Source organism: Pteronotus mesoamericanus, unplaced genomic scaffold, assembly GCF_021234165.1.
Source record: "Pteronotus mesoamericanus isolate MK-2021 breed Mesoamerican mustached bat unplaced genomic scaffold, CSHL_Meso_final contig_20, whole genome shotgun sequence".
In the NCBI taxonomy this organism is placed as follows: Eukaryota; Metazoa; Chordata; class Mammalia; order Chiroptera; family Mormoopidae; genus Pteronotus; species Pteronotus mesoamericanus.
In genome coordinates, this window is record NW_026555085.1 from 13481662 (window position 1) to 13547216 (window position 65555).

The 65555-nt window shown below is 50.8% G+C and overlaps 2 protein-coding genes across 7 annotated transcripts; one reads left to right on the plus strand and one right to left on the minus strand.

Moving 5' to 3' along the window:
* Positions 1 to 23986: 23986 nt before the first annotated feature.
* MRPL14 (mitochondrial ribosomal protein L14) lies at positions 23987 to 35564 on the minus strand. Of its 5 annotated transcripts, XM_054569424.1 has the most exons (4): positions 29627 to 29821; positions 28654 to 28796; positions 26350 to 26441; positions 23987 to 24486 (listed from the first exon to the last, which is right to left on the minus strand). In XM_054569424.1, the coding sequence occupies exons 3-4, from the start codon at positions 26418 to 26420 to the stop codon at positions 24120 to 24122; spliced, it is 438 nt and encodes a 145-aa protein (XP_054425399.1). In that variant the 5' UTR covers positions 26421 to 26441; positions 28654 to 28796; positions 29627 to 29821; the 3' UTR covers positions 23987 to 24119. The 5 variants fall into 5 exon arrangements, with proteins under 5 accessions (XP_054425399.1, XP_054425400.1, XP_054425404.1 ...); XM_054569425.1 differs by lacking the exons at positions 28654 to 28796; positions 29627 to 29821 and adding an exon at positions 35529 to 35564; XM_054569429.1 differs by lacking the exons at positions 28654 to 28796; positions 29627 to 29821 and adding an exon at positions 35423 to 35520.
* A 134-nt stretch (positions 35565 to 35698) lies between these two features.
* Positions 35699 to 58382, plus strand: TMEM63B (transmembrane protein 63B). Of its 2 annotated transcripts, none has more exons than XM_054569422.1 (24): positions 35699 to 35765; positions 41389 to 41571; positions 41851 to 41930; positions 42174 to 42212; positions 43160 to 43250; positions 44599 to 44636; positions 45646 to 45788; positions 45887 to 45938; positions 46374 to 46482; positions 47087 to 47157; positions 50210 to 50290; positions 50784 to 50907; positions 51534 to 51667; positions 51811 to 51948; positions 52076 to 52229; positions 53101 to 53207; positions 53390 to 53476; positions 53665 to 53730; positions 54858 to 55020; positions 55575 to 55680; positions 56660 to 56827; positions 57055 to 57170; positions 57354 to 57434; positions 57704 to 58382. In XM_054569422.1, exons 2-24 carry the CDS (start codon positions 41413 to 41415, stop codon positions 57893 to 57895), a joined length of 2499 nt encoding a protein of 832 aa, XP_054425397.1. In that variant the 5' UTR covers positions 35699 to 35765; positions 41389 to 41412; the 3' UTR covers positions 57896 to 58382. The 2 variants fall into 2 exon arrangements, with proteins under 2 accessions (XP_054425397.1, XP_054425398.1); XM_054569423.1 differs by lacking the exon at positions 35699 to 35765 and adding an exon at positions 37754 to 37880.
* The last annotated feature ends 7173 nt before the right edge of the window (positions 58383 to 65555 follow it).

Genomic DNA, 65555 nt, shown 5'->3' on the forward strand with positions numbered 1-65555 from the left:
CCAGTCACAAAAGGCCACATATCATATGATTCCACTTATATAAAATGTTCAGAATAGGTAAACTCAGAGACAGTGGGTTGGTGGTTGCCAGGGGCTGGGGGAAAAGGAATGGGGAGTAAGCACTTAACGGGCACTGGAACTAGGCAGCGGTGATGGTTGCACAACATTGTGGATGTACTAAATCCTACAGAATTCAGTACACATGAAGTGTACACTTTTAAATGGTCAAGACGGTAAATTTTGTGTTATGTGTCTTTTACCACAATTTTCCAAAAAGTTGTGTTTTTTTTTTTAATGACTTAAGGGCAGAGCAGTTCTCAACGTTCCCCCTGGGGCCTGGGAGTGGCTGGTACAGAGTCAGCCACAGTGTTTCAGGGTGGGCGGGATAAACAAAACACAAACCTACCAGGCCCTAGGCTGCCACAGATATGGGACTCAAGCTGTTCTTGAACATGTTTGTGCCTTGGCCCATTGAAGAAACAAAAGCTCTGGCTCTGAACTCAGAAAAATCTGGATTTTATACCTAGTTGGCTCCACCACTGGAAGTGTGACCTTGGACTCATGCTGTGCCTTTCTGGGCCTCAGTTTTCTCACCTGGAAAATGGAGATAAGAAGCAGCAGCTCTCTATGTCCTTGGGAGATTTCAGCGAGCTAACACACGCAGAATAGCCCGAGCATAGTACCTGACAGGGTAGGGCTCAGCCAAGGCTGGACCCTTTCCTCCCCGCCTTGACCCATACATGCCCTTGGCATTTGTGCCAGCCAAATTTCCCCTGACAAACGCCTTCCGGAAGCTGTGCACACAGTGGCACTGCATCCAGGTTCCCTGATGGACCCTGCCCATGGGACAGTTGCACTTTCAAAGAAGAAAGTTGGTAATCCACAGAAAGCCTAAGTGACATAGGGAAGTCAAGAATTTCTAAATTCATTCAAGAAATACTTGGTGTGGGAAGCTCTCCCTTTTTGCTCCAGCCGCACCACTTAGGCAGCTATGTGCTTTCACACCACTTCCGTCTGTACCCCCAAACCTGAGCCAACAATTCCCGAGAGCTGCTCCCTCCCCATGTTCTCACCTGTTCACAGCACTGAATGTCCGTATAAGTCCGTATAAGTACGCCTATCAACCTTTTTTGGAAAGGACTAACTAATCTTTATTTTAATCATTTTGACATTAAAATGTTCTTTTAGGATGTAATAATGGGAAATCTTTTAAAATGATCCTTATGTCTTTATTTAACAAAATAAGATGCCAGCAACTCTTATATCAAGCCCCAAAATGACTTTTTGAAATTTTATCAGAAACTCTTTAAATCTGAGGAGCATGGCTCTACCTACCAATCACACAAGCCTCACTCCTCAGGCAGGGAGTGAATTCTGCCTCATGCGCTCAGTGGGCGGGAGAAGGGCGGGGCCCTGGGATCAGTCCCTGTGGGGGTGGCTTTTTCAGCCACCTCCCCAGCCCCCAGAGCCACGGACTGGTTCCAGGCCAAGTGCCAGAGCCTCGAGGGCTGGCCTTCATACACCACCAGACTGGTTCCTACGTCCTGGCACCGGAAGCCTGTCCTCCAACCACAGAGTAGGTGGCTTGGAGCCATGACACCTCCCATTTACCAGATCTCTCAGTCCGGCTTAAGAAGGGACAATTCATGTTCAGGGACCAATTTCCTGTGAATGAAATGAGGCTTCATTTGACTGTGTGAACCCCACACATCCTGGGCAACTCACAGCCCAAGCTCCCCGATCTGAAATGGGTCCATGGGCATCACTGGGACCTTCTGCCTTTCTCCAAGTCTCTCGGGTTAAGCCACACCATTTTAGGTCACTGTCCCAAGGGCATGGCCAAGATCTCTATAGTCAGGAACATACTTAAAACTCCCCGCTTAAAATCCTGTCTTTGGCTTAGAAGTAAAGTCAGCAGCAGAGACCCGGGGCCTGTCCAGCATACGCCCACTCTGGGAGACGCCAGGCTTGGCCTGACATGCATGAGAAGCCATTGGCTGACCACGGGGAATGTGAAGGGAAAAGAAGAAAAAACAGGATGAAATGGCAGGCAGCAAATCCAGCTGAAGGGCCCACTCTGGGCCAGGCCCAGTGCTTGGTGCTAAGAATGCAGATGCAAGAGACACAGCCCCTACCCTGAGAGGCTCCCGGGTGAGCAAGTGGAAGAGGCGAGGCCAGGACTGACATTCATCAAGTCTCTTCATCCTCCATAATCCTAGAGACATTAGTCCCATCCTCACAGAGCTGACAACCAATTCAAAAAGAAGGAAAAGTACAGACTAGAGTAAGCTCTAGAATAAAATAAAGAGAAGATGAAACAAAGGTGATGATTTAGAGGGTGGTTACAAAGGACCTCTCTGAGGAGATGACACTGAAAGTGAGGTGGAGAAGGATGAGGAGGAAAGGCCAGGAGACAAGAAAGGTCTTAGTGTGTTCAAGGAAAAGCTGGGAGGCGGGTGTGGCAGCAGCGTGGGAACCATAGGCAGAGAGGAAAGAGGTAGGGCAGGCAAGGCCTTGCAGGCCGTGGTAAGGAATTTAGGTTGTCTAATAGGTTTATCTCAATTTAGCAGATACAAAACCGAGACCCAAGGTCATACAGTTAGTTGGTGGGTGGTCAAGCTGAGATACCACTAAGTAATCTGACATCAAATCCCATACATTGTCTTTCCTCTACTGACTGAACAGGCTCTGGGCAGGTTGTTTCAAATGTGGTAACTGATAAGCGATTAATGACAACTGACTTAATAGCAGGGGCATGGTGTGGCCAGTTTGCCAGGGAAATCTATGTGGAGGAGCAAACAACCATACTGGGCCTTTAAGGATGAGGACTTTACCAGGTGAAGTGGGGAGGAAGCAAGTTCAATGCAAGGAAAAAGCACAAGCAAAGGCAGAGATGGGGGGTGGGGGTCTTGGCCCGCCTTGGGGAGGAGGGGCCATGGTCTGCAGAGAATGGAAGTCAAGTGAAACAGGTGTGGGAAGGCAGCTAGGCCAGATGACAAGGGAACCTGAATGCCTATCAGGATGTCTGAATGGACTGGCAGGCAGTGAGAAGCCAAAGAAGGTTCCCAAAGAAGCTAAGCTCTTCTGTGCTTTAGGGAAATGCCTTTGGTGCAGGAGCCAGGAGAGGCTGTGGCTGGGGGAAAGGGACAGCTAAAATAAATTAGGAAATGAGAGAAGGAAAGAGGGAAGTCGTGAGTCATTAACTGCAGGAGGAGTGGGGGAGGCAAGGTGGGCCCCTCACACTCCAGAAATAACCAGCATAGTTAGCCCTTCCCCTCCCCCACAGTGGCATATTTATCCTGATCACACAACCTCCACAGCCTGGCTGGGGGGCATTTGAGAGAGCAGAGGAGCTCACTCAGTAGATAAGAAGGTTTTTGCAGATCCCCAAAACGGGGTGTCCCAGCCCGGGGCCCCACTCTGCTTTGCTCCACGTGCCCCCTCAGGCCTGGCCTAGGTCCCTGGTCCACTCTTAGCCAAGAGCCCCAGGTCCCACTGCCAGTGACCCCCCCCACCAACAGCCTAAGGCTGTCTGTTCATGCCCCACACCCCTCAGCCTCCATTATCAGAGGAACACAAAGGGTGAGGTGTGGTCTGCACAGGGTTGGGTGGCCCTCAAATACTGAGAGCAGCCAACCCTTAACAGCCCTCACTGAGAGGGTTCCTGTTCTTAGTCTTTATTTCTACTCATTTCATCTTCAGGACACCCCTACAACGTAAATATTGGATGGCCAAAAAGTCTGTTTAGTTTTTTCCATAAAATAAAAGACACATTTTTCATATTCACCAATAACTTTGTTGATTTGGATATTTTTACTAACTTGGCTATTTTTCATGTGGTATAATGTTGACTGTTCTCAATTAATGTCTCTATTTGATCTCTATCAACATCAACTGATTCACCCAACCGTGGAGCATTACCCACTGAGAAATCTGTAACATGAAACTTCACAAACCTCTTTTGACACATTCCATCAGTCACAGCACCTTCTCCATACACTGCACAAATCTTTTTTTGCATTTCAGTTGTGTGTTTACTTTTCTTGAAATAATAAAGCACAATATGCCCAAAATGTTGCATATTTTCTTCCATCTTCAATATTAAAATGGCTACACAAAAATTCACCACTCTTGATGGTTTTTTTTAATGCACACTGATATGACAGCTGTCACAATACAACCTAACAAAATTGTTTTGAATGAAGTTAAAGACAACTAAGCACTACTAGAGACATCTTCGAGAAAAAGCCACGGAAACTTTTCAGCCAACCCTGTGTTCCAAGGAGGGGAAATTGTGGCATGAGGGGAAATGGGAGCCCTGGCAATCCGGTGCGAGGGTCTTGGTGTAGACCCTCCTCTCTGCTGGGTCTTCAGTTAGTCATTGTTCTCTCTGGACTCTGAGCGTCTCTACCCGCTCTCTCCCCTTGCAACAGCGGGGGTGGGCGGATGAGGAGCTCGGCTGACTGACGTCAGAGTGCCCCTCTGGGGAAGCAGGAAAAGCCTGTCTGCACCCTTCCCACCCTGCACTAGTGCAGGGCCCTCCCGGGCCTGGAAGCCTGCCCACAGCCAAGCCCAGTCAGGCCTCCCCATGCCCTCTGCTCCAGGGACCCCGCCAGACAGCCCCTGCCCAGGATGCGCTGGCTCCAGTGCGGGGAACCAACTCTGGGACCCAGGGAGCAGGGAGTCCTCATGCCCACTAGATGGCGAGATGTGCACAGAAATGTAGGTTTGACCCACTGGGCCTCCCCTCACACCCAAAAAGAGACTAAATTTTCACCACACACCCTGTGTATTTATCTCACTTTCATCCCCATTATTCACGCACATCCCAGAGCCAAACACTTATGTGTTTTTGCAAAACAAGAGCGTGTATTTTTCAGTTTCGTATTTATTTTTATAACCCATCCATGTTACTACGGGCATATTTAGTCCCTGGTGGGCACCCTCCACATTTATTTCCCCACTCTGAGGGTGCTGGACACCAAGGCTCCCTCCGGCACCCCTTAACAATCTGGCCATGAGCACCGCTGCACATGCCCCCTGTGCCCTGAGAACTTAGGGAGCGAAATTTCCAGGTCACAGCATAAGGTTCCTGGGGAAAAGACCACCAGTCTCCTGGGATGGTGCAGTCTGACATCCCTCCCAAATCCATTCTCCTTGGGCCTTAGGGGAGTTGGAGAGCTGTTGGCCAGTGACCTCTGTCAAAAGCACCTTCCAAATGTAAGACCTTAGGTGCTGCTGTCTCCCCTGCGCCTGCACTCCCCGCCTTTACTGAGTGCTCACCAAGGCCACACTGGCCCATTAAATGCCCCACATCCCGTCTTCAGGAGTCATTCTGGTACCGAAGCCCATTCTTTCCCTCTTCTCCTGACCATGGAACCACCCCAGTTTTCTGCATTTTCCCCAAGTCCTCTTTCTAAACTCAATCCTTCCCTGTGATCAGTTCAGCACTTCCTCGTTCTGTCTAGGAGCGACTTACTTTATGTCTCCAAGTGTCCTTTTCTGTGACATCCCTCCCGGCCTCTGCAGGTAGCCCTCTCTCTGACTCACAGCTGCCCTTGATTTCTCACACATTCAAGTGGCTCAAACTCCTCCTCCTCTAGGAAGTCATCTCGGGTTGAATCAGATGTGGTTCCAAAGCCCTTCACCCAACTGTCACCTGGTAAGAACTCATATCTTTTGGACTGAAATTTGAAATAACAATAATGGCTATAGTTCATCAAGCACCTACCATGTGCTATGAGTTCTTTTTCCTACTCCATCCTCATAAGAGCCCTGCTAGGCAGACATTATCATCCCATTTAACAGATGAGGAAGTTGAGGCTCAGGGAGTTCAACCTCAAGCCTCAAGAGCACAGAGTTCAAGCCTAATGACTTGCCCAAGGACACTGTCAGGTAGCTGTCGAGGTCAGGACTGGAACACAGGGCTGTCTGACATGAAAGGTTTCCCCTACCCCACACCACCTCCTTTAGAATCCCTTCTCCCATCCCTCCTTCTACATAAACCCAGTATGTGCACTGCATTTCAAAATTAAAGTATATAAAGGTGTATAGTCTCCTGATAAAAAAAAGGTTAAAGCACTATAGATAGGGCTGCGTCACCTTCGACCAGGGCCTTCTACCCTCCCCCAAAGAACCCTCACTATTAGCGGTGTCCTGGATAGCATCCTCGCCCTTCATATGTGCACTCACATGTTTTTCCACATGTGTAGGAAATAAGTACTATTGTTGAGTGCTTTTATTTTATTTTGCATAAATGATGTGTGTGTGTAGCACTCTTCAACATGCTTTTTCCCCACTCAACAATATGCCTGGGAGAGTTACATCTGTTTAAACCTATGCCATGCTTTCTTGGAACTCTTGTGTGGTGCTCTGTTGCATGGAAGGGATTTGTTTATTGAACCGGCCCACTACTGATGGTCAAATTGCTTCCAGCTCTTGCCATTAAAATGGGGCTGAAATGAAAGTGCACAAACAGGCTTCCCTGAGCACTGTGATATGTGTCCTGTGCGGGGCATGGGCACTCACTCCTTCTCATCTATCATACTGTTAAGGGACATCTCTCATGGAAATGTTCTACCTGGGAACCACTGGAGGCCTCGGGGGCCTTGAACCCCTGAAATTGTACCCGAAGTCATGTATGCGTGCCTCTGCATGTATGGACGATTCTGGGAGAGGGTCCATAGCCCTCGCCAGGTTTCAGGTTTCAGGTTTCCAAAGTCCCCTAAGAGCTAAGAAGCACTGACCCACGTTAACTTGTGTGCTTTTCCATAGCAATACCATGTGATGTGCTCAGGGGGGCAGGGTGGACCACACAGAGCCTCTTCACTCCCAGAGGTTTGCCAGCAAGAATTCCATGTAGGGCTGAGAGGGCCTTTGAAGTCAGGCCTAGGCCCAAATCCTGGCTCCATCCCTTGCTGCAGGCAACCAATTAACCCCTGAGCCTGTTTCTACTCTACAAAGTGAGGTAAGTAAAACCTGCTTCATGGGTATGAAGAGTGAATGAAATCATCTAAAGCACACAGTAGGTGCTGCTGCATGTCCCTGCCCTTGGCATCCTTTACTTCTGGCCAAGCCCTTTGGGCAACCAGAACCTTCTGAAGGGCAGACACCAAGGCTTACCCACGGTCTAAAACCCCCTTAGGCTCAGAGTCTAAATCTGCCATGGACAAATTTAGGAGCGATTATGCTGTGAGCAGAATCTGTGCCCACCCTCTCTGGGCCACTCTGCAGTAGGGTCTGAGAGGCCCCAGGACAGGCCCTGCGCACAAAGGTCCTGCTCAGGGGGGGCGGGTCTGCGTGAAGCAGCGTGTGCATGCGCATTCTTGTGAGTGTGAGCTCATGTGTATGTGTTCATGTGCGTGTGGGTATATATGTGAATGTGTTTGTGTGTGTGTGAGTGTATACATATGTGTTGGGAGAGGCAGAGACCAAAGGAGGGCCAGGGTTTCCAGAGAGAGAGGAGCCCAGGCCCCTTTCCTTGAGGAGTTTCCAGGATGGGGGAGCAAATTTGAGGTCACCTACTAAGCACCAAGCACTGCTTCTGTCCTTGAGAAACTGACAGGGGCCAAAAACAAGACAGTTGGGTTCAAACAAGATTCCCAGGTGCTAGCATTGTATCAAGTGTTGGAGACCAAGAGACAGTGTCTTTGTTGTTTTGTTAGGGGGTTTGCGGGGGGAGGTTCCTTTTTCTTTTTTTCTTTTTTTTTTCTTTCTTTCTTTTTTTTTTTTTTTTTGCCTTCTAGAGTCTGATGTGACACTCCTCTGGAGTCAGACTCATTATTGAACAAGCACAGTGCCGTGTATGGCACCCAGGAACAGAATTGTATTCAAGACCTGGAGAGAGAAGAGGAGGGAAGCATTAACTCTGTCCTGGGACCACAAACCCATTGGGAGAAAGGGGGCACCTCCCCTGCGGGGCCCTTCAGACCCTGACCCAGGATGACCCAGCCACCTCTCTCACCCCCAACGTCCACATGAGCCCTGCTGGACGGACTCCTCCACTGCACAGGCGGGAAACCCCGGGCGGTACACTGACAATCCTTTCTCCATCCTCCGCTCTCCCCGGGCAGCGGATCCCAGCCCTGCCCACCCCCACTCTCAGCAGACAGCCTCTCTACTCACAAACTGAATTCACCGAGCGCCCAGCCTGCCTTCAGGCTCAGGGACTGAGATGCCCTCTGCTTGTTCAGGCCCCCCGCCTCTCCCTGTGCTGGGGCCTCCTCCCGCCTCCAGCAGCATTGCAGAGGCTAGGCACCCTGGCACCGCCATATCCTGGCCCTGGGACCTTAGGCAGGTACTGCACCAATCTGGGCTTCAGTTCCCCCATCTGTAGCACAGGGCAACCCCCAGTGAGGCTGACGGGACCTACCTTCTGAGGCACTGGGAAGACAAGGTGGTATCAGCACATGGAATGCTTGGGAGCGGCCGGGCAGGCAGGAGTGGTCACTGAACGTGACTGCTGTTGCTTTAACCCCTCAGCAACACCCAACATGTCTGAAAAGGGCACAAAGCCCATTAAATGATCATTAGGTGGTCAGGGATGCAGAATCTGGGGATGGCACCAAATGGCTGCTTACTTTCCCCATCAAATCATCCTTGTCGAAGGTCCGATAAACCCCCAAATCCATCCCCTCTAGGATCTCTGCCACCTCCACCCAGGGCCTGGCTTCCATCAGGCAGTTTGATCCCACCATCCTCCCAAGGGTCAGCTTCCTCAGGGTGTCACCGGAGGGAGGCCCTTCAGAGTGAAACACAGACCACGCTAATGGGCCTTCTCGTGCTGCTAATGCTGACCTGCTAGCACTTACCATGTACTAAACGTTCGAAATAACAGAAGTTAAACCAGTGAATTCTCCAAGTAGTAATTAGTAAAAGTTTATCGTGCACACACTAAAAAGGCAGTGTACAAACCAGGAGCACTCAAACCAAAACACAGGCCGAGGCTCAGGGGTGTATGTCCGTAAAGCAGCTTCTGCAGCGAGGAGGCAGGGACCGCTTACCCTTTACAGATTGTGGTTATATTAGAATTTTCATAACTGATAGGGAAATGGCATATCAACCTTGGGAAACAGTTTACATTTGGCTTACGAATTTCAGAGCATAAACAACAAATGACACAGTTCAAGTTAGTCTTGCACAATAAGCTAAATGAAGCTTTGCTTGTATGATTAAACTGGTTTTATCTACTCAAGGAATTTTAAGGCTGGTCTCCATTTTTTTTTTCTTTTTTTTTTTTAAATTTTAACGCATGCTAACATCTTCTTACCAAAACACCCCCTCACAGTGAGAAGAACCCACATGTCTGCAAAAACTTGCTCAGGTGTCTCCAGCCTCAGCGCCCCCTGCTGTCAGTCGCCCTCTAGCTGCAGCCCACCTCTGCTCTTGAAGGGGTCCACACTCCCGGGACCGTCCCCGTTCCCATTCTCCCTTTAACCCGCCATGCAGTGGCTCTGACCCAATTCTCCACCAATGAGAGCCATGTGGTCATGCCACCCAGCCCTCTGCAGACCTTGCTTCAAATGGCCCTGCCACATCTGACCAAGTGACCACTTCCTCCTGCGCCTCACGCCCCTGCATCCAGGATTCCACTTCCAGTCCCCTCCCTCCCTCCCTGACCATTTCTTCTTGATCTGCCCAGCTTCCTACTCCCCCACCCAGCTCTTAAACATCAGTGTTCAGCACCCTGCCCTTGGCTTACTACTCCTTTCTCCCTCTCCTCTCCTCTCCTCGGTACCTCATGGTCAAGAACCACATATGCCCTAATGGCTCCGAAATCTCCTGCTGTCCTTTCTCCTGACCTTGTGTTTAGCGCAGCCCACTGTCCCACAAACACTTACCAACCAGAAAAGAACTTCCTTCCCCCTCTCCCAGGACCCCAGATCCCCTGAGGAGCCCCACCAGTACCCCATGCTGGGAGACCTAGAAAGAAGGCACCCGGGCCTCCTTCTACTCCAGTCAGTCACCAGACCTGGCTATGCTACCTCTGGGGCAGTTTAACAATCGGTAGCCCAGCAGCTTTCACAGTCAGGGGGCAGGCTGCATGGATGCACTTTATTTCAGGGACGTGGCTGCAAGGACGGGGCTGAGGAGATGCACAGGGCAGCGGCGGGGGAGCGAGCCCATGGCCCCGGTCACAGGGCAGTCTGGGCAGGCCCCCTCCCACCACAGGGGTGCTGCAGGCACCGCCCCCCCGCCTCGGCCCAAGCCACCACCAGTCAGCCCCTGAGCTGGCCAAGCTGTCCCCCGGGACCTGCAGCTTGCCCTAGGTGTGGCTCTCCCCTGCCCACCCACTCTCCTTCACTGTTTCCCACCACAGGGTCCCTTTGAACACAGAGCTCACCCCTCAGTAACCTGTGCCCCTGTAGGGTGGTTGTGCCAACTTGAATTTCTGGGCCCCTGTCCTGTCTCCCATCATTGACTCTTCTCCATGCCACACTGTCTCAACCTGCTAAATATCTATTTTTCCCCCAAATATTTCTTGACTGCCATCCTCCACCCCCGACTTGCCTGCCCTAGTGCTCTTACTACCTCGAGCTCACTGATTCCCTGCCACCTGCTTGGCCCCACCGTCCCCTTAGAGGCTCCTCTGCACAGTAGCTGGGCCATCTTTGACAAGGGCACATCTGGGATGAGGAGCTCTTTGGTGGTGTTTAAGGCAGGGCGGTGACGAGGTCTAGTCCCAGCCCTTCGTATGACCCCCCTTCTACCACTGCCACCCCCTGGGTGCCCCCCAATTCTGGCAGGTCCGGGTACATCCCACCGGGTGTCACCCTTTGGCTTTGGCTGGGCTGAAGGGCGCTAGCACGTTACACTGTCATTTGACTGACTGACTAATCCAGCTTCCAGGCATCTCTTCAGGAAGGCTTTCTGAATCTCCCAGTTAATGGTAGCCATGGCATCCAGGCATCCCGAAACTTACCGTAGAATGAGCCAATTCCGCCACCTCCCTGGAGCTTCTCCAGGGCAGGAATCATATTTTGCCCATCTGGGTTCACAGAGGAAATGTTTGTTATCAGGCAGGATCCAAGCAGGTAATAGGTGGGCCACTCCAGTCAGGACAGTTTGAGGAGGGTTTAACAAGGGACTATTTGCAAAGGTGTAGGCCAGTACAGTGGGTACTGCAGTGCCCTGGGTCAGGGCACCTGGAAGGAGTGTGGTAACAAACGACCAGTCCTGCTGTGCCAGGAGAAAGTGGGAAGTGGAGGTAGGGGTGGGGGAATGCGAGGAGGAAGAATGGCCAGTGATAAATACCCTAAACGCCTTTCTTTCCTTCAGCCCTTCCTCCTACTGCTGGTCCCTCCCTCTGGCCACACCCACCTGGAAATCGAAGGGCTTGTGAACCCCCTGATGCAGTCCACACGGGTCAGCCTTCCAGGCACAGAGCAGGGTGGAAAGGGGCTCGAGGGACCCTAAAGCGCAAATTAAGATGTCAATCCTGGGGCTCGATAAATGTCAGTGGATCAGAATTTAACTGATGAGGTGGTGGAGCAGGACTGCACAGGATGAATGACCGCCTCTCCAGAAGAAAAGGACATTCCAAGCCAAACAGGCACAAAGTCACGGCTGTGGGCTCAGCTAACCTCACATTGGGCATGGAGGCAGCGGTCCAGTGGACAGGGTTGCAGGAACCGGGAATGAGCATGACGAACCCCACCACCGCACTGGAGGGACTGGCTGAGCAGGGCTGTGTAGCTGGCCTGTACAGGACTTCCTTGGGCTGGATTTTCCAGCTGAGAGATGGGCTTAGAGAAGCAGAGGAATCCTTGTGTGGGGGTGAGGAAAGACACAAACATTCAGCAAACGCTGTGAGCCCACTCAGCACTGGTGCTGAGGGCTGCACAGTGAACCAAGGGGCGGCGCCAGCCCCAGGGAGCCCATCATAGGCTGGGTGCACAAAGTGGAGGCAGAGGCCCATTTCCTTGGCCAGAGTAGACGCTCAGGTTGCGAGGGGCAGGAAACAGTGCAGATGAATAAGCAGGGAGTGGGCCTCCAGCGGGAAGCACTGCCTTTGGCTGGCTGGAGGGAGCTGACCTAAGTGGAAACTGGAAGCACCTGTGAGTATCTGCAATCGTCATCCAACTGATGCTTCCAGAAGATTATTTTAATAGCTGAGGGAGGGCACGTTACCAAGAAATATTTCTACCACAGGTCAGTGCAGCAGAAAAGAAGAGGAACTATGAGGTTACACGGGCCTGACTTCAGCTCCCAGACTGCCACTTACTACCTGTCCCCAAACTCTCCTCAGCCTGGGTTTCTCACTCTTCCATTAGCACACTGATCACAGACAGTGTCATTATGAGGGCCACTTAGAACAAAATGTGTACAAAACTGGCACAAAGTAAGCCTCAGTACATTGGTTTGTCTTCTCTGCTCCTACAACCATGTGCTACAGGCCCCAGGTTGAAAGGGATGCGATTTCTACACAGAGAGCTTCCTCTGCTGGGCGGCCAGACTGTCACGGTAACTCAGCAGCAGTGCGTCAAAGCTGGGCTAGGGCCCTGAGGTGGAGGAGGAGGACAGCTTCTACCATTGGAGAACGGGCAGCACTTTCTGAAAACTAGAAGTGGACAAGGAAAAGTGGTACAAACCCGGAAGTGACTCCAAAGTTGCACAAAATGGAAGGTAGGAAGGGTGTCGGTGCTACTGCTACGACAGTCCAGGAGAATGAGGGCAAGGCAGAAGCCGAAGCTCTGAGAAAGTGACAGCCAAGTTGACCCAGTCATGAGCAAGTGGCCGCTCAACCTGTAGCCTTGACCTCAGCCCCCACGCTGGAGCTTTCATGTGGACCGAGTTCCTCTATCTGCCCTCTGTGAGCCAAATGCCCCAGCACTCTGGTGGCCTTGACTTTGTTGGTCTATTTCTCAATTCTTCGCTAAGCTGCAGCCCTTCTAAATTCCCTATTACCTGCTCGTCTTTTAAGGCTCTAGTGAGGGCAATGGGCAGATAAATAGTGATCAAGTGCAGAGTTTCATAAATTTCAGTGTGGATTTCATTCCTATAATTCTATACTATTATTTAGGAACCAACATTTCACTCTGATTCCCAGATATCCTCTGTCCCCTTACACACAAAAGGTCCCGGTCTTTTTTTCACTGGAAAAAGTTCACTGGAGAGACTCACGGGGTCCCAGGATGTACACAAACCCACCCACCTGGGAATCAGCACCAGAAGGGCCCAAGTTGCTTGTGGGTAGTGGGGGAAGTGACTGAAAGCTGCCTGGGAGCCAAGAAAGCAGCACTGTTCCCTCTCAGACCTTCCCCTATATACAGCATCACAACTCAGCGACCTGGGTTGCCCTGACCTGGTGAATACCTAAGGCTCTGCCCCTGCGAACATAACAGGCACGCTGAGACAAAGAAATATGGCCCAAATGAAAGAACAGATCAAAGCTCTAAAAATAGAACTAAGTAATGAAAAGATAGCCAACCTATCAGATGCACAGTTCAAAACACTGGTAATCAGGATGCTCACAGAAATGGTAGAATATGGCCACAAAATGGAGGAAAAAGTGAAGGCTATGCAAAGTGAAATAAAGACAAATATACAGGGAACCAACAGTGAAGGGAAGGAAACTGGGACTCAGATCAATGATTTGAAGCAGAAGGAAGAGATAAATATTCAACCAGAACAGAATGAAGAAACAAGAAATCAAAAAAATAAGGAGAGGCTTAGGAACCTCTAGAACAACTTTAAATGTTCCAACATCTGAATCATAAGGGTGCCAGAAGGAGAAGAGGATGAACAAGAAATTGAAAACTTATTTGAAAAAATAATGAAGGAGATCTTCCACCATCTGGCCAAGGAAATAAGACTTCTAGGAGATCCAGGAAGCTCAGAGAGTCCCAAAGAAGCACACACCAAGGCACATCATCACTACATTACCCAAAATTAAAGAGAAGAAATCTTAAAAGCAGCAAGAGAAAAAGAGTTACCTACAAAGGAGTTCCCATAAGACTATCAGCTGATTTCTCATAAGAAACCTCACAGGGAAAAAGGAGATGTAAAGAAGTATTCAAAGTCACGAAAGGCAAGGACCTACATCCAAGGTTCCTCTATCTAGCAAAGCTATCATTTAGAATGGAAGGGCAGATAAAGTGCTTCTCAGATAAGATAAAGTTAAAGGAGTTCATCATCACTGAGCCCTTATTACATGAAATGTTACAGGGGCTTATCTAAGAAAAAGAAGATCAAAAACTATGAACAGTAAAATGACAACAAACTCACAACTACCAACGACCTAAAGAAAACAAAAACAAAAACAAAGTAAGCAAACAACTAGAACACGAACAGAATCACAGAAAGGGAGATCAGAGGGGAGGGAAGGAGGGGAGAATGGGGGGAAAGGTACCAGAAGAAGCAGCATAATTGGTAGGTACAAAACAGACAGGGGGAGGTTAAGAATAACATAGGAAATGGAGAAGCCAAAGAACTTATATGTACGACCCATGGACTAAGGAGAGGGGAGGATGTCGGTGGGAGGGGGGTGCAGCACAGAGGGGAATAAAAGGGAGGAAAAAAATGGGACAGCTGTAATAGCATAATCAATAAAATATGTGTTTTTAAATTCAACTTTAGTTCATTTATAAGCATGTTCACTCAATATCCTTCTGGGTGGGGAGTGTGGAGGAAGTAAGATGCAAGAAGGTGTGAAAGCTCTGCCAACAAAAAGCAAGGAACAGCCCAGGAACTGAAGAACACTGAAGCCAATTCATGGTACTTCCGTTTTATTTTACATCACATGCATCCTCCTATTTGTTTTCTACTCTTTACTCCCTTCCTTTCTGTCCCCTGCTTAAGCCCGAGGACAGTGGATTGCTTCCCAGGACACCCGTGAACATGAACCAAGTTTAAGTTCCACCTTATCCATTCCACCCGTCCTATATTCACCCTGCCTGAACGAATTGTTGCCCTCTGAACCCCTGTAGAAAAAAAAAAAACACAACTGTATCTATCTTTTTTATTGTTGCCTGTATATATGGAGGTATTAAAACTTTAAAACTTTCATGACTGAAAGCAAGTTTAGGATAGGGTACCTTATTTTATATTTGGGGGGGAAAAAAAGAAACCAAGTTCCAGTTAAGGGCTCCTTTTTCATTCTGGTTAGTCCTGGAAAGACATCAAAGATATGGCCAAAAGCCACACTTCACCATGGGTTCTTTCCAAGAAAGTACACATTGATTCATCGGACATGAATGTGAACTCCAGTTTAGCATGGTTATCAGCCTAGTCCCGGCACGGGAAGATACCCTATGTGCAGGAAATACTGGGCATCCAGCCAATATGGGTGAAATCCACTGGGTAAGGATCTACAGAATATGCAACCCGGTCCAGCACTAGCCCCTGGAAATACTCCATAAATGTCTTAATGTTTGCCAACTCCTATACTAGACATCTATCTATACACAGACTCCTAAATTGAGAATCTGATCTTTAACTTTATATATATATAAAATTAATATAAAATAAATTTAATAGAAGTGCAACAAGAGCCCTGACTGGTGTGGCTCAGTGGATTGAGTGCTGGTCTGTGAACCAAGGGGTTTGTTGGTTTGATTTCCCAGTCAGGGCACATGCCTGGGTTGCGGGCCAGGTCCCCAGTAGGGGCGTGCAAGAGGTAACCACACATGGATGTTTCTCTCCCCCTTTCTCCTCCCCTCTCCCTCTGCCTAAAAATAAATAAAATTTAAAAAAATAAAAAAGTGCAAAAAGAGCCATGTGATTCCAAGGCATCTACATCCCAAGTCCTTCACACAGAGCAGCAACCTCATTCAGTATCCAAAAAAACAAAAACAAAACAAAAAAAAGACCAAGAACTGGCCAGCATGAAGCAAGCACTGTCCACAGTGGGGCCTTACAGCTTGGTCTAATAGTGGTGACTTCTATAGCCCTCTCACATACTGCAGTCTCTTATTTAACTGTGTGCTGCAGATGAACCAGGTAGCTGATCTTTCACCATCTCAGCTGATCTACCCTTTGGGGAGATCTCATAGCTCAGACAGCTGAAAGATTCTCCAAGATGGAACATTCATCTCCATCACAGAGAGCCTGAGCCCCTATGGTCCCCATGTCTTCTCAGAGTCCTGACCTGAGCTGCACTTCTTTTCCTAACCAGCATGAAATGCCAGGTGGATCTGACAGGATCCAGAAAAAGGGCTTGGAAAGCGGTATCATGCACGCACAGTCCGGCCACAAACGACTTGTCCGGGAAAACAAACGACTTGTTCTGATAGAGTTGATGAAGTTTTCCCAGAACTTGATCATAATTGGGCACTCTTCAACACCCATCTGGATTAATGACAATGCCTCTAGGGTTGTAGATCCCATGGACATATTAACATACTCATCTTCCGCTTCTCTTGCATCCACTCTGTGACATTTTCTGCATCTGTAGAGTCAAGGAATTCAAATTGCTTCCCTGATCTGCTGCACATAATTCCAGGAGATTGTAGAGATTTTTAGTCAATACTAGGGCTTCATTTTCCATCAGGTGGAGAACAACTAAAGTAGCTCTTTTCCACAGTCTTGATCTTTGACACCAAGCCATGGAATACCGCATATAAAGTGTTCTTGATAGACATGTCATGTTCATTATTAAGTAAGAGCCTCAGAAAAAGGTCCTGGGTAACTTAAATAGGATCCTCATTTTCCTGGAGATGTGTCTCAAATTATTTTCCTCTCCTTGATTATCAAAATCATAGATAGGATTCAGTAACGCCTGAATTATCTCCTGGGAGCGCAGGGCTGAAATCCCAAGTGCAACTGCAGCACTAATGTCTCTTCCAATCACCGACACAAGTTCCCCAGCCTTGTTACTTTTTAAGTGTGGACACAGTGTCCTGGGCCTTTTGATGGAGGGTTGACCATCACACAATCCAAAATTGTTGCATCGGAGGCCTGCCTCCCTGAAGTTATTGAGTTTTTGCATCTGCTGCAAATGCCACCAAAGTTCCCCCAAATTTTAACTTTTGAGCTTCCATATTTTTCGTTTACCTACTAATAATGAGGAGAGCAATGAACAAGACAGGCACTGCTCCAGAGCCAAGAGGGCTTGACCAGTTACAAAGGTGTGAAAGTGCTATGCTGAAAAATGCCGGGCACCAGGCTGCTGTGGTTCAGTGGACTGAGCACCGGTCTACCTGCCGAAAGGTCACCAGTTCGATTCCCAGTCAGGCTGAGGGCCAGGTCCCTAGTTGGGACCATCACACTGGTGTTTCCCTCCCTCTCTTTCTCCCTCCCTTCTCCTCTCTCTAATAGTAAGTAAATAAAATCTTTATAAAAAAAAATGCCAGGCATCGCAGGGGCCCCACAGAGTAATGGAAAGACCACTGGGCCCAACTCCACTGTGTGCTTACTCAGTTTCCTATTTACAAAATAAGGACATCAGTCCTACCTGCCACCCACAGTTGCCATGAAAGATGGAGGAAACCTAGCAGTGGGTAAGAGGTGAGGTTACAAAGGTGAGACCATTGTGTAGAATGAAAATGCTCCACAGAGGTGGAGTTTTCCCAGCAGTGGTATTCAGAAACCACAAGGACCCCAGTGAGGAAGCACCCTGCTACTCAGAAGAAAGAGAAAAAACAGTGAGGCAGGCCGTGGAGCTCCGGGAGCCAGGGGGGATGAAGAGGTCAGAAGGGAGGGGTCAGACCACCGCAGCACAAACGTCCCGCACCACCGCGCACATGAACTACCATGTCCCCGCACCTCAGGAAATCTCAGGCTCTTCAGGGCAGCCAAGATTTTCCAACCCCTACAAGTGACACTGCTTTTCAACCCTGTAGGCTGGGTAGGTACGGCCCGATCCAAAGTGTTTTTCAAGAAGTTCATCACATTTTAAAATATGGTTAAAAAAATAGTGCTCAGTGATGCTGTGAGGTGCATGAAAAGAACTGGCCTGGGAACCAGAAAATTCAAGTTTCTCATCCTGAATCTCCTACTTTCATCTATGAAAATCGGGGGGGGATCCTCAGCCCTCAAGTCTACACGGTGGTAGTGAAAGGTCTGAGGCACACCCACTTTGTGTTGAAATAAACTCAAGTGACAGCTGGGTGAGCTCTGACGCGTCCTTGTCCTTGGTGAGAGAGGCACCCTATGCGTTCCGAACCCCATGTCACCAAAGGGAAAACTCAAGAGTACGCTACTAACAGTGGTTACTTAGGAAGCACAAAGTTCTCCTTTCCCTTCCAAACTCACCACAAACTTAAACAAAAGTAATTTATTAACTTATTTACCACATACCTACTATGTGCCAGACATTTTTGGCACATAGTAGGTATGTGGCACGCATACCTGTGGAACACAGATTTAAAAGAAATACGAGTCACATTCCTAAACTGGAAGAAGGAAAGAATACAACCTAAGCCAGTGCCACGAGGAAAGGGGAGGGATGGTGCAGGAGAAGCCAGAAGCTGGAGCGTGGGCAGCGGCCAGTGGCCTGGGCAGCCCCAGCTCCTGCTCTCTGAACTGTCCAATCCCCATTGGTCAGTGCAGAGCTCCAAGTTCAGCGGGCCCACTGGGGCCCTGGCCAGCAGGAACTCACTGCAAAAACAGGTTTGGTTTCATCATCAGAAGTTTTTAAAAAGCAATAATTCCTTTTTATTTCTTTTATCCCTAGCATTATTTGAAAATGTCAAACTTAAAGTGGAAAGAATAGTGCAATCACCATATACTCATTTAGATTCATCAACTGATCATTTTTTGCTGATATCATGACAGTTCACTCCTGAGTATTTCAACATCAGGCTTTTAAAAAACAAAAATACATAATTTTATAAAGGGAATGGGAAACACTAAAATTAATTTTTATACATAACAAAAGAAAAAACATAGATACACAAACTGTCTCTCGGCAAGCAGTTTCCTACCAGAAAGCCGTTAAATTAAGTGCAAAGAGAAGCCTATGGGACAGAAGCTCAGCCAAGGCTGTCACAATAAATGGAGAACTATATATCTGATTCTCAAGCGTTTGCATACTGTGGGCACCAGCCTGAAGAAACAAAATTCACAGACACTCTAAAACCTCCTTTCAAGCAAGGGTTCCATTCTTCTTCACCAGCAAAACTTTAACCAGAGCTGGCAGCAAAATAGTGAGTTAACTCAGTTGGCTACGGACAGTGCCAATGAGGTAAGTGGACAAATGAAAGCTGCACTCCCCGGCCCGCGGGTGCCAGCCAGCAAGGGCACTGGGTTAGCCCGCAGGGACGGGGCGGCACAGCCCACTCCCAGCCTGGACACAGCATACTGTGAAAAGGCCAGCGCGTGGGACAGCCTTCTCTCAAGGTCTCTCTTTATGTCCCCTCCCTGCCCTCAGGAGGTGATGCAAAACAGTGGAGGGTAGGACAGATGGCTCTGATCAGTCCCAATTGACTAAGAGTTGACTCTATTTGGCACGTAAGCATTTGGCCTAAAATCAACTGCCAATCAAGCTTTCATAATATCCAAGGGCATCCCAATTATTCAAGAGGTCCTCCGGAATTCTCAAAATAAATTAAGTTTAAATTCACTTTCATTTTTTAAATAAAATACTTGCCACCTGGTATGTCTTACGATGTAGCCTGTCATCGTATCAAGCAAATAACAACAGATTATCACCGTTCCTGAATCTAGCTGGAAACCACTGGCTTCTACATAAAGAAACTGGCTTGACGTTGAAAGTTGAAAAGAAAACTTATGACCACTTTGAGCCTCGGAAGCCCAAATTATTTGGAAAATTACTAATATTTAGCAAAACAATTCGGCAATTGTCTAAAATGCTGAGGGGAACTAAACTGTAACCTATGGCCATCCTCCACGTAGGAAATAATAAAACAAAACCCCCAAACTTTTTGTTAAAGATTCAATTACCAAATTAGGAGAGGGAAAGAAATGCAGCTGCTGGGGCAGATTTGAATTTCAGTTAAATATTCCAGCATTATGCAATTTTCATAAAACACAAGAATTCTCAAAGAACACGAAAGAACATGAGAAACCAAGGAAGGCAATGAAAGGATGAGGCAGGGAAGCCAAGGAGGCTGTGCCCAGGTGAGGCCAGAGGAACCCCACGGGCCCCAGCCAGGCCTGAGGACTCACCCCCCTGCTGAGTCCTCTCATCACTCAGGCTCCCCTCATCACTCAGACACAGGAAGAGGCATAACTCAGATCAACTCTGCCTAATGGGAGCTCTCTCACTGACCTCAGCTGCCCTCACTAAAGCAAGGCCGAGCTTGAGAGTTTCAAGAGGGAAATGCCTGTCATCCAGGAAGTGGCCTGGCCACCCTTGCCAGAGGTGGTTGGCTTCTCGGTTTGTCCAGGAGTGTTGATGGTGACAGGATGATCTCTGCACATTCTTTGGCCCAGTCCCCATCTGCAGCCAAGGGCACGCTCTTCAAGGTGGCTGGGGCAAGGGCTGCAGTCAGACCCGTGCCTGACCTACTCCAGGGGCAACCCGTTATCGGGTCCCCTGCGTACCAAGCCTCCAAACAACCCCTTGAAGCTGTGGCTTGCCCAAAGTGACACATCTACTTAGCAGCACAGTCCCAACTGGAGGCCAGGTGTCCCAACCACAACCACCAATCTACAGCCCCTTCTACCACATTTCTTTGGCAGTGGTGTAGCAGAGGGAATCAAACCGTGGGTGGAGCCGGGCACTTCGGCAGACACTTCGGTGGGCACTGCGATAAAGTCTGTGAACCCAGAGAAATGAGGCCTTTGACCTGTCAGGGGCCGCTTCTTAAGGGCACGGAAGGGAAAAAAACAAAAGCAAGTTTATACTCAGAGGGAAACATAATCTGCGATTATAAATATTTCATGAGCAAAGAAAGCAGTACTGGCTGAGAGACTGGGGTGTGGAAGGTGGACGGCAAATTAGATCCCAGTTTGCAAAGTGATAGGGCGGCTGGAAAAGCAGTAAAGCTGAGGCTATTCTGGGCTGCGTGCTGCGAGGGCCTGCGTCACCCACGCAGTGTGGGCTCTGGCCAGCAGCTTTGTGGAAACCATAGCCTTCCAGCGGTCAGCAAGAACACCTTGGAAGGAGTGGCTCAGCCCATGGAAGACCAGAAGAGAGGGCAGCAAGGACAGTCATTTGAATGACTTGGGTAAACCTTAGCACCTGAGAGGAGGATGAGGGGATGCAACTGAGCAGCCAGTTCCCTGCAGACTCGTGAAAGGATGAACACACTTTCTGCTGACTAAGGGTAGAGGAAGGAGCGAGCCTGACCCCAGAAAGCAAGTGATCTGCAAAGCTAGACAGCAACTCAGATCAAGCTGCCCTAGTCAGAGCAGAGGCCCAGCCCCTGAGCAGGTAATGCTGGGCCAAGGATACCAACTCCACCTTTCCTTTACCTCAAAACAGGGGTGTCTTCCTCCTATAGCCTTTGGGAAACAGCCCAGAAAACAGGGAAATTAAAAGCTTGCTAAGTACCAACTGCTGCAGCTGAAGAGACACTCACCACTGGCAAAGCAGGCCCGGTCTGGCTGTGATTCCTCCTCTCTGGCCACAGTCACCACTGCAGCAGACCACGCCACAGATTCCACTGGTCCTTCCAGAGGCCAGATGGAGAGGGCTATTAGCTCCTCAAATACCCAGAGGTGCACTGAACCGAGCTTAGTCAGAGGAGACCTGGGGAGCAGTGCACTCCTCAACCAGGAATATGGAAACTAAAAGCCTTTGCTCACGTCCTTGCAGTCAAAGCTTAATAGGCAAGAGGCTCCAATGTGGATCATTCTCCTCCAGGATCACAGCTAGTGAGAATCAACTCAAGAGGATTCATCAATGGCAAAAGACCCCATAATGTTGTGGAAAGACCTGAGGTGGAAGTCGCAGGATCTGGCTTTGAGACCAGCCTTACCACCTATTAGTTGTAAGACCCTGGGAAATCACGTGACCTCTGAAACTCAGTGTCCTCATTTAAAAAACGGGACCAGTGCCTGCCAAACCTAAGGAACGAAGAACACCAAGAATATGCACATACACATAAATGCTTTCAAAATAGATACTGCTATTCTGAGAGATTATTTATATCCAGCTACCTACTTGACATCTGTTGGATTTCTCAAAGGCACCTCCATTCAGATGCCCCCACCTGTACTTCCTCCCGCACCCTCAGGCCTCTCCTAGGGCACCCCAGCTCAGGGTTCAGCAGGACCAACCGTACAGGCATGGAAGCCAGAAACCTGGGGCCCATTCTTGGCCCTCCCCTGCCACAGTAACACGTTACCAAGCCCAGTCAACTCTACCCCCTGAAGGCTTCTACTCCCCTCCATTACTACCATCCTAGTCCAACATAACTTGCACAGTCTCCAGCAACACCTCTGCCCACCCATTCCGACTTCCCTCAGCCCCTCTCCACAGAACAAATCCAGCCATGTCTTCAGCACCCCGCCCCCCAGCACCCCTGCCCTGCTTGCTAAATCTGCTGTTTAATACAACAGTATCCCAATGCCCTCCAGATAAGGAAACCTCCTACCCGGGGGCTTATGAAGTCCTCCAGCCTCACCCTACACTGTGCTCCCTCTGGCTATCCCTGCTCCAGCCACAGGGGCGTTTTCTTCGGTCCCTGGGAGATACCCCATTCCCTCCTACCAGACAGTTTTTGCACATGCTCTTCCCTCTGCCTGGAATACGTCCCCTCATCTCTCAGCTAATGTCTACCCATTTATTTTTACTAAGGTATAAAGTACATAAAGTGTATTAACGTATATCGCTTCATAATTAGTTGCAGATATATACACTCACCTAACTCCTGCCCAGGTCTGGATTTAGAACAACTCAGCACCCATAAGGTTCCCTCTCGCCCCTTGTTCAGTCTACACTCCTGCCCACCCCCCAGCAGCCACTGTACTGACTTCTATCACAATGCCTGTTTGTTCTTCAGGATGCAGCTGATGTAACACTTTCTCAGGAAACTGCCTCCAATCCCAATGAAAAAGTTTAATCCCGCCTTCATAGGCACTTGTTACACTTAGGGATCTGCATTCGTTCAAGTAACTAAGTGATTTGTGCCCATTTCCCTAGGACACTGTAAGCTCGAGAACAAGGACTGTATCTGCTTCTACTGACTTGTTTCCCAGTGCTGGCACATCCTCAGTAATGATAACAGAAAATAGGTAATACCTGTCAAGTACTTATTATTGCCAGGCACTTACAAGTACTAACTCAATTCTCAAATCAGCCCTATCAAGTATCTACCATTATTATATCCCCATTTCACAGGCGAGGAAACTGAGGGAACGGTGAAGTTAGATAATTTGCCCAATGTCACTAAGTGGTAAGTGGTGAAGTCAGGATAAAAACCCAGGCAGCCCGGCTACACAGCATGTATTCTTAATCATCGTTACTCTGCCTCTCAGAGACCACTGGAATATTTAATGAGTAAGTGCCCAAAATACACTGAATAAATAAATGAATGAATTCACAAATGAGTTGATGAGGTTCCATCAAAGGAACCAAGGGGGACCCCAAACCTCCCAAAAGAGATCACCAAATAAATGGAAGATAAATTGTCATTGAATCACCTGCACAGGCCCAAGATTAAGTCATTTGCAAAATACAAGGGCTAGCCCACTTCCCCAGCAGCTAAGGGAGGAAGTTTTCTGCTATGGGTGCAGAGGAGTGCTTTGGTCCCTAGCAGAGGGTACTCCGCTGTAGAGAAAGGATTATTGTCTGGGTTCTGACAGAGCCTAGAGGCAACATCCCACTAGACTAAACAAGTCACTCTGCTCTTATTCATGCTAACCCAGTAATCTTCATGACCATTTTGTATTTCAAGCCGTCTGACACAGGGAGAGGATACTTTGGGAAAAAAGGGGGATTTGCCCGCTGAGAAGGGACAGATTCCACCATACACTCATAGATGGGCTTTTGGTACCTCATTTTCCCGAGACTGAGACTCCTGACGAAGCTCAACGGCTGCTTTGTGCTAACTGTGGCCAGACGTGGGTTAGCCACCTTTTAACTGCTTCAGTGTCATTTACCTCACAACCACATTCCAGAAAGCTTAGGAAGAAAACATATGTGAAAATGTTTATTTCTCACAGGATGCTCTCCCCAAGCCACGGGGCCCCAAGGTCCCTGTCAACAAAGGCGCAGTTTTTGGAACTGCTCCATTCATGAGCCCCACTGCCGCCAGCAGCCCGGGCTCTGCTCACACAAAGTTCTGAGCAATGGCCAAAACCTTGGAAAACTCGCCTTCTCTCCGGCGTAGGCTGGTGGGGATGGGTGTCTTAATTCGGGTCCCCACAGGGTTCCCATTGTCTTCAATGAGGACCACATTATTGGAGTCGAACCTGGGGGTCATCCGAGGACCGGGCATGCAATGCCCCACGATGAGCGCCTTTTTCTTCTGTCCCTTGATGGCCAGCAGTATCTGGTCGCCCACCTTGCCCACCCCACTCTTGTTATAGACATGGATGCAACGGGGAGGGCGATGGTACGGGGTGTTCCCCAGGGCACTGTTGTCCACCACACGCACGCGCGTCATCTTCTGAATTGCACTGAGGGTCCTGGTGGTGCTGATGGGAAAGAAAAAAGTCTGAGGTCTGCACCTCTCCTGGTCAGGGTGCAGAAGTCTCTGAGCCGGCAAAACTTGGGAGAGAGCACATGTTAATAACAATGCGCCAAAGGGAGAACAACCCAGGGCTCTGACAGAAAGTCAGGTGTTTATAAGGCCTTCTCTGTACCCAAGACAATTTCTGCACAACTAAGATCCTGACTTGGAAAGGTTTTAAAGAGAACCCAATTTTCTGTTATGACAAACTTCATGGCAGCCTGAACTCTAAGGCTCTGACTTCCAAAAGGACTCAGGATTAAGGAAATACCTTATGAGCTAGGCCTCACCCACTGCCTAGCCTGCAAAACCTGCTCTCCCAGATATACTGATTCCCAAATTTTCTCATCTGTATGGTGCTGGGAACCAGAAGACATGAATGAGTAGGTTTGCTATGGTAGTTCCTTAAGTACTGACGTTCTCCAGGGTTATCCCAGGCCCTCTTCTTTCATTCCACATGCCTACTCCAGGCAATTTTTTCTACTTGTATGGCTTCCAACTAGTAAATTCCACCTGCAGCCCCACTTGTCTCCTGTATTCCAGTCCTGTATTTCCACTCTAAACTCACATATCCTACAGATCCTGCAAACTCAGGAGGTCCCACAGTCACTTTGTTGCCTCCCCTTGCAATCCTCTTCCGGCAACTACATTTCCTATTGAGACCCTGGCTTCTCCAGAAACTCCAGCACCCAAGCCATACACTTCTCTCTCCATCAAAATCCACTGCTGTCAAGTCCTACTGATACTACCTCCTAAAGATGTCTGTCCTCTCCCTGCACCCCATCAACACTTCCTGAATTCGGCAACTCACTCTCTTACACCAAGATTATTACATTAATGTCCTAACTGGTTACAAGAGCTTTTCCCTCTGCTAACCAAAAGCTCTTTTTAGAATACAAAGCTGAGACCACTCCCTGGCTTGGAAGTGTTCAGGGGTTCCCCACTGTCTACACTGTCAACAACCTGGCCCCCATGTACCTGCCTTGTGAGGCCTGTCATCTCCTACCACTCACACACCCACTCTGTGCCCCAGTGGCCGGGAAGCCCTGGAGCTCCCCGCATGCCATGCCTCTCAGCCCTCCCTGGCGGCCTGGACAGGCCTGCTCCCCACCCTTCTGGGAAGGCCACCTCCACTCTCTTTTCCTCCTCCTGCTCCATTAGCAGCTCTGGCCTCAGGCCTTCCACTGCAACACACAAACCTTTATTATTACACTTGTCACATTTTCTTAGAGTTATTTGTTTCCAAGTTTGCTCCATGGCCAACTGTGAGAACTCTTTCAGGGCAGGAAGCAATTCTTATTCATCTCTCTATGAGCAACCCAGGAACAGTGCTCAGTGAACACTTGCGAAACAAGTGCATGAATGCGGCCAAAAAGCGTGTTTGCCAACAGGAATGCAACCTGTGTTCTCCCCCTGGTTTAACAGCTAAAAGGAAGGGAGGTTGTCACATTTCTATCATGCTTGAGTTTTTTATAATAAGCATGTAACTTTTAGAAAACGATTTCATTTTTAAAAGAGGTTTTAATGCACAGGGGACTGACAAGGTCGACAGATATCAGATTCACTGAAAGTCTGGCAAGGACTGAAGAGTTTCATCTTTTACCATATGCAGTTCCCTATCCCACTACTAACATCATCGGCACCTCCTTATCTATGCCCCTCACCTCACCTGACCAAGCCCCAGCTGCTCAGTCTGATTCTTCCAGCTTCCCTGACCCCAAGCCCACCTCCCAGAGTTTCCACTTCTGTTCCAGTCACCATACTAGCCAGCCCTGACTGGAGACTTACTCAAAAGATGCAGCTTTAAGAACTTAATGGGAAAAGTTACCTGAAACAGCGCTGGCTGAGTGCTCTGCTTTCATGGGTGAAAGGACCCCAGAGCCCAGTAAAGAAAGCCATTGGATACCAAGAGGGAAAATCCTGCAGAAAAAGAAAAGGGAAAGGATTTATTTCTAAGTCAGTGTCCTTACAGAGCCAGTTTTTGTTGTTGTTGTTGTTTTAATAAAACACTGTTGGGGACTTGTGTGGGAGACGGCACTTCCAAAACAAGATCATTAGTCACTAAATATAAATCTTAGTGGTTAAAAGATATGAAAATGATTAGCTGGCACACCAGCTACAATTTTGCTGATTCATATTCCTTTCTTTTTTTAAATCCTCGCCCGAGGACATGCTTATGGATTTTACAGAGAGGGTAAGGGAGGGAGAAAAAGAAGGAGAGAACATCAGCGTGAGAGAGAAACATTAATTGGTAGCATCTTGTATGCACCTGGACTGGGGACCAAACCCGCAACCCACGTATGTGCCCTGACCAGGAATTGAACCTGCAATTAACTGAGCCACACCGGCCAGGGCTGCTAATTGATAGTCTCACTGGGGTCAGAGAGCTGGAAATGCCCCACCACAGGTCTCACTATAAGGAATACAAAAGCACAGAGAATGCCCTCCTCATCACATCACTTCCACAGGTGGGGGGAAGCACTGGTCCTCCGGTACACACCCAGCTAGTGACCACCTTCCAAGTCCTTCACAGAAGAAAATCTGCACGTAATTGCCCTTGCTGACACTCATGGCCCTGAGACCAGGACTTTTACTCCCCGAAAGAAAGCATATTATCTGAGCACCTGCCCAGGTTGTCTGTCACCACATCACCTCTCCTCCAAATGGAAAAACCAGAACACCTGGATAGCTCAAGGCTAGCAAAGTAGAGCCAAAGAATGTCCTTGCCAAGTCACTGATTAAGGTTTCTATTTGGGTCAGTCTCCCAAACTACCCACCCCATACTGCAACTAAAAATGCGGTCTGGGAGAGCAGGTTGGAGATATAAAAACAAGCACCAACCCAACACTGATGACTCCAGCTTGCAGAACCTCAATCCAGTGGCTCCCTAGAACCAACAAATATAATAATCCCCAGTTTCCTGCAACACGTGGGCAGCAGATAGGGGCCTGTTTAAGAAAAACTTACAACCAACTACTATTTCCTGCTGCAAAACACGCCTGTTCTTACCTCCAAATGTTTGGCTGCAGGAGGCCTCATTCAAGAGCTCTGATGAGAAAGGCCTCTACCACTGCAGTATTTACATAGAGCTTTGCCTTGTGTAAATTCAAAGCACTTCAGATAAGATTTTATTTCATAAGAGTCAGGGGAAAACCCACTACTTACTTCCTCAGGAATATCTAGACACTTCATAAATACTTTTTAACTATAACGTAGCCCCAAATCAGAAGCTTACTCTCCCGAGTTTTCCTTATGACAACCCAGTAAGCATTGGCCTAAATGTAATCAAGATTAGAAAACTGACTACAAAAGAAGTTAGCAAACATAGAACCACTAACATCTGACACACAGAACTGAGGACTATTAGATGAGGCAAGCTTTACCTTTATAGCCAGGTACCCCCAGAGAAGGAACTACATACCACCTCCTGCAAGACACACAAGATGATCATGAGATAAGCCATTCAAAGGACAGAGCACAGTGCTTGGAATGCAATACCTATTGGCTGTCTTCATCATCACCATCATTGTTGTCATCAACATCTAGTTACATCTCATTGCACAGATTAGGAAACAGACACAGAGAGAAGTGACTTACATAAAGCCCCACAACTAGCCAAGAAGCTGTATTCTGAACTAGCTTCTTGGACAGAACCAGAAGTGGAGCCAGCTTCTGTCCAAGGTTCTTTTTACCACAACCTACAGCCTTGCTGTATCGTACAAAACTCACTTCACACAAGAGAGCTCAAGGTAAGAAGCAGCTCTAAGGGTAATCTGGTCTTTTTTCTGTTTCCTTTATGAAAATTTATTGAGCAGTTATAATGTATCAGGCACTAAAGTAAATGCTTTACATTATCCTCTCATTTAAGCCTCACAAAAACTATGAAATGGGCACTATTATTAGTCCTCGTTCGTACATGAAGAAATGAGGCTCAGAGACGTTAGATGATGGGGCCAAGGTCACACAGCTAGGAGTGACAAAGCTGCAACCTGAACCCAAATAATAGCTTCCTGAACACATGCTCTTAACAGAGCTAACATGGTAACTAACTTAAATATTAATATTTTTCCAACTGTTAAATCATCCTTATTCAATCAAGAATAGTGACATCGCATGCACATTTTACTCTTACCCAACTCAATGCTTGTAGAGTCAACTGAAAAGCAGACGAACTCCAGGTAAAAATTATTCACTTTAACCCAGTTTAAGTTTTGAAGACAATCTGTAGTGTCGGTGGCAAGAGCTCCATTCTCTAGAACAGTAACTAGAAATTGTCTTTAAGAACAAAATGAAAAAAAACAAACAAAAAACATAGCTCTGAAAAGCGGTCCTTCTGGTCCAGGCTGCAGTTACCTCCAATCTCAGCCAAGCTTTTCCATCTGATACTGGCGGGCCTTTGCCCGGCCTCCCAGAGAGAAGAGGCTCCTCAGCTCCTCCACCGAACCCTCCAGATTAGCCCAGCACCACACACACTTCCTCTCCTGAGAAGGAGACACCTTGCCTCTCCACACCACTCTGCTTCTTTAATAACACTTCTGTTTGTCCAAGAACTGCAGAAGTGCCTGGGGCTTCCCAGAACTCTCCTGACTTGGGGATAACAAACCCTGCCATTCGAGGCACCCCCCTAAACTCTTCAGGGCAGTCCGTGCACAAACCCAGACCCAGGCCTCCTCTCCACACCTTGCCCACCAGCCCCCCAACCTACCCCCATCTCTGCCCAGCTAAGTCTGCCCAGCTCCAAAGGCGCCTCTCCTGTGAAGCCTTGTGTAAAAGTGCAGCCCCAGATGCTCCCCCCGAGCGCTGAGGACCTCTGGGCACCCCATGCCAGAGGGACTCTCACTGCTCCAACTTCCATGGTCCAAACTCCAACACTGAATAAATGCAGACACTTTTTTTGAAATAAAGCTGATATCCCTAACATTCTAGTTCTTGCTACTCACTATCTCAAACTCAGAAAGAAAGGAAAAAACCCCAACAGGAACCTTGATAATCTGGCAACTGAACTCCCTGCAGGAATTTAGGAATCACAGACTCAGACGGTGAGGATTGCTTGTACTGTCCTCAAACACAAGAGTAACGCATTCCCATCTCCAGGGAGCACTTACGTTTTCACAAGAAAGGGCTTGATTCAAAGACTTTTCACGATCTCTGGGTGGGCCTAACGGTGATCGTCAGACTCAAAGGACAGAAGACATCAAATGGACAGGAGTAAGCCCGCCTATGAACCAGAAAGCACAAAAACCCCCAAATATATTCACTTACTGCATCATATATCCCTTATTCATTAAAAAAGTAAGTCTGTCCCTACCACTCCCACCCCAGCAAAAGACCTCAGCAGGTCCTCATGGAATAGTAGTGCAATAAACGTTTGCTGAGTAAAATAAATGAAGTAGCCAACAACAACTACAAAAATCCCCACTCATGGCTCCAGACACACTGTAGAGCTCTTATCTGTTTATCAGGAACCACGGTGCTGGTTGTGCAAGGACTAGACCATGCTATGCTTACAGGTCCCCGGAATCGTCTCCCAGGCCCAGTGCCTACCCTGCCCACTGTGGAAAAACACCCCATCCCACCACTAAATAACTGGTTTGATTCAGAGAAGAATAATGGAGGCAGCAATTTACTTCAAAGCAACTTTGGCCCTAATGTTATTTCCTAACATAAATCCATCCGGTAGACACAGGCCCTAATTCACTTCAGATGTAGTCTATAAATACTACTTTCTTTCAACATTGAATTTTATGTTTTCATAGAAAGTAACCCCAATGATATTTCCTCCTCTACAACATTCTCACTAAGAAGGCCAGGTGATCAGAACATTCCAGTGCCAGAGATGGCTTTTCATGACACTTTCTGGCCAGCACTGAGTATTGCCCTCCAGGTTTAGACTATGAATCACAACCTCTCCAAGAAGGGGGAAAAGGAGGAGAGGGGGCTTGGTAAAAGGAAGAGAGGGGAAGAAAGGAAGGGAAGGAGAGAGGGAAGAAAAGGAGAAGGAAAAGGAAGAGAGAGATGGGAAGGGGAGTGGAGGGAAGGGGAGAGAGAAAGGAGGAGAGAAAGGGAGGGAAGGGAAATAAACTGCTTGTTGATATAATCCAAGAGCCATGATCATTTTCTACCCTGGTTTAATTTTAACATCTCCCTTCAATTGTGGAGGCCAGGGAAGATTGTAGATTTCAGGTACATATAGGTGAGTTTTTCACTTGGCATTACCTTATAGATCCCATCGGAAGGATGGTCAATGAGGGCAGGGGCTGCGCCTGACTGCCTGCCCTGTACAGTGCTGCACACTGAGGACCCAGAACAGTGCCTGGCACACAAATGCAGCTCAGTGAGTATCTGTTAAATGAACAAAATTAATCTGGAACTGCAATTCATACTCTAGCTCCAAAAGGCTCCGTGTTGGGAGACTGGAGATCTTTCTTATGTACAACTCCCAGGCTCCCAGTGACTTGGGAAAACCTCCTACAAATAGAGAGTTCTTTTTTAACTAATTTTATTACACAGAGACTGAGCTGAAGAAGACACAAAGTGTCTACCCCTCTGCTACTTTGTAGAAAACTGGGAAGTACCATTACTTGAGCTTTAAGGTTTATGGAAATGTATTTGGTATCACAGACCTCTATATAATTATACATTGTTTCCACATGAACAATTTCCATCTTTAGGTAAGGCATGTTACATAAATTTCAAAGACCTTTCAAAAGGAATGGGCTCTGCAGAAGAGACTAAACAAATAAAAAGGTCCACAATCACAAAGAAGTGCCAAAGGAGATTCTGCTACTAAGTAAGAGTATGGAAAAGAAACACTAAGAGAAATCAAATGCACCAAGCAGCCACAAAAAGGACAAACTCCACAAGCCTGAGGATATAAATGTCTTCTTCGTTAAAGCAGAAGGAAGTAAGACTATCAGAAGCTTGGAAGAATCAAGAAAAGGAAATCCCAGGACCCTGCCATTCCCTGCAGTTTTCACCTCAATCATTCTGGACTAACAAGTACTCTTATTTGCTGCTGAAAAACTCATTACTCTTTTGTTGTCCAATGATCCTCTTTCAAGAATCTTTTTTAACCTCACACAAATATAACATGTTACAATTCTCAAAGTACTTTCACACAGATCACTTTCTTGGATGATTTCATTCCTCAGCACCCAATGGAAACAAAAAGACAAATAATAAAGAGCAAGAATCTACAGGGGATTGAAATCAGCTAAGGATTCTGAATGGTTCTGGGGGCTCAACAGTGTGAGTACCATTTTGCAGAATAGAAATGAAGTCTGAAATATTACGCAACTTGTTGACTTGTCCAAGGTTAGAAGGCTGCTTCTATTACAACCTGCACAATACCCGCACAGCTAAGATGCTGCTTTAACCACTCATAAAGTACACGGAAAAACACACACCCTACACAGGGCAAGGACTTTGTCTTCTCTATCAAGGTTGTCACATAATCTTTAAAAACTCAGGAATTAAAAGCTGTATTTTTAATAAATATCTGTATAACACCCAGCACTGCCTGGGGCAAAAACTGAAGCTAACCTGACTCACATGCCAAGGTGAGCCTTCACAGTGTCCCTATCAATAAGCAAAGTATCCCTCGATAGCATGATGAGCTGTTTCTGCCAGGGTTGCCACTGAGGGCCCCATTTCTCCATTTGACTTACAAAAGAAAAATGTTTCCAGAGCTCTTGTCCTGTATTTGCTTATTTATTCACCTCTCCCCACTTTGTCACAAAAGTATTCAAAGCTATGTTTCTTAAGTAAATCTGGAAATTTGCTGCTTTTTCAATGTGTAGATTTTGTCTATTCTGGCTTTCCTCCCTCTTTACCCCCACTTCACAGATGTGCAAACATCTATAGTCCAGAAATGTTTGTAATAATTGGTATGGTCAAACTCAGAAAATGCACAAAGCAAAGTTCAGCTCTACTCAATCATATACATATGTCCCTACTACCACTCTAGTGGGTCAGTGGCAAGGAGCCAGGTTTATGGAGCTGTTGGGTGGACAGTGGAGGAAAGGAAAAGCCGAGAGGAGTCCCTGGACTCAAACAGGAAATGCTGCTGATACAAACCATATCCCTTCCACCCCATCCTCCCCTCTACTGATAAGTCTGTGACCTTGAAATCAGCTTCTCCAAGCCTCGATGATTTTCTACCAAGCAAGGGTAATTGGGAAGAGCAAAGAGGCATGCAAGTGCATGTGCTTTAGCTTCACTCATGTAAGTGGGGAATCTCTTTCTGAATTAACCAGTAAGGACCATTTCTGCAGGATAAGCAGTTTGTTTCCCAAATCTCCAGCACAGAGAATAGCGTCACTCCCTACTTTTCAGGGCAGCACTACAGTTGTCTCCTTAAGATCACTCAGTCTGAAAAGTGTTTTTCACCTTAGAGCAGAAACGAGAAGTGCTCCATCTCTTTTCTAGGGGGCACAGATTTTTTTTTTTTTTTTTAGGTTTTTAACACAGAGACTTTCCCACTCTGAGTTGTTTCACTAGTGAATAAGGAACCTAGTACCTTTCTTACTAAGAGAACACATTGCCTGACCCAGAGCAATATTTCTGGGATATGAATCATAGTTCCCTCTTACATGCTGGTTGTTATTGTTAACACACATGTAAAACCGCACCAGGGTGAACTACAATCCAGAACAAATCATCAGCCTTAAAAAGAAAAGCTAAATCATAATCTGATTTTTGAGACCCTCTAAGCTTCCACATAGCCATAAAAACTAAACAACAGGAAAATCCATCTAATGTGGGTCCAGGTGTCATAAACCCCCAAACGGGAGTGGGGCAAGACAGGTTTTAAGAACTCTTGCATCATTTAAGATTCCAGCTGCTGAGGAGAGCCTAAATAATCATGTTCATTGTCCATGAGGGTATCCCCTGAAAAATGAACTCCAGGACATATTTTTACCTTTCATATCCAAGAGCAATAATAAAACATTTTGCTACTGTTCCTTCATGAATTCCACAATGCACTTAATTCTATTTCCATTTCAGGCTTTCTGAAATGTTTCTTCTTTCTGCCTGTTAACATGTGGTAACCCTAACTAGGCACTGGGAGAAAAAGCACTATGTGTTCAGATTCATAACTGCATTCATCATCATCATCATCATCATCATCACATAAATGCCTTGAGTGATCCTCAGAGGTTCAAAAACCAGGTAACTGTGGCTTCCAGTTCACTTTCCAGATATACCTCACAAGCAGTATTCAGCAATGAATCACGGCAGCTTTATGACCATAAAATCAAGTCAATATGCAAAATGTTTCATTGGAAATATACACCCAAGAAGCTCTAAGGGTAAAATGGACAATTCCATCCAAGGAAAAAACAACCAGAGCATATGCTTTTTCATATAAATGGCTTGATCCTACCCAAAACAACTCCAAGAAATCAAACCTACAAAGACAACTTCACTCCATCCTCCTTTCTGTTCTTCCTAGTAGGCCAGCCTACTTCCTACCCCATTGAAATACTGTTCTTCAATAGCACATATTTCCAATGAGTGAAGAGTGAACTATCTTCTTGGGCAGTATCCTGCCTGAAGAAAGAATCCCACTCTGTTCTTTACTGTATATTTCTGGTGCGCTAACTGCATCCTCAGGTTGAGGAAGGCAAGAGGGCAAACAGGAGGTTACAGAAGACCCATATGTTTCAAACTTTTCTGTGACACATAGAAATATTTTCTAACATTTCTTAATACACTCGCACATGCGTGTACCTGAAGCAAGTGTCAAGAATAATAACCCTTACCAAGGACAATGCACTTTGATATCTTCTGTTCTATTTATTTCTTTCTTTATTTATTTTTAATGATGGCCATGGTCCACTAAATTGATTTCCCACCAACTAATGGGACTCAGTTTGAATGAGAGTTCAGTTTCAACTGCAATAAATCAACTTACAGGTTCATTTCATAAACAACGAATGAACCCTTTAACAAGCCAGCAGCCCAGAGACCAGCACTGACATGCCCACACCACCAGACACAGCTAGGTGGGCTGTGCCCTTCCCCTGTCCAGCAGCCCAGGTTTAAGCATCTCCCAACCTCCCAGCTTTCCTCAATAACCCAAAATGACCGTCATAGGCCCTTCTGTTAACCTCTTTATAAATTCAGTCCATTCAATCTCTTAGGGTGGCAGAGTTCATTTACTGCCCACTGTGAAAAAGCAATACTTCGCTTTTTGTCTCAAAGCAACCCACTTCAAGCTTGAGGAAAAGAGAGCCTTCCAGAAACCCAAAATTAAATAAGTTGGTACTCTGAGCCTATTTGTGTGGGTGATATACTCCCATACACGTGTGTGTGTGCGCGCGCACACACACACACACATATCTATCTCTATCTTCTCTATCTATCCAGTCTTAATCCCTGGCAGATGCAGCCTCTGATGAAATTAGAAACCAGGGAACCCCCTGGAGCCGAGGAAGCGCTCATCCACGCGATAGTCAAAGCAGCGAACAGACTCTCCACACCGCAGAAGTGCCTCACAAGCCACAGTCATCTTCAGATCCAAACTGGGAAGGGGCGAGGTGGCAGAATACGACACACTGGAGAAGCCGCGCTACAGTGACCGGCCGAGGACACCTCGCGAAGGCCTGACCGCAGCCCGCGCCTACCCGGGCCGGCCCCAAATCCCTGGGAGGGCAGGTGAGCACCGGCCGGAGGCGCAGGGCGCGGCGGCCCGGGACGCCCCGCAGCTCCGAGGGTGGGAGGGAGGAGGGTCCGGGTTAGAGGCCTGCCCTCTCGGTCAGGACCCCTCCCACAGCCCCTGGGCCGCAGAGGGCCCACTATCCGCCCTTTCCAGGCGTGCGCCGCTCCTACGGCAGGGAAGAAAGGAAGAGGAGAAGAGTCCAGAGCGGGACGCCCCCGCCCCCGCCCCCACTCCGTACCGCTCTCGCCGCCCTGGAATAGCACGCTGAAGGCCCCACTGGCCTAGCACCGCCTCCCCCCGCACCCGACGCGGCCTCTCTCTCTGCGCCTGCCCGCCGGACCCACCTGGGAGGGCGGTGACGAAAGTGCGCGCGCGCCGTGCGTGTGCTGGCGTGGGGGGTGGGACCTGCGCGGCCCCGCCCCCTCTCTCCCCTCCCTCCTCCTGCTCCCCCTCCCCCGACTCTGCCGCGGCCGCCGCAGGAGCCCGGAGCTCGAGCCGCCCAGCGACTCCCCCTCCCCCTCCCCCAGCCCCGCCCCGCCCCAAGCCGGGGCTCCGAGCCGGAGCTGAGTCTGCGCCTGGGGGTGAGTATGCGACCCTTCCCCAACCCCGTCTCTCTTCTTTGAGGATCCCACTACCACCCAAAACAAAACCCCAGACTCAGCTGCGCGTCCCCTCCCTTTTACCTCCTGCGGGACCCAGAGGTGCCCGGGCCCGCGGGACCTGCTGGTGCCGCGCGCTGACCCCAACCCCACACCATCTTAAGCCAAATGTGAGTCTTCCGACCCCTGCCAGGGGTCCAGAGGTGCACCGCCTTCTGTCCCCACCCCTCCGGATATCCCGAGGGGTGAGACCCCCGCCACCCTAGAGCCACTCTTCTCCCACCTGCCCTGTCCAGGTGCGCCTCCCGTCCACGGCCCTCCGGGGTTCCAGCTGCGCCCCGTCAACCCGCCGCCGCTGTGGGGAACCTGCCGCCCCCGCCCCCGAGTTTTGGATTCCAGGGTCGCCAAGTCCGCTGGCCTTGGTTTCTTTTTATTTTCTCCCGCTCCGGGGGCCGAGTACCCCCAAAGCCGGCCCGGGGGCAGGGTTTCGAGCTCGGGCAAGGACAGGTTTCGCGGGTGCTGGCTGGCACGAGGCTGGCCGCTGCCCCCAGCCGGTCTAGGGACTGATCGGCGGGCTGGGGAGGCGGCTAGCCCCAGGAGCGTGTCGTGTCCTCTCCTTGCGCCCCACACAGTGCAGTTCATTCATGAGGCGCCCGGGCCTGCGTTGGAGGGTGCGGTGGGGAAAGGGCTCCGTGCGGACCGGGGAGTAGGGGCAAAGGCCCAGTTCGGGGGTGGGGGCGCGTTTTGTTCCTTCTGGCCTTCTTGACCACCTAGAGGGGATAGCCCTAAGGCTTTGGCGCCTTGTGTCCCAGAAGAGACGGTCGCGTGGGAAGTGAAGAGGAGAGGTCAGAGGGGCCGGCTGCCCTTGGGGCTCTGTGCTGCCACCTTCCTGGGTCCCCTAGGTGGAGATCTGGCCGCCGAGTACTATACTTCCACCGGAGAGACGGGTTGGGGGTTTTGCCTAATGCCATTCTCTATCCTCACCCTGGGTCTGCAGCAGACTAGGAAAAATGAGGCTGTGCCCAACCTCTCCTGAGAAGGGACCTCCCCACACACCCCGCCTCCCAGGGAAGTAGGGGAGTGGGAGTATCTGCCAGGCTTCCACTGGGGCTATGCCGGCAGCATGACTGTCCTCCAGAGCACCAGAGGGTCCAAGCCCTGGCATGCCCAAGTGGCACATGCTGAGGCCTGCTGTTTGCTCACCCAACTCAGTCACGGTGGGTGGGTGGGGATATAGCAAGGCAGAAGGCAGGTGGTGAGTAGCCAAGAACCCCCTTTTGGATATCCTACAAGTTTCCTCCAATTATAACAGTCTTGGAGACCTCAGTTCAAATTCCAGCTCTGCCATTCTTTAGCTGTGTGACCTTGACAGGTTACCTAACCTGTCTGAACCTTAGTTTCAATTAAAAAGTGTGTTTACTATCACTTCCTTTCAAGATTTATCATGGGGATCAAACTAGATGACACAAGTAGCGCCTGGCACCCTGCCTGGTAGTTGATCAATAACAGGTTCTCTTCTCCGAACTTCTGACCCATTCTAGCATAGCATCACCCTCCCATACTCCCACCTCCCAGCCTGCTGCAGATGGAGCGGATATCACTGAAAAGTTAGGAGCATCCCCTGCCTCTCAATGGCAGAGCCCTGAATGCAGTATAAGCCCTTAGGTCAAAACAAGAAGCCCATCCTGGCTGAGGGGCTCTATCGTATTAATAAATTCTATGTTTTCTTTGATTTTTAACAGTTTTCCTCCATTAAACCAACCCCTTTTATTCCACACCATATTAATAACAGTAGCTAATTTTTTAGAACCTATTATATACCTCAAACTATTAAAAGCCTTATATAAGTCATCTTGTTTAATCCTCAAAACAACCACATGTCTGAATTATTATCCCAATTTGCAGATGAAGGAACCAAGGCCCAGGATGGTGAAGTAATTTGCACAAGTCAAGCCAGATATGTCTCATCCTGGAGCCTGTGTTCTTAACCACTGGGCTTTGTGTCTTGTTCCCTACACCTGCCTCAGAACCTAAAGTCACAAACCTTAGGCTTGAGCGGGGAGTCTGCGAACTGCAAACAAGAGGGAAGGCAAACAGGTAGGAAATAGGGTGTGGCATTTCTCCAGAGTGGTAGGGCAGTCCTCAGCTCTCTGGTAGAAGTGGCTTCTAGGTTCGCCCAGGCAGCAAAGTGCAGTGGTTAAGAGCATAGACTCCGGTCAGGTGGCCTGGGTCCATATCGGGATCTACCAGAGGCTGGCTGTGTGAGCAAGTTGTGTACCCTCTCGGTACCTCACTGCCCTCCTAGAGTTGTGATGTGGAGTAAATGAGTTAATGTTCGTAAAGCGCTCAGAACAGTGCCTGGCCCAGAATAAGAGCTAAAGAAGTATTTGATTAATGCATTCTTTTCCTACCAGTTTTATCCTCATTTGTGGATACATTTTTGCCCATCCCTCTGAAATTAACAGGAGCAGAGTGAGGATATTAATTCTGTTACAGATCCGAAGACTGAGGCCCAGGTTGCATAGTGAGAGTTAGCCTCCGTCTTCATCTCCCCCCATTAGGCCATACTGCCTTCCTGGGATCCCAGGCCTAAATTAAACCTTCCCAAGTAACTCTGTAAGAAAAAACTTGTAACTTAAAACTCCCCCACCCCTACCGTGCACACACTTCTTAACGGTAAAATAGCAACCTTCAGTTAGCTAGAAATAAAATCTTCCATCATTCTCTCTACAAACTTCCAGCTAAAAGCCTGTGTCAGACTAGAGAAATTCCAGGGTACAGCTGGCTCTAGCAACCCTGTGGAATGGAGGAAATGCCCTCCTCCCCTACTATCTACCCCACCCCCCCAAAATTCTGCCTCATTCTCTTCCCTCTCAGCTGTCCTCAGTGAGGGAATAGCCGCCCTCGCTGAGACTCAGCCCAGCAGCCCCACCCCCTCTATTAAGAGCTTGGAGTAACCCTGTCAGCAGGCAGAGCCACCAGCCCTGGCTCCACCCTTTACCTGCCCTGTGACATCCTGTGAGTGGCTTCTGTCCCCTGAAAATGGGAATAATGATCTGATCAAGCCTGCCCTGCTTTCCTCAAGGTGTAGGTGGGAAGAAGATCCAATGCAGTTTTGGAGGGAAGAGTGCTTTGTGACTGTGAAAGGGCGTCCCCAGGTGAATACGGTGATTTGTAACTGAAATCAGTTACTAAGCATCTACCTGGACTCTCCTCACCCATGCTACCAGGTTCCCTTAATGTAGAAACTCCAAGAGTATTCCGCACCTTCCTTCCAAGTGGAGTGGATGGGAAGGGTGCGGGTGCTCCAGGGGTTTGTGCCCTTTACACTCTGGCCTGGTGGAGCCTTGGAGTTGGGGAGAGAAATGGGCAAGGAGTGTGGATGGGCTATATACTGATTTCTGGAGTGCATTGGAGTTGGGAGTTAAGGGGGGGACTAATGTACATGCCCCTCAGCTACCACAAACCCAAGATACCTATACCTACCTTTAACCTCCCCGGCCCCCCAGAGTTTTGAGCACCTTGTGTTTACACACCCAGGCTCCCAGACAAACCCACATACACACACCCCCACTTAGAAATCAATACTCACTTCATTTCTGTAGACTGCCATGCACTCACTTAGCTTCCCACACACACACACACATACACACATCAACATGCACTTGCAAACCTAAACACACACATGCCCACAGTACTCCAGTTTCTCTAGCCAGAGGACATTTAATGAGCATATACAAACCTTCCAGGGTCTGCAGAGTCCTATTCTAGGCACATCAGAAAAGCACTGTGGTGCCCTGGAAAGTGTTCCAGCTTTAGAAAGAAGTTGAGCTAGGTTTGAATCCCGGGTCCATCAATTTATTAGTGGTGTGACTTTAGGAGTTACTTAACTTTTTTGAGCCTTTGTGCCCTCATCTTAAAATGACAGTGACATCCAACTCAGGATTGTCAAGGATTAAATGAAATCATGTATGTATTCCTGAAACGGTGGTACTCGATACATGGCACCTGCTACAATTACTAAAGTATCGGGGTAGGGGGTGGTTGGTTGATTGATTTTTAAGGCAACTCGGGCTGGGAAGGTAGAGGGAGGCATAGCACAGGGCAGTTACTTTCTTAGCCTTCCTCACAGGCTTTTCAGAGACTCCCTGGGACCCAGTGGAACACATAAACAACGCCTGCTCCCCCTCCCCCCACCTAAGAACTGGTGCCTCTTGCCCTCCAGTTGAAATGTTGGAGGGAGGCAGGGGTGGGTGGGCAAGGAAAAACCTTGTGAGTCACCCCAGAGACCTGGGGGGCACTTGTTCCCAGAGTTGCAGTCTCTGATTCTGGGTCTGTTGTTCTCTCTCTTTGTCTGCTTTCTTTTCTTCCCTGGAGACCCCCCCACCCCCAAAGGCAGAGCTTCAGTGTTGTCAGCATCAGGGGTCCCCCGGGGCCCTCCAGTAAAATGAGGGTGGGGCAACGATGCCAAGGCCACGCTTCTCCGCCATGGGAGCCTCCCCAGAGCCTTGCTTCGCCCCGTCCCCAGACACTGCCAGAACCGAGGCATCTGGGCTGCATGCACCTTCCTTCCTCTTCCCCACCCCTTTTCCTTGAACCCTCGCACCACCCAGGGCTGAACAGCCTGGCAGTGGCAGGGACCCGGACTGGAGGGCACTACCCTAGCGGCAGGAGGTTTGGGCAGACTAAAAGGCCCCCGCCCACTCTCCCTTTCTCTGCCAATGGAAAAGCTCGCTGGAGGCACGGCATTCCCAGCCTGCCCTGCTCCGGAGGCAGGAGCAGGACACTCTGGGAGTTGTAGGCCTGGCACCACTCAGGTGACTCCTGTGCAGGGATAATTAGAGAGAGGTGAGGAAGTCAGAGGGGAGAAAGCTGTAGCCGCTGCCTGGGCAGGGGAAAGGGATGAAAGTAAGCAGCAGTGACTGGAGCCAGGCAAGTGACGCAAACCCAGAAGTCCTACTTTTTAGCTGATTCCCCACCCCGACCCTATTCTCAGACCTCTACTCTGGGGACAGAGAGGGTAGCTCAGAAGCTAAACATCTTATTTTGAAGCCAATTATATTGGGAATGTGATTGACATAGTTGAAAACTCTAAGCCAATGAAAACATGCCATTTTTCTATTAGGGATAGAAAGAGAAGATTAGGGTGGGTTAGCTGGCTCCTGGCCTGTCCTCCCTTGGCCTAGGACCCTTCCCCATCTTTCCTCAGGCTCAGCTCTGCCCTCTGCCTGAGACAAAGAGACAGAGACTGTTTGCGGGCGGGGGTGGGGGGACGGGGGTGGGGTGGGGGGAGGAAGTGCTGGGTGATAGATGTTAGATTCACAGATAGCTTCCAGCTTAGAAAAACCAGTCTCCCCAGTCCAGATCTGGGCCAAGTTCCCCAGACCCAGGGTGGGGTCACAGCCTGAGAGCCAGTGAAGGTAAATCTACGCGACTTAACCCTCCCCTCTCCAGGCCCTTCCTTATCTCTAGAGGCCAGAGCTTCCACCCACCCAGGCAGCCCGTGGATCTGCCCTCACTTCCCCCTCCCCACACCCACCCTGCCGTGCGAGAGCTCTAGGAGGGATGGGGCTGAGCCCAGCTGACTGCTCTGCCCTTTGCTCAGGAGGACCATGCGGCAGTAGCAGCCATGCTGCCCTTCCTGCTGGCCACACTGGGCACCATGACCCTCAACAACAGCAACCCCAAGGACTACTGCTACAGTGCCCGCATCCGCAGCACCGTCCTGCAGGGCCTGCCCTTTGGGGGCGTCCCCACCGTACTGGCTCTCGACTTCATGTGCTTCCTTGTGAGTGCCCACATGCCACCCATGCCCTTGGCACCCGCACTCTCTACATGGTTTGCTAACACCTGCAGCTCTAACCACTCTCCCACCTGACCCTGACTCCCCAGGCTTGACTTACAGGAGGCATCCCCATCACACAGCCCAAACCTAGCCTCTGACCTTTCACCCAAGCCAGGGCCGCCCCCTTCTAAGGCAAGACTCTGGCCCCTCTGCTCTGGCTCTTCTGGCTAATCCAGTGGGTGGGTGGCCTCTCCACCTGCCAACCACTCCCTCTTCCCTCAGGCCTTGCTGTTCTTGTTCTCCATCCTCCGGAAGGTGGCCTGGGACTATGGGCGGCTGGCCTTGGTGACAGATGCAGACAGGTAAAGCTCTGGGACTCTTCCCCACCCCTGTACATGCACATACCACCTTGCTCCACACCCCTCAGGTATAGGAAAGTGCCAGCCCTCTGTCATCGTCCTTTGTTGGGGGGATAAAGAGGGACCAGTCCCAGAGCAGGCATGGGGGGCATGAGGTCCCCAGTTGGGCCTTTGTCCCTGGCCAATCCCCAGGCACCCTCCTGCCCCCTGCTCCTCCTGCTAACTCTGTCTGTTCTCTGTCCCCAGGCTTCGGCGGCAGGAGAGGGACCGAGTGGAACAGGAATAGTATGTGGGGCTCCAGCCCCCTCATCCCCACTAAACCAGTTTTCTCTTTTCTCTCATGCTTCTCTTCTCTTCCTGCCAAGTTGTTGGTTTCTCTTTGCAGTTTTCTCCTCTGCAGTCTCATTTTCAGATTAACGCAGGCGGTGCGCTTTGCAGAGCAGGGGGCTCCCCAGCTTGTCTCTGCCTCATTCCCCGCACCTCTCCATCTGGCCCTCTGCCTGGGAGAAAACCCTCCCCATGCTCCCAGCCTTTGTGGCCATGGTTGGCTGAGTGCAGGGGCCATCCTCCCGGAAATTCACAGTACACTCATCCTCTTGGTCACAGAGACAAGATTGGGTGTCACCGGTGGCTTTCCTCACGGCTAGTTCTTCATATTCCAGGGTTCCCTGCTCACTTCTTCTGGAGGCCTGGGAGGGGGGCTGCTCAAGGAGCCCCCCTCCCGAGTCCAGCCCTTTGTGTCACCTCACGGCCTCTGCTTTTAGGACTGGTGTTGGAGTTTTGGCAGCTGCTGGGGTCAAGGAAGAGGGCGGGTAGGGGCCCACCTGAGAGACATCCCTCAAACACCCTCATCCCCACCCTGTTGGGGCTGTCCTAGTCCATCCTTTCCTTCCCCTCCCATTGCTCTGTGCACAAGAGTGGCTTTATCAGCTCTGAAACTGCAGGGCCACGTCACATTCTCACTTATTCTCACTGCAGCCTCCAAGGAGTGATGATGAAGATTCCCTCCTCCCTTCCCCCACTGCCTGTGTCTATTCCCCCAGACCCCACTGAAGGGGAGATGCAAATTTAAGGGAAGCAGGGAGAGGGCATTTCTTCCTGCTTAGCCACTGCGCTTTCTGTGCCTTGTCTAACCCCTGGAACTCTGCGGAGGGAGCCTACCCACTTCGCCCCCTGTTCCCCTGGGGCTCAGACTCACCAGGCTTTCTCATCTCTCATCTCCTCACCCCCAGTGTGGCCTCAGCTATGCACGGGGACAGTCATGACCGGTATGAACGTCTCACGTCTGTCTCCAGCTCCGTCGACTTTGACCAAAGAGACAATGTGAGTGCCCTCCCCAGACTTCTTAGCCACCCCCTCATCCTCCAGGGCAGGTGAGCTGAGCATCCTCTAGCTTCCAGTGAACACAGTCAGGGATCTATGGAATGTGGCCTTCTCAGCAAGGACATTGCTTCCTTAAGAGCCACAGGATAACCCAGACCCAGAACTCTTAGCCCTGTCCCCGATGTCAGCCTTCAGACTGGCACAAGCCGAATCCACGATTTCAAACTTGTTCCACAGTAGAGCTCTGTGCCTGCCTCTGTTGATTAATTCTAAGGACCCATTTTTCCTTAGACACGGTCTTAGAAGTAATAATGAGTTTTTCATGCTGCCTGGCGAAACATACAGAATCCATTGTGTTGCTTGGAGGTTGTAGGCTGGCAGCCCCTGGCTGGGTGGGTAGGGCCGGTTGGCCTGCTTGTGGGTTGGAGCAGAGCAGCAGTGGCCCCCGAAGATAAGGATTGCACTTGGTGAGTCACAGCGGTCCCCAGGCCCCCTTTCACGTCAGACCCAACAGTCTGGCATTACTTGCCTGGCCCCCTGTCATTCTGCCAGGGTAAGTGTCCTGGTCAAAACTCTAATCTTCAGGCCCTAGGATGGCTCTGGTCAGTCCAGCTTAAGCTGGGGGCCTGCCAGCTTCCTGAATTGGACTCATCCTGGTAAGTGGCTAAAAAATGTATTACCCATGCCAGCCAGAAGGGTCCAGGTGGTCTCCAGACTCAGGGGATGTTGGCAACAGGTAGCACAGTCCTGCGTCTTGGCTTGGTACGTCTCTTCCCCCATCCTGTGTTAAGCCTGGACCTTCTCCCGGTAGGAAGGTGGGGATAGGTTCCCTGCCCATCCCTCCCCGGCATATGCCCTGCTCTGAGTGGGGTCTCTGCCTGAAGACAGAGGGCCTGGGGGCTTGCGGGTGGGAGATTGCGGCTCACAGTGACCTGGAGTTCAGTTCCTCTGAGGTGTGCTAGCAGATAAATGTGAGAATCTCAGGCAGCGTAGCTCAATCCTCTGCGTTTGGCAGCCATGTTGCAAACTCTTCTTATTAGCTCTTCCTAGAACGCTGAACCCCGTCCGTCCCTACCTTGGCCCACACAACAGCAGGACTTGGTCCGGTTCTGCTGCCCTGTGGGGTGTTTGCAGGGCTCTGAGCCTCTGGGCATGAGAGTGTACAGACAACCTGCCTTAGCCTTGGTCCTTCTTCGAAGGCTGACACCTTCCCTGCCTCCCTCTCTGGGGTGAACTATTTTCTTTGGGGGGTTGCCGAAGCTGCACCAGGGTGAGCGGGACTTGAGAGGGAAGGGGAGGTTCAGGGCGGTGGGCTGGGGCTGCAGCTGATAGCCCTCTGTCCCCCCAGGGTTTCTGTTCCTGGCTGACAGCCATCTTCAGGATAAAGTAAGTGAATGGTCTTCAGGCTCTAAAGAAAGAAACAGAGAAACTTCAGAACCTGTCATCTCCCTACAAAATCCAAAGGCCAGCAGCTCGGAGGGCCTTAGGGCTCCTAGCCAGCCCAGCACCCTCCTCCGTCCCTACTCCAGGAGGCCAGGCCCTGGGGTCCTGGCCTCTGCTGCCCCTGAGCTGGCTTCACTGGACCCCCACCCCCGCCGTGGTCTCCTAGGGGCCCACTGCCTGGGAGGCCCTGCTCTATCCACAGCTCTCCCTGCCTCTGCCGCCCCGCGAGAGCAGGGGCTGGAGCCCCCGCCTCAGAGCCGCCATGCAGCCAGCGGGTGGGGGCAGCAGGCAGGCTGGGAGCAGCCAGCCAGCAGCAGGCAAGAGCCAGTATCCAGCAGGCAGAAGTCAGGAGATCAAGCCAGAGTGCGGCAGGCAGGCAGTGAGCGCTGAGAGAGGCAGGAGGCCGGACAGGTCAGCACCGCCACCGTGCACGGCCCCCAGGGCCCCCCCAAGTGTACCATGTACTGTGTTGCACCAGCACCCATAAGGTGCTGCTGCTTCCAAACCTCCATCCAGCCTCCTGCTTCTGCCTCTTCGTGTCACCATTCCTCCCCCTTTTGCCTTGACCTCCCTTTTTGCATCTCTCTCATTTCCATTCCCCTTTCTCTCCATTCTTCATTTCTCTTCTTTCTCTCTGCAGCCTTCCTTCTTCTTTTACTCCTCCCTCGCACCTTCCTCCCTAATCCCCTGTTCCCCTCTTATTTCTCTTCTCTCTATTCTTCCCTTTTTTTCTCCCCTTCTCCCTGCATCCTTCTTTTTCTCCTTCCCCTTCCCTTTCCCTCTCCTTCTCCTCCCTCTCCCTTCCCAGAAAATAGGGGACTCAGAGAAGCCATTTCTACCCCACACTGCTGCCAGATTGGCAGGGGCCATGGGGGATGGGGTAGGGGTGGGCACGGGCAGGCAGGTCGTGCCCCCGGTCCTCACCTGACTCCTCCCTCCGGCTGCACCGCAGGGATGATGAGATCCGAGACAAATGTGGGGGCGATGCTGTGCACTACCTGTCCTTCCAGCGGCACATCATCGGGCTGCTGGTTGTCGTGGGCGTTCTCTCCGTAGGCATCGTGCTGCCCGTCAACTTCTCAGGGGACCTGCTGGGTCAGTGAGGGCCAGGATGGGTGGGGTAGAGAGAGGAGGGGGCAATGGGGGACAGGCCCTCACCCCACCATCACCCTTTCCCTTTTCCCATCCCCCAGAGAACAATGCCTACAGCTTTGGGAGAACCACCATTGCCAACTTGAAATCAGGGTAAGTTTAAAAAACTGGTCAGTGAGGCCAGGGTCTGTCACAGCCTGGGCCCGAACAAAGAGGGAAGGAAAGGGGGGCCATTTGGGGGACAGGTGGCCGAGGTTGCGGCTCTAGTGCCCAGAGAGCTGGGGTTAGAAACTGAAGAAGTCAGAGTCTGCAACCTTGAGCTGGCGAGGCTGACTAGGGGCAGGTGGCAGGCAGTGTAGCCAGTGGGTAGGGCATGAAGAGATGACTTCTGGGGCATTTCAGTTGAAATGGTACCGTCTTCGGGTCTAGAGGGTGTGGGGTGTGGGGCCCACCCTGTGGGTTGTCAATTCCAGAACACTGGTGGCAGCAGAGGGGCCCTATACCAGGATTGAATTAACACTGGGAGGTTGAGGGGTGTCTGAGTGAGTTCCTAGCCCCCGTGGCTTCCGTACCCTCCGCTCCGCCCAGGAACAACCTGCTGTGGCTGCACACCTCCTTCGCCTTCCTGTACCTGCTGCTCACCGTCTACAGCATGCGCAGACACACGTCCAAGATGCGCTACAAGGAGGACGACCTGGTGAGTGGAGCAGAGCCCAGGTCTGCCCTGCGCCCAGCCTTTTCCCTTCCCCGCAGACCGCTATGGCTTTGGTTCTAAGGTATGTGAGCCCCAGAGCTAGGCCAGCCTGGTTTGAATCTTGGCTCAGCAGCTCAGGAGCTCCCATACTTTAAGTTAGCCACCTCCCCAAGCCTTGGTTTCCCCTTCCGACAAATGAAATAGCAACAGTACTTCTCCCAAGGTTGGAGGGAAGGGGAAGTAAGGCAATGCATGGGAAGCCCCTATGCTATACCTGGCACTAGGGAAATATCTGTGGTAGCTGATGTGGTAGTAAAATTCCCTCCCCTTCTACACTTACCCACTGAAGTAGTGGTGAACGCCCATACTCCATGCCAGCCACTGCTCTGGGTCTTCACAGCCTGAGGATCTGAGACTAGTACCCCACCCTCCTCCCTCCAACCCCTCAGGGAGGAAGGGACCAGATGGCTCTTTCATTAGCCTCATTGCCTGATTTCTATTAGAAATTCACCAAGGCTTCTGCCACCCCTGTCTGCTCCTTTCTGCTCCCCCATTCCCGACCCCCTCCCTGCATCTCCTGGCCCCTCTCACCTGCCTCTCACTCCAGGTGAAGCGGACTCTCTTCATCAATGGAATCTCCAAATACGCAGAGTCAGAAAAGATCAAGAAGCATTTTGAGTGAGTAGACACTCCGACCCCACCCCCCACCCCAACAACTTCAGGCCCTGCAGATCCTTCTTTTGCCTTTCAACTCCCAAGACCCTCCTGACATGCCTCTCAGTCCTCTCACTCAGAGGTCCGGGCCATAGTGAGGGTGGAGGTTAGACTAAAGAATTCTCTGACACTAGGGCAGTCCAGCACTCGGGCTGGATGATAGGCATCTCTAGGAACACAAGGGAAATACCTGACATACTTGAGAAGTGAGTCCAGTCTCCTGCACAGTGCCCCCCCTGCCTGACCCTCCCCACCCCCCACTTCTCTGGCTCGAACTGGGTCATGGGTTGTTGCCCAAGGGTCCAGAGTGTATGGCTTCTTCAAAATTACACGTGACGTTCTGGAGTTTGTATGTAGACTGGCAGGGAGAAGCTCCTTGACTTCCAGTGGATCATCAAGGAGCCTGGGAGCACTTGGGCTGCGTGTCCCCTCAGATTCTTTTCAACTCTCGAAGTCTGTTGTAGCGGGAATGGGTCCCAGGTGGCCAGGACAGTCTGTATACAGGATTAGGATCCTAGCATACGTTCATCTGTCCACTCAGCAAACTTCCTCAGGAGCTAAGGTATAAGTCACTGTGGTGGGCCTTGGGACTATACAAATGAATAAAAGATGATCAGACTTTCAGGGGGTTCACAGGATGGAGGTCATCTTTAGGAGCCAGTTCAGGGTCTGATCAAAGATTGGTTTGAGGGTGAGTCCGTGGTCAGAGTTAGGAGTTGGCCAGTGGTCTTGATAAGGGACGTTGATGGTCTGAATCAGGGCTGTCTCTGGTCAGGACCAGGATTTAGTGAGGTCTGCATTCACTATCCGTTGGCCGGGATCAGAGGTCAGGCATTGTTCCGGACCAGGACAGCATCGAGAGTCAGTGTTTGGTCAAGGTCAGATTCCATACTTCTGTGTTACAGGAAAATGATTGATTTGTGATCAGCATTGGTAGATAAACACCGAGTTCATTCAGCAGGCATTTATTAGTCATCTTCCGTACCCCCGGCGTAAATAAATGAGGAAAAGGCCCTACCCTCATGCAATTTAAAGGACAATAGTCAAAACTAAATTAAACTTGGTCAGTATGAGAGAACAATTTGGTCAGAGAGAACAGTCGGGAGTTCAAGCTGTGGTCACTTTGGGGGGCAATCTGAGATTAAGGATAGTATGCTCAGAATTAGGTGACATCTTAATAGTACCACCCAGTTAGAATCAGCTGGTAGCTTGTAATGAGGAGTCCTTTAATAACAAGTATCTATTGAGCTGCGATGTGGCCACACTGGAGTTGGAGCTGGAGAAATAACAGTAAACAGAAAAGAAAAAGCCCTTGCCCTCATCTTCTTACATTCTAGCGGGCTGAGGAGGACAATAAACAAATGAACTAGTAACAGACACTACCCAGTAAGGGGTAGGTGCTGAGAAGAAAACCAATGTAGGAAGAGGGGCAGAGTGAAGGAGTCAGAAGGGGGTTCAGACGGGTGGGTGGTTGACAGGGTGACAGCTGAGCAGGGACTTGCATGCACTGAGGGACTGAGCCCCACTGGCCAAGCATCTATTTATTCAGCACACCTTTGTCGTGCACCTGCTGTGTGCGTCATACCAGGAGGACAAGAAAGAACCAGACATGGCGGCTGTCCACGGAGAGCTCATGGTCCAAGTTGTCTTTCCGAGATTGGTCTTCTGTGGCTCTGTTTAGGAAATAGTCTGTGGTTAAAATTGGTAGTTAGCCTATAAGCAGGGATGAGGAGACTGGTCCTAACTGGAGTTTTGGGGATCAATGGAGTGAATATTATGGAATAGCCATTTCATTGACCAAGTCATTCGACACATACATGTTTCTTGAGCACCTACTATGTGAAAGCCGTGGGCTCAGTCATGGGTATACGGTAAGAGGAGCTCCTCGTGGAGCTCCTGGGCTAGCTGGCAGTATTCGGCAGGGCATGTGGCCCAGGCCTGGGGTCTGTCTGGATTGGAGGGCTGACCCAGCAGAGGTAGGGGAAATCCCGTGTGCAAAATTGGGGAGCCTGTGTGGTGGGAGTTAAGGGACAGAGATTAGTTGAGCAAGAATGAGGGCTCACCCTGCCACAGGGCGGCGAGGCCCTTCCAAAGAGGAGCCCCACAGTGGTTTGAAAACAGCACTGTCAGGGAAAAGGTCTGGAAAGTGCTTTTCAAGAAGCCCATCCCAGGTTTCCGTTTCCAAATTCTCATGGCTTTGTGCAGTGCATCTTGTTACTTTAAAACAGTATCTATTGCATCTTTAACACTTCGTGGTCCTTCATAATTTTTTTTTAATGGGGCTCAGCCTGGATTGGGGGTTAAGATCAAGGAGCAGGGTGTGATCAGAATGTAAAAGGAACCGCTCCTGCACGTGGTCAGCAGGTATCCCTCGAGCCCAGCTGGGGACCAGGTACTGAGTGTCAGGAACGGTCTCTCTCGGGCCAGTCTCAAGTCAAGATGGGGGTCAATCTTCGGTCAGGGTTAGAAGGCCAGTCTCGGGTCTGAGTTATAGATCAGTTTGGGTCAGAGTAAAGGATCAGTCCCTGTCCAGGGTTAGAGGTCAGTCTCAGGTCAGTGTTCAGGACCAATCTCTGGTTGGTCTTGGGGCACAGATTATGCTGTAGACGGTGGGTTGAGTGGGGTCACTTCATAGTCAAGGCTAAGTGTTGGCCTATACCCAAATCTTCTGGGAACAGGGTCAAGGGAACAACGCATGAGTAAAAACACGTTCTCCCAACTTAAAGTTGACAGCCTTGGACGAGAATCAGACCATAATCGTAGCTGCCCTAGCACCGTGCACTGTGCACTCACATCCTGGGTCATCGGCACACACTACAGGCACACAGTCCCCCTACTCACTTCAGCAGGAGGAGGAATTTCAATGTTTTATTCTTGAGGAACTCTCATATTTATAGACTAAGAAAGAAGGAGCTTGGATTGGGGATGTGTGTCTTGAAGGTGATAAGGTCATGCATGAAAGTTGGGGGCAGGTGGGCAGGGTCTCTGCAGAAGATGATGGTGGACTCTGTTTCAGGGAGGCCTACCCCAACTGCACGGTTCTGGAAGCCCGCCCGTGTTACAACGTGGCTCGCCTTATGTTCCTCGATGCAGAGAGGTAATGGGGACAGGGACTGGAGGTGGGGGGTGACACCTGAGGGCCACTTGCTCATTGTGGAGGGTGTCTTGGCTGCCACAGAGGAGGCTGGCTCCCTTTCTGGGTGTTTCCCAGGGCACTTGATTTTAATTCAGCACCTGGAGTGCTTATCAGTTCAGCTCTGGAGAGAACAAGGCCTGGCGGTTAAAGCTGGTTGCAGAAGGAAAGGGACCCCATCTGAGGACAGACCCTTCTTCAACTACAGTATAAGAAATTAAGGCCAGGCTATAGGAAGAATTTCTGGCCTTCAGAGGAAGAGTAGGGAGACCCTAGGACCCTAGAATGGGGACAAGTGTGAACCATGCATCCTAAACAAACCCAAGAGCAAGATACTCTGGTCCTTGGGGAGTGAACTAGATGACCCCTGAGCTGAGCTCCCCCCACCCGTCCTCCCAGCCAGCCCCGGCCCTGGCCCCGGCCAGGCAGAATGTGACTGGGCACTTGGGTTCCACAGGAAGAAGGCTGAGCGGGGAAAGCAGTACTTCACAAACCTCCGAAGCAAAGAGAATGTCCCCACTATGATCAACCCCAAGCCCTGTGGCCACCTCTGCTGCTGTGTGGTTCGCGGCTGTGAGCAGGTACGAGGTGGGCTGGCCAAGGGGTGTGCCCGGCCTCAGCTCAGACCTCAGGGCCCCAGAGCTCCTGATGGTATGGGGAGGAGGTGGAAGGTCCTGAGGAGACAGGTCACGGCAGAGATGGATGTTCTCTGTGGTGCACGTCCCACAACCCTGTCAACACACACACACATAAACGGACCCTGCACATACACACCCAGAGGCAAACCGACTCCCAGAGCAGGTAAGGCCGGAGCGGAAGCCAGGGCCAGGAGCAGGGTGCAGCCCCTCTCTCAGCGGCTCTCCACCTGTTCCTACAGCCCTTGAAGCCCCGTTACCACTGTCGGGGTGTCCCCTCTCCCTACAGTGACCAAATCTTCAAACCCCGAATCAGAAGAAGGCAGCCAAGAGGACAGTATTGTACTGTATTTATTGGCTCTGTGGCTTTAGGCAAGTTTTTTGACTGCTCTGTGCCTCAGTTTCCTCGTCTATAAGATGGGGTTAATTGTACCTACCTCATAGGACTGTCACGAGAGACAGGCAGAGCTAAAAGCTGTGCCTGGCCTGTAGGAAGCTCCAGTCAGTGCTGGCCGGTGCTGCGGGCACCAGCCCAGCTCTCTGCTCAGATTCTGCCTCGCCCTCCCTGGCAGGTGGAGGCCATCGAGTACTACACAAAGCTGGAGCAGAAGCTGAAGGAGGACTACAAGCGGGAGAAGGAGAAGGTGAACGAGAAGCCTCTTGGCATGGCCTTTGTCACCTTCCACAATGAGACCATCACCGCCATGTGAGCCTCCTCCCAGCCTGCCCACCCCGGCCCTAGTCCCCTGTGACTAGCCCGGGGCTCCCAGGTCCCTGCACTCATGGCCAGCTGTCGGCAGTGGGGTCCCCATCGACTGGTGTCGCAATAACTGGTGTCCATCCCCACAGTATCCTGAAGGATTTCAACGTGTGTAAATGCCAGGGCTGCACCTGCCGCGGGGAGCCACGCTCCTCGTCCTGCAGCGAGTCCCTGCACATTTCCAACTGGACTGTGTCCTATGCCCCAGACCCCCAGAACATCTATTGGTGAGCAAAGGGTGGGCTTCATGGGGCCTGGATGGGCTCCCCTGGGTAGAGGGGAGGGCAGGGAGGTCCTAGGTGTCACCAGTAGGTCATCCAGTCCCTGGAGTGACTGCCTCCACTGCCTTCCCAGGGAGCACCTCTCCATACGCGGCTTCATCTGGTGGCTGCGCTGCCTAGTCATCAATGTCGTCCTCTTCATCCTCCTCTTCTTTCTCACCACCCCGGCCATCATCATCACCACCATGGACAAGTTCAACGTCACCAAGCCCGTGGAGTACCTCAACGTGAGTCCGTATCTTACCCTGACCCTCCACTCTGTGTCTCAAAACACAGAAAACAGGGCCCAAATCCTTGTAGGTAGCTGAGGGGAACCAGAATGCCTCCCGCCCAACCCTCACCCACCAAAAAGCTCCCACACAACCATGGGCTGCAAATCCCACTGTGTGCTTCCCTTGGGTTCCTCGCCGCCTTCCCCCAGCGGGGCCACCCTTGCAGGTGCACACACCTAGGGAGACACCGGGAAAGAGAGAGCCCAGACCCTGTGACCTTGCGGAATTCCCTTCTCCTCATCCCTCATACTCCCCAACAGAACAACGGAAGGTTCAGACTAGGCTTCCAAACTTAGAGCCTTTATCAAAAGGAGTCTTACCTGAAACCTGATAGGGAAAAGCAAGGCTGCAGAGATGGCAGTAGAGGGGGGGCCACTTCACCTGGTCTCCCTTCACCGCCCCCTGCCACATAGTTCAAAGGAAGATAGTTTGAAAATCACTGAATGATAATAACACAATAGATAAGCCCTAGACTTTCTGGGTTCAAATCCCCACCCCAATACTTACTAGCTGGGTGAGCTAGTAAGCCTCGGTTTGCTCATCTGTAAAATGGGATAACGTTGTGAGGAATACATGTAAAGCGCATGAGTGCTTGGCACATAGTAGGGCTCGGCAAATGCTAGTTAATATTTTCCCCCTGGGGTTGCAAATATGGCCCTGGCCCCCACTCTCCACCCTTAGCCTCCAGATGTTCTGGCCTTCTAACATAGGGTCCTGAGAGCTGTGTGGCCCAGGGCTCCGTGCGGGCAGAGGCGGGTAAGCAGAGCAAGCTGGGCCTACTGGGCTGCCCGCGCCTGACTCCTCCTCGCCCCATATCCCACTGCAGAACCCCATCATCACCCAGTTCTTCCCCACCCTGCTGCTGTGGTGCTTCTCGGCCCTGCTCCCCACCATTGTCTACTATTCTGCCTTCTTTGAAGCCCACTGGACACGGTGAGACACCGCCACATACGTGGTGCCTTGCTACGGCCCCCTAGAGGTACATCCATGCCATTGGCTGGCAGGAAAGGCATGGTGTCAGCATCCTCACCTTGGGAAGCACCGTATTGGCTGGGGAATAGCATGGGGGCTGGAACCCACCTGCCTGACCTCTGCCCCTGTGCCCCCCGCCCCAGCTCCGGAGAGAACAGGACCACCATGCACAAGTGCTACACCTTCCTCATCTTCATGGTGCTGCTCTTGCCCTCGCTGGGACTGAGCAGGTGGGTTCAAAAAGAACGGATGGGAGCGGGGATTGGGGGAGAGTCACAGGATGGGGAGAGGAAGCAGTTCAGGCTCCCACGTCCCCTACCAAGCCAAGGGCCCCGTGTCTAGGGGGCACCCTCCGAGGCTCTTGGCAGGGGCTCCCCATCCCTGTTCCAGCCCCCACCACACCTCTTCTCCTCTCCAGCCTGGACCTCTTCTTTCGCTGGCTCTTTGACAAGAAATTCTTGGCTGAGGCAGCTATTCGGTTTGAGTGAGTGACCAGGGCCCCCCAGGGAAGGAGACTGCATGGAGGGGGTGGGTGTGCTTGAGAGATACTTCCTTCCCTGTGGGAGGGAGCAGTGAAGTTCTCTGCCCCTGAGGTGGGGAGGAAGAGGAGCTTACGCTACAGGCTGGCAGGATCACCCCAGAGGACTCACAGGGTGTCTCAGTTGTGTGCCTGGGGGTTCCCCTGGGGTTGTGTTGGGGCTCAGTCCAAGGTCACCCTGAAGGTATATTTGGGACCCCCCACTCGGGGTTTCTGTGAGGGTTTTGGGATGAACCCTGGGAGTCTGGAGATTTGGAGAGGTAGTGGGATCTTGGTTATGCTGCGGGAGTGACTTGGGGGTTCCTAGAGGTATCCCTGAGGGTCTCTGGAGCCACTTTCGAGTATCTATGGGGGACTCTAGGGCTCACATTTTGGAGTGTATGGGGCACAAGTTCAGGGAACACCTCTCAAGTTTCAGGCTCCTATTCATAGGTGTAATCGTGAAGTTAGTTCTGAGGCCCCTTCCGTGGGAGTCCCTGTGAGGGTGTCTTAGGGGGCACGTACCACGGCTGCAATGTGGGTGTAAGCTCCAGGAGTCTTGCTCTGGGCCATTTGTAGTAATCTTGGGCTCGCGCTTACGGCGTCACGTGCATCCTGAGCTCTTCCCTCTGAAGACCTCCAGGAGAGGATCTCTGGAGCTTGTGTTCTGGAGGTGACTTTGGGTTAAGGCTTAAAGGGGAGAGCCTTCTGGGTGTTCCAGGGGCTCACACCCTCAGGGATCTTTGGGAGTTTTACGGGGTTGTCTATGGAGATCTCGGGCAGTCATCCCCTGAATACTGGTGCCTTAGGGGCCTCAAGCACTCTCTCCATGGGTCTTTATGCAGCACAAGGTCCCAGGGTGCCTCTGGGCTCACATTCTCAGGTCACGTCCATACACATTGAGGCTGTGGGAGGTGTCTGTTAACACTGTTATCTGCCTCTGGGACTCACTCTGGAGGTACTAGGGCACCCAGGTGCTCAAGGAGTGAGCTGGGGACACATGGCACTTAGGGATAAAAGTGTGGTGCCCGTCAGGCTGGCAGTGGGCAGGCAGCCACCCAAGGGCGCAATGCTGGAGCAGCTGGTGCCCGTAGGTGCGTGTTCCTGCCTGACAACGGCGCCTTCTTCGTGAACTACGTCATTGCCTCAGCCTTCATCGGCAACGCCATGGACCTGCTGCGCATTCCGGGCCTGCTCATGTACATGATCCGGCTCTGCCTGGCGCGCTCGGCTGCGGAGAGGCGCAACGTGAAGCGGGTAACAGCCGCGGGGCGCAGCGGCTCGCACAGCGCCCCCTGGTGGGCCCAACCAGAAACGGCGGCAGCGTGCTAGGGTGTGGGGCTTATGGGTGCTGGGATAGCCCAGTTCTGTGGCCCTGGGTTATTCCCTTCCCATCTGCGCCTCAGCTTTCCCGTACATACAGTGATGGGTCGACACAAATAATCCTGAAGGCCCTGGACAGTCCTGACAGTCTAGTATTCTGTGGTGGGAGTTGGGGGAGATCCAGGTCCCTACACCTAGGGTCCCTGGGCCCTAACCCTACACGAGGGCTCCCAGCCTCCCATTCCCAAGTCCGCCTCTCTGTCAGTCCCTGATCCCTTGAAGGCCCATCCCCATGTCCTGCCGCTATCCACCCTGGCCTCGTTCTCAGCCACAGCTCCTCTCTCCATCTGCTTTGCCCTGCCCTACCCTGGACGTGGGGTTCCTTTTCCCCCATTGCTTCTTTCCTGGCCCCCCCTCCTTTCCCACGCGCCCTGTGCCTCTCCAGTCTGCCCCTCCCTGAGCCACCCTCCTGCCCATCTCCCCCCCAGCATCAGGCCTACGAGTTCCAGTTTGGCGCAGCCTACGCCTGGATGATGTGCGTCTTCACGGTGGTCATGACCTACAGTATCACCTGCCCCATCATCGTGCCCTTCGGTAGGCACCGCCGCGCCGGGACCTGGGCCCTGCTCGGGGGGACCCAGGACCTTGCCCGCTCCACTCTAGTAAGGCAGGCCACCCCGAGTGGACAGGGCCCTGGCTGGGAGACCGGCCCCTTGGGCCTCCCGCCCGGTTCCTGGCTCAGTCTGGGACCCGGCCTGGGGGGAGGAGGGGGAAAAGCCATCTCAGCTCAGGCTGGACCCATCTGCTGTGCTGAACCCCTGGGCAAAGTCACCCTAACAGGACCGTTTTCACCCACACCAAGGCTTTCACTCAATGGGATATACTGGGACACATGTCACATACCCACTAAGATATTCACACACACACGTCTATATGAGATCCATGAGCATGTTGGTAGACAGCCCTATAAACTCAGGAAAGACCCTCGGATTCCAGGGTGGGGTTGGGTCCTTTCCACTCATGGAGATACCCTGCTACATAGCTGAGCAATGTGATTTAGGCAAGTCCCCCTTCCCCTGAAATTTAGCAGTCTCTCTCCAACTATTGCCCCCACCAGTGGTCTCTACTTTCCTCCCTGATAACATCCTAATCCCTTAACCCCCTCCCTGGTTGTCGAAGGCTCCAAACTCCCAAACTAACCTTGTCTTCATCCAAGAGTTCCATTCCCTCAGTCTGCTGGAAAACAGAATTTACCGCCTATATTTATACTCATCTGTTTAGGAACAGGGGTAGAAAAAAACAGTATGGATGTTAACAGGATGCTTGTTGATCCAAATGAATGACTTTCTAATAGTAGAATTGTTACTGAGGGGCTGCAGAACGAGGAGCCGAAGCAGAGAAAGCTGAGGTCTGGTCCTGCTGGGGGCTTGGGGCATGGTTCTGTAAGGGGCTGAGGCAGGAGAAGGGAGGCCAACCCTTCAGCAGCTTTGGAAGGACCAGGACAACCTGTGGTGAACACACAGTGGTCTGTCAGCACTGGTTCCGAGGTCAGGGCCCATGTGGCTTCTCCCAGGGCTCATGTACATGCTGCTGAAGCACCTGGTAGACAGGTACAATCTCTACTACGCCTACCTGCCGGCCAAGCTGGACAAGAAGATCCACTCAGGGGCTGTGAACCAGGTGGTGGCCGCGCCCATCCTCTGCCTCTTCTGGCTGCTCTTCTTCTCCACCGTGCGCACGGGTGAGGACCCCCTCCCCTCAGGGAGCTGGAGTAGGGGCAGAGGGGACTCCCTCCAGAGTCAAGGCAGAACAGGCCCCAGGAAGGTCCATGATAGAGAGAGGCTGCAGGCAAGAGGCCTGGGAGAGGCTGCAGCACACGGGAGCGTGGGACTACATTCAGGAGGTAGCAGATGGGGTTGGGGGCCCGGAGGAGAGGTAGCAGCCCCATTTTTTGCTCTTTCATAACAGGGTTCCTAGCCCCCACGTCCATGTTCACATTTGTCGTCCTGGTCATCACCATCGTCATCTGTCTCTGCCACGTCTGCTTCGGACACTTCAAATACCTCAGTGCCCACAACTACAAGGTGTGCGGCAAGGGGGGCCAGGGGACGGCTGGGGGCAGAAGCCCGAGGGTGTTCAGGGGGTGAGAGGGGTGGCTGGGAGCTCCTCAGCAGAGGCAACGGGCGCCTAAAGGGTGCGAGGTCATGGCTGAGGCTGAGGGAACAGGCACTCCGCCCGGTCCCTGACTCCAGTGTGGGCCCCACCAGATTGAGCACACAGAGACAGATATCGTGGACTCCAGGAGCAATGGACGGCCCCCCACTGCTGCCGCTGTCCCCAAATCTGCGGTAAGTGTCCCGCTCCATGGCCAAGGGTGGGGAGGGGTCCCTGAGACTCAGCCCCAAAGCTGGTTATCCCATTATCCTCCAGAAAGGAAAGCCTGTTTCCTGTCCTGCTGTTGTGGGAAACGGGGGGCAGGGAGAGACCTGGCTTCACAGGGCTGCCAGCCTCTCCCAAGCAGAGGATGCTGCCCCTTCCCTGTAGGCCCTGCGACTCCCCATCACCCCCCTCTCGGGGCAGTTGCCCACCCACATGCCTCGCTCCTCTCCCCCTTCAGAAATACATCGCTCAGGTGCTGCAGGACTCAGAGGTGGACGGAGATGGGGATGGGGGCCCTGGAAGCTCTGGGGACGAGCCCCCATCGTCCTCCTCCCAAGATGAGGAGCTGCTGATGCCACCTGATGGCCTCACGGACACAGACTTCCAGTCTTGCGAGGACAGCCTCATAGAGAATGAGATTCACCAGTAAGGGGAGGGAGGGGCCCTGGAGGCCACACCCTGCCCCGCCCCCCCGCCCCCCACGGACACTAAAAAAATGAAACACTAATAATTTATTAGATCTAAAGCCCCTTCCTCCCCCAACCCCTGCTTTCACTAAGGTATTTAAACCTGGGGGTTTTGCTGCTCTCCCCCATCAGAGTGGGAGAGGGAGACCCCAACCTCAATGAGGAGAGCCCCGAGCCGGTCCCGGGGTGGAGGGGTATGGACACAGCTCCCCGAGATCAGTGCCCTCCCAGGCTAGTAGTGTGGTCAGGAAAGGGTTAATGAGAGCCAAGATGGGTACCTGGTGCCATGGCTGGAGACCTGGGGGGGCGTCGTGCAGGCGGATCAGAGCAGCCCCCGGTTCCTCCCTCCCCCCAAGTGCCCCTGGGATCTGGCACTCCAGGGAAGTGGAGCCTCAGCCCCCAAGGGTTGCATGAGAGGGGAGGGGGTGCTGAGTGGGAGGATGAGTCAGGCCCGAGCCAGGGGGGTGACCTGGGGTGGGGGGCGGGCATAGCTGACACTGGAAAATGGGTTTTTGCACTGTTTTTTTTTTTCTTTTTTTCCTTTAAAATAAAAATGGAAAGAAAAGCTCTGAAGCAGGTGACTGGTTTGTGCTGCTGCTCTGGACACATGGCAGGGGTCCCACCACCATTCTGTGGGTCTGGAAAGGCTGTTTGAAGTCCCCACATGATCCTGAGCCGGAGACTTCGGGGCAGGGAGATTTTCTGGGGAGGAGCCTGCTGGGATAACAGCCCCTCTCCCTGCACCTGCCAGCTCTGCTCCATCCCCCCCCGCCCCCACCCCCCCACCCCCCCGCCCCGCACCACAAGGAAATTGTGGGACCGCTCAGACTTAGGAACAGGGACAAGGGCTAACATTCTGCATTCCCGAGAGCCACACAAATAAAACATTCAATCCAGATAGACCATAAAAAGCCACAAGTTCTACACTGGTCCTGGAGGAGGAAGATCCCAGGACAGCGGTGTCCAGGAAGGGGCTCAGCAGCTGCTTTGGAGTGGGGGAGAGGCAAGAAAATAGGGCCACAGTAGTCAACCAAGTTCTGTCATACGTTGTTACTACATTTTATTGAGTGGTTATTATGTCCCGGAATTATGCTAAATGGCTCTTACATGCTTTAAAGCATTTACTCAAGAGAGTTTGTTTGAGTGAGGCGTGGGTTTGCTGTGAAGATTACATAAGATACATCAAGTGTTCACTTGGCCCAGTGCCTGGCACATGGTAAGCACCCAATAAACATCAATTATTAATAGTATGATCATTAATAGTGCCTACAAAGCAGGTGTGGTTTTGCTATTTTTGTGGATGAGGACAGAGTCCCCGGGAGAGTTTGGGGATTGCCCAAGGCTACTGGCCTGGGGACAATCTTAAAGGTCCTGCTGAGCATCTCAGTGCGCTGGCCCCCGGCACAGCCATCCCTTACCCCTCAGGAGTGCCCAAAGCCCTCCCGGAGAAGCCCCCTCCCCACCCTCCATCAAATCTCACTCATCCTCAAAGACCCGACTCAAAGTCGCCTTCTCTAAGAAATTTTCTGTGACCGCTGTAGCCCACTCCGGAGGCCCACAGAGCCGTGTATGTGGTCACCCCCTGCCCCAGCACACACAGAAGACTACACACCGTGTGTGCAGCCCGAGCCAGGAGACGTGGACCCCAGCTCTAGTTCCATCACTAACTTTGCTGTGCGACCCCAGGAAAGCCAACTCTCCTCTCTGGGCCTGTTCCCTCATAAATGAAATCAGGTGTGACTAGGTGACCCCTAAAGCGCTGGAGCATCCTCTTACCCACCCACCACCTACCAGCAGGACCCCCCGCCTCCCGCGCCAAAAAGAAAATTGAGTTTAGGAACTTCCGAAGGGGAGAAGAGAGATCAGAGAAGGAGAATCGGGTATCACAAAGGCCTGTACACTGTCAGCTAGAAACAACAGTGCGGACAACAAATGAGGCAAAAAGCCTGATAGCAATTGCCCAGGTGCCAGCAAGCGGCAGGAAGCAAACAGTGCCTGGGGCGAGAGATGCTACCTGCACAACAGTTCAGAGGGCGAGTGTTTACTGCTGGCTGGCTGTGGGCAGAGGGTGGGCCAAATACAACCGGGATGAAGGCTGGGTGGTCCTGGCCTCTCCTTTCACGTGTAGATCCGATCTACAGGTTTGTGAAATGAGTCCCAAAGTCCCAGGGCTGCAGGAGCCACCGGGCCAAGAGTGGGGGACCAAAGGGCAGGCTTTAAGAAGCATCCAGGAGCCCTGACTGGTGTGGCTCAGTTGGTTGGGCATCATCCCACAAAGCAAAGGGTCACTGGTTCAATCCCCCATCAGGGGCACATGCCTGGGTTGTGGATTCAGTCCCAGATCAGGGCGCATACAAGAAGCAACCAATTGATGTTTCTCTCTCACAAGATGCTTCTCTCCCTCTCTCTAAAATTAAGTAAATAAAATATTTTGGGATAAAAAGGGAAAAAAAGCAGCCAGGAGTGATTTGAACCAAGCACCTTGGTTCACAAAGACCCCACAGGACTCTTGAAGCCTAGAATTTCTATATGGATAGGCAGACACATCACCGACGCTTGCCTGGCATGCCCCACTGTCTCTCTGGCGCATGGCCTGGACAGACCTCAGCGTGGGCCTCGGTCAGCCTAGATCTCTCGGTTCCTCGCCGCCCACATGCCTCCCTCCCCTCGGGGGAGGGTCTCCCCTAACTCTGCCTCACAGGGTCTTCTAGAAAGACCTGGGCTGAAAGCCAAGTTCAAGTGTTTTCAGATGTGAAACTCCAGATAATGCCCAAACAGCAGATAGAGCAAAGGTCCTGGGAGAGCCCCGCCCCAGGGTGGGAGCCTGTAATAGAGAAGAACGCCTGCTCTCGCCCACACCTGCCTATGGCGGCTCTTCAGGGGCAGGACCCAGGTCAAGAGGTGGAATTGCAACACAGTCATTTGACAAACATTTCCTGAATGGGGATCGAGTGCCCAGCTCCATGTTGGGTGCTGCAAAGGAGCCAAGAGGCACAGTGCTGGAATCACTGAAAGAAGATGGAGCCTGCAGGGAACCGCAAAGTCCACCTCACTTCCTCTCTTTACAGCTGGCGCCAGGAGAAGATAATGGAGAGGAAATGGGGCTTTAGGTTCAAATCCTGGCTCAGCCACTAACCAGGTGTCTCATACCTCTCAAAAAAAGGCACACTCTTGTCCTTTATACACAAAGTACTTCTGACACCAAATGTGTGGCACTTATCCCACACCAACCAGTTCTCCAAGTCTCCAGGCACCAGCTGGGTGTCCTACAATTCAATTCAGTTCTGACACTGTCTACCTGAAGATAGCATCAGATCCCATGGGTTAAGAGCTCAGTCCCACAAGACCGCCCTTACTTCAGACACAAATCACAAGTCCTGGGCTGTCCTCTGTACTTCTGACTGACCGGCTATGAATAGGGTTTCCCACAATCCCCTCCTCAAGTTCAATAATTTGCTATGATGCCTCACAGAACTCAGGGACACACTTACTTACATTTAGCAGTTTACTATATAAGGGTATGATAAAGGGTACAGATGAAGAGGCACAGAAGGTGGGGTCCAGAAGGGACCACAGAGCTTCTGTCCCTGTGGAGCTGGGATACGCCACCCTGCCAGCATGTGGATGTGTCTCTCACATCCACAACCCAGAAGCTCTCTGAACCTGATATTTTTGGGGTTTTTATGGAGATCTCATCACAGAGGCATGATAGATTTTTCTTTTTACTCCTTTGATTTTATATCTTTTACTCTTACAATGAAAATATTGGCCCTAACCAGTGTGCCTCGGTGGGTTGGGCATCATCCTGCAAACCAAAAGGTCCCTGGTTGGGGGCATGCAAAAGGCAACCAATCAATGTTTCTCTCCCTCCCTTCCCCTCTCTCTAAAAATAAATAAATAAAATCTTTAAAATAAAAAAGAAAGAAAATATTGGTTCCTGGTGACAATAGCATTGTAACTTACTTCCTGTATTTTACAACAGTTGTCCCCTTTATCCATGGCAAATATGTTCCAAAACCCCAGTGAGTGGATGCCTGAAACTGTAGATAGTCCTGGACCCTATATATTCTGTTTTTTCCTAAACGCAATAAAGTTTACTTTATAAATTAGGCACAGTAAGAGATTAACAACAATAACTGAAAATAAAATAGAACAAGTATAGCAATATACTGTAATAAAAGTTATGTAAATGTAACCCTGGCTGGCTTGCTCAGTTGGTTGGAATGTCATCCCGTACATTTTGGATTCAATTCCTGGTCAGGGCACATACCTAGGTCGCAGGTCAGGGGCACGTACGGGAGGCAACCAATTGATGTTTCTCTCTCACATCAATGTTTATATCTCTCTCCCTGTCTCTCTTTCTCTCTCTCCCCCGCCTCCCACCCCCCATCTCTAAAACTCAATAAACATATCCTTGGGTGAGGGTTAAAAGAAGTTATCTAAGTGCAGTCCCTCTATCTCTCCCTGATGACTGAGATGGCTACTAAGTTATTAACAGTCATCATTAGCATCTACATTAGCGATTTTCAGCCTTCATCTCATTGCACACACAAACTAATTACTAAAATTCTACAGCACACCAAAAGATATTTTTGCTGACCTGACAAAAAATAGGTACAGATTTATTCACACCAGATGACTATTGTTGTGCTGTCTGTTGTCACTTTTTTTATTTGACAGTCTAAGCGGAAAGAGGTCAGTGCCCCTGACTAAATTGTCAGGTATTGCAGGTATTGTTTTAAAAATCCTTGTAGCACATTGGTTGAAAGACGCTAGTCTACATCATAGGGATTATTCAGGTCTCGTTTTAGGGTCCATCTCTGTTGCCTCTATTCCTTTTCTTTCTTCTTGGTATATAACTGCTTTTTTTTCTTCTTTCTTTTTAAAAATATTTTACCTATTGATTTGAGCAAGACAGAGAAACATCAATTTGTTGTTCCATTTATTTATGCATTCATTGGTTGCTTCTTGTGTGTGTCCTGACTGGGGATTGAACCCACAACCTTGCTGTACCAGGACAACGTTCTAACAAAAACAACTACCTGGCCAGGGCCCATAACTGCTTTTCATCTGAGGCTTATTTTTCCTTCCATCTTGTGTTTAGGCATGATAGAGTATTAACTCAATCTCCGGCCCCACTCCCTTTCACTGGAGGATGGGGGTTGGGACTGAAAGTTCTAAACTTTTTATCATGACTTGGTCTTTCTGGTGACCAGCCCCCATCCTGAGGTTATCCATAAGGCCACCAAGAGTCACCGCCTTATGGCATTAGAACAAAAGATGTTCCTATCACCTCAGGAAATTCTAAGGGATTCAGGACTCTGTGTCAGGAACCAGGACAGAAACCAAATATATATTTTCTATTATGTCACTTCTGGACCTCACTTTCCTCATCTACAAAGTGGGAATAAAGACACCATGTACTTGAGCTGTTTTAAGGATTAAAGAAGTGAAAAGTTCTTAGTCCAGTGTTTGGCACATAATAAGAACTTAATACACTAATTTTTGTTCTCACAGATGAGGAAATTGAGATCCACAAAGCGGGGAAGAGAGGATTTGCCCAAGGTCCACTTGGAACAAGGCCATGGGATTCCATTCGGTTGTCTGAGCGTCTGCCCTGTACCCGACGCACTGCCTGGCAGGGCTGAGGGGCACTGGGACAACCTCAACAGTGCCTGGCTTCAACAGCCCCACGTTCTGTGCTATAAAACTGTACTATAGTACAGAATTCCCAGCTCAGAGATCACTCTTTCCTATGGAGAGGCATGACATTCAGGCCAGTGACCTAACCATGCCAGAGAGTGTTGAGTGGAACTGTGTCTCCCCAAAAAAAGCTATATTAAAGTCCTAACCTCCAGTACCTCAGCAGGTGACTTTATTTGGAAATAGGATCATTGCAGAAGTAATGAGTTAAGATGAGGTCATACTGGAATAGGACAGGTCCCTAAACCAATACAACTGGTGTCTTTGTAAGAAGAGGAGAGAGCCCTGGCTGGTATGGCTCAGTTGGTTGGAGTGTCATCCCACGGCCAAAGGGTTGTGGGTTCAATTCCTGCTCAGGGCACATACCTAGGTTGTGGGTTCAGTCCCTGGTCCAGGCGCATACAGGAGGCAACTAATTGATGTTTTTATTTCACATCCATGTTCCTCTCTCTCCCTTTCTCCAAAAAAGGAGAAGGAGGGGAAGAGGAAGCAGAGGAGGAGAGAGACGCAGAGAATGCCATGTGAAGACACAGATACGGAGAATGTTGTGTCAGTGGAAAAGTAGCTCTTGGAAATGAAGCAGCTTTCGGGATAAAAAGTCAGGTTGGGCTGTCAGGGACAACTCCTTCTTGGAAGGCTTGGGCTGAAGTAGAGGGACTAGGACTTGCCCTGACTGGATATACAAGGTGGGGCAAAAGTAGGTTTACCATTGTGAGTACACGAAACATGGAGTTTAATCTTGTATTATTTATTAATTATTGTGTTATTTTCCATACAAACAACTGTAAACCTACTTTTCCCTCACCCCATACAATGAGGACAGGCTGCCTGGGAGAGGCCGCCTGGGGCGGAGGTGCTGAGTCTCCCATCCTCGCAGGGAAGTGCCCTCAGGCTGGTGGGTGGGGACCGAGCAGATTGAAAGGGGCTACATTACTGACAGCGCCCGCCTGTGGGGGACCAGTGGGAAAGAGTAGAGAAGAGAAAGGCAGCTGTTAAAATGTGCCACGGACCTAGGAACCCCGCCGCAACTGGAGAACTCTGGGTAGGAGTGGGGGTGGGGGCCTCACCGCTCCCCCCTCCCCCCGCCAGAATCTTCAACTGTCAAGCACCACGCTAGCCACCAAAATGCTGTACTCCTCAGGTAGGCGCTGGTGCGGGTTTGCCCGACTCCTGGACCTCTGCGGGCTGTGGCCTCCCCCAGGAAAGGGGCTGTGTCCCCTCGAGGGCGACTCTTCATCAGACTGGATGCTCCGGAGGAGCAGGAGCTGAGCCTCCTCCTCAGACAGTTTGGAGAAACACAAGCTGCTGCTGCTCAGACCACAGGGGCCTTTTCTCCTGGTCCTGTTGGAGGGAGGAGAGGGACCGGTCACCCACTGTCACAGCCATCTAGGGAAAAGGCTTGCATGAGGAAGCCTCAGTAACAAAGAGATAAAGCTCAGGGAACAGAGAGACCCTCTCCCCAGCCTAGAAAAGCAGGTCCTCGGTGCAAAAAGTCTGGACCCTAAGAAGGCCACAGGAGCAGGCTTACGTAGGAAGACTGGGACCAGACCTCAGGACTGGGGGGCCAGGGGTTGGGAGGACAGCACGGGGGGTGGGAAGGAGCAGGCAGAGCTGAGTGGTTCTGTGGGGTGAGAGGTGGGTGGTCAGAGGGCACCCTAGAGCCAGCCTCCCGGCTCTTCAGGCCCTCACGTCTGCCTGAGCCCTGGCAGCGCAGGCCTCGCCCCAGGAGAAGACCCAGCCCGGTCCTGGCTCTTCAGGAGTTCCCTCACTGAGAAGTCAGACATCTCCATTTCCTCCCAGCTGTGGGGGTTCAGCCGTCCATAAGTCTACAGGTCCTGTCTCAGGGCTGGGGGCGGGTACAGTTGCAGCCCCCACTCTCAGAGGTGATGCCCTGTCTGTTGCGGGAGACGAGATACACAC

Bases quoted from the DNA above. Each gene is read 5' to 3' on its own strand.
- MRPL14 (XM_054569425.1), bottom strand. From the start codon at position 26,420: ATGGCTTTCTTTACTGGGCTCTGGGGTCCTTTCACCCATGAAAGCAGA. The intron at 24,487-26,349 runs GTAACTTTTCCC...CTTTCCCATCAG, and splicing joins CTCAGCCAGCGCTGTTTCAG to CACCACCAGGACCCTCAGTG.
- TMEM63B (XM_054569422.1), top strand. From the start codon at position 41,413: ATGCTGCCCTTCCTGCTGGCCACACTGGGCACCATGACCCTCAACAAC. The intron at 51,949-52,075 runs GTGAGCAAAGGG...CTGCCTTCCCAG, and splicing joins GACCCCCAGAACATCTATTG to GGAGCACCTCTCCATACGCG. The intron at 57,435-57,703 runs GTAAGTGTCCCG...CTCCCCCTTCAG, and splicing joins CCGCTGTCCCCAAATCTGCG to AAATACATCGCTCAGGTGCT.